Source organism: Strongylocentrotus purpuratus, unplaced genomic scaffold (assembly GCF_000002235.5).
Source record: "Strongylocentrotus purpuratus isolate Spur 01 unplaced genomic scaffold, Spur_5.0 spur5_scaffold_16, whole genome shotgun sequence".
Classification (NCBI taxonomy): domain Eukaryota; kingdom Metazoa; phylum Echinodermata; class Echinoidea; order Camarodonta; family Strongylocentrotidae; genus Strongylocentrotus; species Strongylocentrotus purpuratus.
This window is the reverse complement of record NW_022145601.1, coordinates 28,104,593-28,176,681: the sequence shown is the minus strand read 5'-3', so window position 1 is coordinate 28,176,681 and position 72,089 is coordinate 28,104,593. Positions and strand designations below refer to the sequence as shown.

General features: G+C 36.5%; 1 protein-coding gene and 1 long non-coding RNA gene across 2 annotated transcripts; both read right to left on the bottom strand.

Annotated features, from left to right (window-relative positions):
* Positions 1–44,546: 44,546 nt before the first annotated feature.
* LOC100890608 (agrin) lies at positions 44,547–70,649 on the bottom strand. Its single transcript, XM_030987221.1, has 3 exons — positions 69,852–70,649; positions 45,793–45,847; positions 44,547–44,795 (listed from the first exon to the last, which is right to left on the bottom strand). The coding sequence occupies exons 1-2, from the start codon at positions 70,312–70,314 to the stop codon at positions 45,819–45,821; spliced, it is 492 nt and encodes a 163-aa protein (XP_030843081.1). The 5' UTR covers positions 70,315–70,649; the 3' UTR covers positions 44,547–44,795; positions 45,793–45,818.
* LOC115924620 lies at positions 46,378–54,619 on the bottom strand. The gene is made up of 3 exons (XR_004064390.1): positions 53,400–54,619; positions 51,021–51,022; positions 46,378–46,390 (listed from the first exon to the last, which is right to left on the bottom strand). It is a non-coding gene; the product is annotated as an uncharacterized LOC115924620 (long non-coding RNA).
* Positions 70,650–72,089: the final 1,440 nt, after the last annotated feature.

Here is a 72,089-nt window from a genome sequence, read left to right as displayed (position 1 = left end):
TAGCTTGTGGTTGTAAACTTCAAGGTTATCTTGTAGTTGGGACCATGCAGACACTCTCAAGATTTCCTATTGGTTAGCATACCTTCACTTATTTTGGGGGGTATGTTTCCTTCAACTACTTAACAATTTCTTAACTCCCTGTCACCATGTTAAATTACATGAATAATCGATTTCAATTCAATGCATACTACCTTCATTTCATATGCTTGCTTGCCCTCAAGCCCCTTGTTTGTATTATTCTCAAACTGAAGCAAACAAGTATTCCTCATTTGTACTTAAAGATCATAGCATGAGTCATACTCTTAATCTACTACACTTACATCCTACTCAAAGAAACTCCTTTCTCATAATTATGTCTGCCTTTTTGACGACCTTAATTGTACCTATTCTTAAACACAGCATGTTCGATGAGGATTACGGAAGATCACAAACTGAAAGGTTGTCATTAAAGTCTTGTAATTCGCTCCATCCAGCGCCTAGCTTTAGTGAGGTTCCGGTGCTATCTGTTAAATTTGATTTTAGGTTGTGGTTATAAACTTTGTATTTATCTTCTAGTTAGGACGCACTCCTGGTTACGAAACTTTAAGTTTACTCAAAGTTATAAACTTATCTTAGATCTTAGTAATTTGTTTTTTACAACTTAGTGGTTTCGAAAACTTAAAGTTTAAAACTACGACGGTCACTTGTGAATATCGCTTCTGATACCTCAATGAGAACTGATTGCAAGAATGACCCAGACAGATAAGTAACAAGCATTTCTAAATCTAGGACACCAAAGGCGTATTTCTCATCGGCTTAATTAAGGCAGCTGTGACATAATACCCGTCTTTTACTCTGACTAAACATAAATCACCTTGCATTATCAGAGTCATCCCACCTCCTTTCAAACGGGATCTTCCTGACAAGCTGAACGGCTTTCTTGCGCTAATAACAGGGTAATCCTTTATCCATTTTTATTAAGGAGGGCAGAAAAGGATGTGCATGGCTGGCGGAGTCGGAAACAGACACAAAAGGTGGTTTGTTGAGGTCTGAGGTATTCATCCTACCCCCTCCTTGGGGACATCATCATCATCGTCCAGCTCAGTTAGATGGAACAGAGGGAAGGAAAAGACGGATAATCCCTGCATTGTCCATTTCAATAAACCTCAATAAAAAGCATGGGTCTTTGGAGGATTTTTCCCGTCAATGGACACAAGAACACAAGAAGCCAAGAAGCCTACTGTGTTGTGAACTATTGCTATCGAGGGGTGCCTACCTGTATTCAGCCAAATCTTTGCTCATTTTTCTGCAATCACGAAGTCAGATAATCAATATATTTCTTCTTTTAACAAATTTCATGCAGGTTTATTAGAGTAGTAATTTCTTCCATTTGCAAAAAAACACATTGTTATTACAGTCGGCTCACACTCCTTCCAATAAGCTCTTCTCAATCTTGAAAGAATTTTAAAGATTAAGCATTTTATTTGCTAATGAAGAAATCCCCTGTGGGATCAACATAATTAATTGCTCCCTTATTTCTATGGATGGAATCTCAAATAACTGCTCTCTCTCTCACTGATGTAATTCTAATGGACTCTTACAAGTCAAATACCTAGGTCTCTTTGAAAGTGTTCATGCAGTATGCACATTATCATGAGACATTTGATACCATTTTGCACTGAAAAATGGCCCTACTCTTTCTGAGAAAAAAATGTTTTTGCTCTCCAAAGTAAGTATGAATAACAATTATGAACAGTTATGAAACATGTACAATTTAATTCCAAAGCCCATACATGTTTATTCAAGAGAGAAGCTACATATTAGAACTGTGCAAGAAATCATATGAGAGCAAGAAGGGCATTGGCTCTTTGATATACAGTTAACATCTATATTATTCATACTCTTACCAAGTTTTGTCATTTTTTAAATGTGTGAAAAATTGGTTTGTCCCACTTTATTCTTCTTGAGAATGTGACATATTAAAGCTTACATCTAAAATTATTCAACCAGTTCACATTTCATTCCAGAGTTACAAAAAACACAAAACCATCAAATTTACAAGGGGTATGGATAATTTAGTTGTTACCTGTAAATTAAGGCGCCTGTGACTCATAGCTGATAAAATTCATACATTCACTTGTATGACGTTTATTTGTTCTTATTTTTTTGACTGCTTGTAAGTAAGCAACCAGGGGACCGACTGCTTTAAGTCTTCTCAGAGGGACTTGATAATGAGGATTAATGCCTTACCAAAGGGCACTAGCTCACTGACTTTGTTTTGAACCCCGAACCTCCAAGTTACGAGACCCCTGCTCTACCACTGAGACATCAAGCCTCCTAATGAAATGTGAAGCAGAAGAACTAGATCCTGAAACTCTCTTTATGATGAACTTTCATCTTGTACCAAAAGAAAATGAGATGATTAAATTTCATTTTGCAAAGACAAAATAGAAGATTCACCTCCCTCTGTTCTGAAACAAACTTTCTATTTTCTGTACTAAACTTTCTCAATCAATAAACCTTTTTGAACTACATCATTATCTCTGTTTTTCTATTACCATTTTCTATTTCTGTCGACCATTATTCCTTTTTCCCTTCCAAACTAAATTCCATCACATAGCCTATGCCACATTGTCCCAACATGGCCATATGTCTGTATGTCATCACATCTCTGGTTTCTATAGACCTCTTGTCTATCCATCTATCCATAATTCCAGGAGACGTGACTGATTTATGCACAATCTCTCCTAAAATGAAGCCTAATTTCACCAATTTTCAGCATTAAAAGGAAGGAGGGTTTGGCCTGAAACTCTGATTTCTTTAAAATAAGTTAAAGACATACCCTGGGTTTTCCTGTGTTTTACATCACAGTTCATTCACACAGCAGACTTGGTGGCATTACTTATTTGTATGTGTACAAATCCTGCATGCAGCAAAACTCATTGTACACTTCGAAATGCAGAGATTAATGTTCAGGTGAGAAATTTATGATGATGAATTTTCATTATGGGGTGGTTCTGCTGAAGTTGTAGAAGGTGTGCACATAACATAAGACTTGTCTGTGGTAAAATTCCACAATTAATACAGATAATATCTCTTATTTATGACAGAATGTTGTCTGCAGAAGAACCCATGAGTGTATGTCTTTAATATATTATTCTATAGAATGTGCACAGCATGCTTTCATATGTGTAGGATTTCTAGGTTCATTATCCTCGAGCAGTTCTGTTACTTCATAATAAGACATTGTACTTTTGAGAAACCTCAGAAATCCTCCACATGCTCATCGTGATAATGGGATTTGTGTTAAAGGATGTAACTGCATGAGCTAATCTTTTACAAATTCTGGTTTATAGAGCATGAAGATTCTGTTTCCTCATTGAACATCATTCTTTTGAGAAACCCCCAAAACGCTCCTCTTCATTTGAAGGAATATATTTACCTAAGCTATGAGCTGTAATTTATATGTAGCTAAACGGTGTGCATCATATATCATTAATGTGTCAGATATTGCAATGGCATTCATGTTCTATTTGAATTGTCTGATAAACAATTATCCAATATTTCACTTCAAGTTCAGAGCTCATGTCTGATCATATTGGCATTACTGAATATACTTTATAGTTATGGGTCTTACATCTGGGAATGTATATTTAAAAAAGATATATTATTCTTATTGTGAATAATCAGAGTACATAATACCCCCAGGAAAGGCCAATACCGTCAACAACTTTCTTGTAATTCATGCACTTCAATATTAATGTCCTGCCTACAACAACAACAACAAAGTCACAATACATGATTACACATGACTCTTTATCAATTAAGTTAATCAGCACTTGAAGTTCAAGGTAGTAAGGGAAATTAACGTTTGTTAGGAAGCAAGGTACCAAAATGTTATTTAAAAATTTCAGAAATTTTCTTGCAGGAAATCAACCTAGAAGAAATTAGGTTATATCCTGCCAATATTGTAGTTTTTCAAGTCTCAGTATCAGATAAAATGACTTCATGGATGGTGGACCAATATGAGGTGGTCCATATAAGTGTCCCTTTCTATATAATATAGTTGAATACCAAATCAATCACTCAATTTAAATGGTGGATAGGCACCTATGTAACATGATTACAATGTATAACTGTCTAGTTACCATGGATACATTAACAATATGTTTAAAACTCTAAGTTAGACTTCAAACGTAGAAAATAATTATTCAATTTTATTCAGGAAGGTCAAAAAAATGAGTCAGAAGTCAGAATTAAATCACCTTCCTATAGAGACGAGAACATTCAAACTGCTAAACAAAAATTAGACTTTTAGCAGCGCTATTCAAATTAAGATCTAAACCTTTCATACCACCTTGTGTCAATCCAGGACCCAGGGTGCTCTAAAAGGATTAATTAATTTGTATAATTGTGCTTCTAATTCTAAATGATATAGATGGAATATTCCTACACCTTTCAAACCAATTGTCATTTGTCAACATTGCATATAATTCTGTACTTGATGTTGAATGGTTGGAAATGGTACATATGTTTCACCCCATTCCGGACAGCTCTGGTTATTTTCCTTTACAAGCTCTCCTAGGTTTGACCCCGATATCCACATTCTTGTCTGCTGAGGTCCCCTACTCTTGAGGATTGGAAGAAAATCCCCTCATCCTCTCTCCCCCAAAACAGAACCATTCACATCTTCCAAGGAATCAATAAGATTCAAAGTAGACCTCTAAGTTTCCTCAAATTATCACCAACATTCAAATAAAAAAGAAGGCAGAAGAATGGAAGAAAAGAAGAGATCATACAAAATGGTAGGGTAAGGAGAAGAAGATTGGACAAAAAATATCCTCACCTCTAAATGCACATCTATGGAATATTATCATACAGAAAGGGTAGTTTCTAAAACTCTCATCTAACCAACTTAAACTTTCTTTCAGTTAAAAAAAACACATCAAACCTAACCAAAAAGGGGGTCCCATGCCAGCTGCTCAGGGGGACTACCAACTGTATCTCATCACAATCATGTTAGACTTGAGTATTGAGAGATACCAGGTCAGGGAGTGCATCACCATATCAGGAAGATGGTTGTACAACATAATCAACTAATCATGTGTGCTGTTTTTAAACACCGGCAGAAATTTCAATGATTTTTGCAGTGTAGTTAATTGCCTGCTTTCAAAACATCAGTAAATGATTCCGGGTTTTGGTCAAATGACACGTATACTCCTCGCTTCCATATGATCGCATGCAGGTCAGCTCATGATGCGCAAGTGCATTACTTCCCAAAATACAGAATAAGCAAACACCAACAGTTTCTTATGGATTTTTCAAGTAGTGTAACTGGCAGTCCCGAAAATTAATGATTTTTTGAAATAGTGTTTAGGGCTGTGAGCCTAAATGAGCCTATACTGTGTTGAAAAGTACACCACATAGAGTTGGCATTTCCAAGTAATCCTGAAACCGTATTCAGTGTCAAAACCCCAAATAGTTAAGTTTGCATGTTGAGGTATGTGGATGGCCTCTAGCTAGCAGTCATGACTTTCACCCTTAATCAAATAATTGAATTACGAGAGAAAACCAGTGAAAATCTAGACTGCTTCAGAAATGTAAAAAGTTTGGAATAGGGAACAAACAGAAGGTAGAAGTGACAGATATATTGAATGTTCTGAGCAAGAAAGGCAGTAACTCTGTGACGAAGTACATGAGTTAACACAGGGCTTCAAAACTACTTTTTACAAATGGGGTATGGATTCAAATTTGTAGGGTCTGTATGAATGATCACCTGTTTAAAATTCATATTTGACAGTTTGGATTTAAAATGTAGACCCCAAATCGGTATCAACATGTTTATAGAGCCAAATTGGTGACTATTTACTCTGTAAGAAGTAGCTGAGTTAACACTCTTCTGGCTCTCAACTAAGGTTGTAAGGTTATTACCCTAGACCTTTAGCATATAATGAATCTTTATTTCACATGAAGTTCAGATTCCAAAATTGCAATGATTATAATAAAGCAACCTGTAAAGATTACTGCAAGCACAGAATGCTTTCCTGTCATCATGACAAAGGGTCTGGAACACCAATACTGTAGACTAGGCTCGAGCACATGTACCAGTCACCTTGGATGATCTAGAGTCAAAAGAGAGTCTGCACACCCAGACTACGCATCACCTGCAAGCTGGTGAAGCTAGCTAGCTAGCTACAGACATTACACTTGCTTGTGTGTCTGGCAATCACAGAGCCAAGGGTATCAGGTAGCCTACTTAAAAGGTCATCCCAGGTCACCAAGGTCAAATGGAGGTCATGTCAGGACAAGCTCGGTCAAGGGTCAGACTAAAGTATGCAGTTATCTCTTAGGGCTGCAGGAGCTGCACAGGTATGTCACATTCCAGTATTATGAAGATAGAGAGAGGATAAGGCTTGGAAATCAATACTCTGTGACCAGGTTTTGGACAAGTCTAGGATGAAAATCAAGGATTTTGAAATTTGAAGAGAGACTGGGTGAAAAGAATGCATTTTGCTGTAATCTAGACAAAACAAGCGCTGGAGCAACCTGAGACATATCAAAGAATTATTATAGCAAAGTAGGGTCTGCATCATGTTTGTATATAAACCCAACAAAGGCTACATATCTTCATATACTAGTAGGACTATGTACATGGATGCTTGAAGATTATAGCAGGTACGAATATCTCCTAATAATTCAATAGCGAAAGACTATATGTCATAAAATAGATATTAACTTCAGCAAGGTATGATAAAGGCTTACTTTCTAGCAAGATGCCCTAATATGATTTTTAAGTGTTTAAAGCTTTCACATTTGAGAAATTAATCAAATTAATGTTTACACATACATAAATCAATATAGCAACAACCACAAAATTTAATAGAAATTTTGGTTATTGGTTATCGAAATACTGAAACTGTGTGGTATAGGTATGAAAGCTCAAGAATTTTCAAAAAAGGAGTAAAATGAGTGAAAACTGGTTCATTTGTCATTCTTATATTTGATTGATGTGCAGGAAAGTCATAAGTTCCTGCATCCAGGCACTGTGTCAAAACAGAGTACAAGCATGGTCGAATGCTGCCCTCAACCGCAACGGCTCTCTATCACACACCTGGTAGAGATTCCCACGGACCCACACAAGAGCACTAGCAGGTGGATTGAACACACCATGAAGCATATCAACCACCAAATAGTTCACATCGATGGCGACCAATGGTGTTTTATTCTCATCTAAAACAATTGCATTATAGAGTCCTAAATGTTTGATAGAAGCGATGATCCGTGGTATGTGTTTACATGCTGATGAGCATGATTTGTGGCAGGTCCCGCTCTGCGAGCAGGGTTCGTTACAAAGACCCTACTTTCTATTCCCATTATAAAATGATATATTTTGAAAACCAAAATTTCAAACTGCAAGGAGTGAGCTACAACAATTGTGAGATATGATATTACATGTATCCTCCACTGTGTAGGTCAGTCACTCACAGTCAGAGAGTACCGATGCCATCGACAAAATGCAAAAGCAGACTCCCTGAAACTGAATAGGCTGAATATAATATTATTTCCTCTCTTCTTTGCCCCTATCCAAATAAAAATATATCCATCCCCAATCATGTTTTGGCAAAAGGAGAACTATATTTGGCTCCTACTACGCTAGCTTGTTAGGTCTAATTAGGACTAATAGGCACCTGGTTACCCCAATTCTCAAGTCTAATTACAAAGAAAAGAGAACACAATTGGATTCATAAATATCATTCCTAGTCGTGTATATCACAGATATCCCAATCTATTCATAAAATCCGTGTTTAGTCTCCAGAGTACTCTGGGGAACTTCGCTCCACTGAATCCCCGATCCCTCGCTTTCTGCAACCCAATTCATCCCAGGTCGATGAGGACAAACGAAACAAACCCCTGAAGTCTCGGCCAATATCTATTCAAGCCTCCCTTGCCATTAATAGGTCTAGAATCATTCATAAAGTTTGTCCATTCATAGATTCATTCATAATAAATGCCTGGGTGTGACTGTCTGTCTGGGAGAGACCCATGTATGCCAAATATTATTCTTATCTGATGCAGGCATTGTTCGGATTGATACACAATTTCCTGTTGCTTGAATAGATACCAAATCCTTGTGGAATTTTCATCAAATAACTGCATTTCACAAGCAAACGTGGCTTCTATACAAACATCTAAACAGCAAAACACTCCAAAAATTAATATTTATTTCTAGGGAAGGATTTTTAAAAGAATAAATTCTGTCATACAAAAATATTTTACGGAAATGCACAAAGAAAAGACATCTTGGGGGTACAACGAGACTTCAAATAATCATTGGCACACATTTGTGTACTACATGAAAAATACCCTAATGATATATGTACATGTATTATTAATTGTGATCTAATAACATAATACAGAAAACAACAATATTACAACCCCCCCCCCACTTATTATTTTACCAGTCACATCTGTTTGACTGCAGTTGCTATGGAGACCATGATACAAACAAGATTGTAAGCTGAAGATGGGGGTGATCGATGTCTTTAATCATGGAAGCAAATAAATGGTCATCCATTATGTAACATGGCTTAAAATATGTCTGTCTCAATATATATTTCCATTAATTCACATCTAGAAGAAGTTCATTTAGACATTGAAGTTCCATATGTGAATCATGTGGTGAAATACATAAGATCATGCAATTTGTTAATGTTTGAATGCTTTTAGGACAAAGGAATTTTTTTTAGATTACTCTGTCTTTATAAGGAGTAGCTGTGTATTATTTGAAATGACTTAGAGTGTACAATCGATTTACCCAATACAACAAACACAAAATATCAGAAACAGAAAATACATTTCTTTATTTTCGGGAAGAATTCATGAGGAAGGCCACAATTGGTGCATGAATTTTATTTGGTGTATTAAGTGCCTTCTTATTCTTAATGCAGAGTAAGTTATATTTAGAGTTGTACCTCCATTTGACCTTCATGTGTCTTTGACCTTGACATCTGTATAATAACAAACACAATGTATACATCTATCATGGATCTATAATGTAAATATCATGACATGTTATTACAATCAGTTTAAAAGTAAATCGTATTTTACAAGACATATTGAGGCAAATACAAGAATATAAAAAATAGCCCTTGATGTAAAAACAACATAAATAACAAGCAGTTATCATTCTTTTCTGCCCATCATAATTCTCCATTTTAGCACTGCAGACATAAACCAAATTTATGCTATCCTTCAAAGGGTCTGCTAGGACTGAGGAGCCAAAAGGGCATTAACTGTAGCTCTCTCACACAGGGTTAATACCCTTATGGCTCTAAGCTGATGGTTCAGAAGATTTAGATGTCCAAGTATGTTATGATGGAGTGTGATGTGAGAAAATAAGCAAGTGATAAATCAGGTGGTGGTGGTGTTGGAACCCCCCCCCCCCCCCCTTACCGAACTCCTCACAGGTGAATATATGATGTAAACTTGGCCAGGGGCGACAGAGATGATCCTTTACTGAAATAGGTTTTGCACTTGGAAGATAAATTATAATTTCACACCCATCACCTAGATGTGAAATATCAACTCTGATAATAAAAATATTTCATTAAAGCATTGTAATTTTTTTCTATGGAAATACATGACACAACGCTGAACAGAATACTAATTTTTGAACACAGTGCATCTTTTTTTGTTTTCACTTTATCTTACTACTTTCCCTTATAATCTACCAATCTTTTCTTTAATAACTGTGATAATCTTGTCTTTGTCAATCTGTTGTTTGCTTCAAATCATCCAACGATGCTTTGTTTTCCATTCTTTGATTCTACAGGAAATATTGTATAAAAACTGTTTTCTCCCTACTAATTCGAATCAGCTTATAGTGGGTGCCATCGGGGAGGTGAGCAGACAATAGCCAAACCGATGACAGCCCCAGCAGCAGGCTTTTTAGTTTTCCCACAACTCCTTTCTATCACAACTATGGGTGCGTTTAATCGACACTTTTTCACCCTAGAATCACGGTTTCTAAAGACGTTTAGTTTAAAACGCAATGCGTTCAAGCGATTTTTTCGTCGGTCGTAAAAATAAACGTGTTTGAAAACACAAACATGAAACGCTGAAAAAGATGCGTTTTGTATCATGATTCTGCAGAATCACGGTCGCTAAAATTCGATTGAACGGACAGAGTTCTCAATCATGATTGTATGACGGGGCCTGTTCCGGTTTGGGCAAAAACCGCGCGCCTGCTTTTCATGCAATTTGCGTTTACTATACCATGCTCTTTATCGTGGCCTGTTCCGTTATATTATACCTTGTTTTCCTTCTATCTTTTTCTCTTTCTGTCTTTCCTTATGTTATTCTTTGTTTCTTCCTTCTATTCTTATGTTATTCTTTGTTTTTTCCTTCTATCACCTTTTCTTTTGTTATTCTTTATTTTTATAATTCTATCACTTTCTCTTTTGATATTCTTTGTTTCTTCCTTCTATTCTTATGTTAATCTTTGTTCTTTTCCTTCTATCAGCTTTTCTTATGTAATTCTTTGTTTTTATAATTCTATCACTTTCTCTTTTGTTATTCTTTGTTCCTTCCTTCTATCAACTTCTCTTTATGTTGTTCTTTGTTTTTATAATTCTATCACTTTCTCTTATGTTATTCTTTGTTTCAATCATTCTATCACTTTCTCTTTCTGTCTTTCCTTATGTTATTCTTTGTTTCTTCCTTGTATCACATTCTCTTTTTGTCTTTCTTTATGTTATTCTTTGTTTTTATAATTCTATCACTTTCTCTTTTGTTATTCTTTGTTTCTTCCTTCTATTCTTATGTTAATCTTTGTTTTTTTTCCTTCTATCAGCATTTTTAATGTAATTCTTTGTTTTAAGCATTCTATCACTTTCTCTTTCTGTCTTTCCTTATGTTATTCTTTGTTCCTTCCTTGTATCACATTCTCTTTTTGTCTTTCATTATGTTATTCTTTGTTTCTTCCTTTTATTCTTATGTTATTCTTTTTTTTTTCCTTCTATAACCTTCTCTTATGTTATTCTTTGTTTTTATAATTCTATCACTTTCTCTTTTGTTATTCTTTGTTTCTTCCTTCTATTCTTATGTTAATCTTTGTTTTTTTCCTTCTATCAGCATTTTTAATGTAATTCTTTGTTTTAAGCATTCTATCACTTTCTCTTTCTGTCTTTCCTTATGTTATTCTTTGTTTCTTCCTTCTATCACCTTCTCTTATGTTGTTCTTTGTTTTTATAATTCTATCACTTTCTCTTATGTTATTCTTTGTTTCAATCATTCTATTACTTTCTCTTTCTGTCTTTCCTTATGTTATTTTTTGTTTCTTCCTTCCATCACCTTCTCATTCTTTGTGTTATTATTGCGATCTACGCTCAAAACAGCAGTCGACAGTCGGCCGTAAACAATTCCAAAAAGCGCGCGCCGAAGTTGACCTTTACTTCCTGGGTCAAACTGCAAGTGTGATCCGCAGTGGCTGGGCTCGAAATGAGCTAGAATCAGCGTTGATGAAAAATCGCTTGAACGCTAACCGCAGTGACCTTGTTTTTTGTAGTGGCGTTTTGATTTGTGATTCATGTTTGTGATTCTAGCTTCGAAAATTCGATTGAACGCACCCTATGTGGACTCAACATCATCCTGCCCCTTGTCTCTTCTTCTCCTCCTCCCCTCTATCCTTAATCTCTCTCCAACATCTCTTTCTCTCTCTATCCATCTCTCTTTCTCTATCTCCTTCTCATATCTACCTATCTCCGCCACTCTCTCTTTCATCTCTCTATCTCTTTTTCTCTCGCCTTCATCTCCCTCTCTCTTCCTCATAGCTTGCTCATTCTCTCCTGCCCTGACTGCACTGATAGAGAGCATGTATCAACACTCAACTACATATTTGTCCAATACCTCCTGGCATATTTGTATACAAATGTAATCAAATGAGAAATCTGGGCTCTTTCTGCCTCAATTTATGCTATAATCCCCCCCCCCCCCCCCTCTGGTCTTTCAAGTGATTTCTTCCCCCCCCCCTGTTTTGTCTGTTATCATAAGCTCTATATCCATGCAAGAGCTTTAAAAAATTGAAAGTGAATTGTCTTGATTTGTTAATTAAAGATGCTTTACATTTTAATTGTGTCTAGGAATGTTCTAATCTTCTTGTACTAACCAGGAGCTTCCAGTTTCTTGTGAATTTTGAAATGGGCTTCATTTGATGAACTTAACATGCTTCCTAAATAAATACAATACTACAATCCTGCAATTCATAAAAGTTTCTTGCAGCAAAAAGGCCAACATTAGTAAGCCACAGAAATGGACATCTTAAAAGTTTCTGGTTCTACAGTTGAACACAAGAAAGTAAGTGCAGAGCCCTCTAGATTCTTTTCACAGCTAACATGCAGTAATCAAATGAAACTTATCCCAAAGTGCTTGTTCCCTAACAATTCATCCTGTCCCACCCTTTCTGGTAAAATCAATTACGTCAGGATACAGCAAGCCTAAAATGACAAGAACAATTGCTTCTTAAAAGCAACCTCCTTTGATCATATGGGCATACTCAATTACCAAGGGCGTCATTACCTAATTTACTCCAGGGAGTGGTAGCAATTAAAAGTAATTTGTGACACAAGAGGTGACTATAACGACACCTATTACTTTAAAAGAATATTCTATTAGTTTAGTTCACATAAGTTACATAATCATGAAGGAGAAGAGAGACAATTAAATAAAGATATTGGCGTCATCAAGATATCTATGAACAAGAAAAAGAAATGATTGTTGACCTTGTTTCCTGCTGTTCATGAAGCAAAGTGCATGGGCCTGGCAAGAGGGTGAAAATATATACAACCAAAAACCAAAAACCAAAATTAAAAAATTCTTGGGGTTGACTGCTATTCAGGCCTTTCAGTGCTTTTTCAATTGTTTATGAGAATTGCATGACTTTGGTCTATATTTCAATGCATCAATTCCTTTTTGTGGTCTCAAAATATATGATGTGCGGCAAACTATTCTATTGAAAAGTAGGCCCTAAATCTTGACCATCAGTATGGTATACCAGTAACAATGAGTGCCCTGTCTGTTTGGAAATTGGAGCCAAAAAGTACACTGTGTGTATGGGTTAATGCCCTTCTGGCACCAAAACAGATATTGACTTTAAACTTAACATGAACTTTTCCATTTTCCACCCCCCCCCCACCCCCTTTTCCCTCCTTCCTCCTCCCCTTTGAAACTAACATCATGTCCATGGGATCTTTTTTTGTATACATCACACCAAACACTGCTGGAGATAATTGGGGAGGAGACAAGCCAGCACTTTTGCAAAGAATATTGATTTTACCCCACAATTCTATACCAGAATTACCCAATAAGAGTGCTATTATATCACTTTAAAACCTGGTCTATAACATATTCAATACTCATTTAAAGATATGCAAAGTTCATTCAACTCATACCTCACTGGGGGTATCCTGTACATAATATGTCGGAGGAGATTCAGTGGTGCGTTAACACTGTTTATACCATTGGCTTGTAGCCTATTTCCTTGGTACACAAAAGCGACATTGATTTTGGCTCATGTGAATAAGGCTGATGATCCTCAAGGCCAGTCAGTCAGTCGATATGGGATGGGAAATGGAGATGTAGGACAAGTACAGCGTGTCCACACACAAAACAATTTATCCTGAAATTCTATAACGAAACGTCATATAAAGAATCATCGTATAAATTTCAGAGTGTCCACACACAAGAAACGTATAAATAATCATTATATAAATTCCAGGATGTCCACACACAGCAGAAAGTAATCCTGAAACTCTACAGCGAAATGTCGTTTAGGTGCGCAGTTTGCTACTGCGGTCATGAAATGGAAGCGGAAATGAGAGGTCTGGTCTCCTTTCGCTCGAGGTCACGTTAAGCCCCGCCCAGTTAGTTACACTAGTTACACTAGTTACGTCCACACACAACACCTTCCGTGATTAGGCGTGATTCTTTATTGAGTTTCAGTTCGAAACGATGCCCAAACCTGTGTTTCGTTAGACCAGTTTCGTTATACGACGTATAGTTAGTAAGCGTCCACACACACAATTTCATTGTATAACTATCGCGAAACAGTATAACTATCCCGAAACGGTATAACTAATCACGCCTCATCACAGAAAATGTTGTGTGTGGACCGGGGATAGTTGTATTGCTCTTTGGTTAAATTTAAGAAAAGCTTGGCTGCCATTACCATGTTAATTGTAATCATGAGTTACGGCAGTGATCAACAATCATTTATCACAGAATTTTACAAATTAGCAATAAGTGTTGTAGGCAAGAAATATATGATTGCTTTTAAAGTTCCTCTTTAAATAAAGTGTCACCGGCAGTTAGAAAGTGACAGGGGGAAAACTGCGGTTTCACCTTTGTTTACATAAGGAAAATTCAATCGGCATTTTCATCGGTGCGACTCCGATAGAAGCCAGTTAGAAAGCAGTATTAGTCATTCATGGAGTTTCTTCCTACCGGGAACCAATCTACCACACCTGGGTGGAGGGGGGCATAAACAAACTAATTACCCACCTAAGACTATGTAATTGAATAAGGTGGGTCATCATACTTATTTTCATTCACTGATAAATGTATCTTATATAATTAAAGCTATTTAAAGGGCTGATATTGACTTCTCACTTATTCTGAACTTGATATCACCTTTCCACTGCCACGTCTGTAATGTATGTCTCCATACACTAACACCTGCCGAAAGGCAGATCTATTTCATTTGTCAACTAATTACAGCACATTAAAAAATCAATCACAAGCTCAATTGGTCATGGCATTTTGGTTCAACTTCTTGCGATGTGAAGTAAACATGGTGGCTTATTATGGACCTTGCAGTTTTTATAACGAGTAGCAATGCTGTCGGGCTATTAGCTTTTGTACCAAAACCCAGTCAAGGTTAACCAAAATGAAGATATCTAAGGGTACGTTTATGCTCAACTTTTTCTGGCCAGAATGAGGCATTTGTTACGCGTTTAGTTCAAAACACGGTTGCATCCTTTCTCACTATTGTAGAATCACCGAAAAACGGCGATTGCAATCGCTGATCGTAAACTAAAAAAAAGGTGCGTTTTGGATTGGCGATTCTGGGGAAGCATAAACGCACAATCATTTGTAAATGCATTTAAATGGGGTCAACGTAGCATGCGCAGTGCAGGTTTGCGAATCCAGCTGCAGAGCCAGAATCATGCCTGGAGGAGCCAGAGTGAGCATAAACAGTACACCGTGGAACTGTGATTACGATGAGCGTTTACGACAAGCGTTTCAAATCGCTTATTCTGCCTTCAAAATTGAGCATAAACGCACTCTTGGATACACATGTTTACAGGCCTATTTAAACAGCATGAAAACCATAGTTGAGCAACAACCATTTTAGCTTGCAGTGTAAATGCAGCTATTAAAGAACATTTCATGACAGCTTTAGGAGGAATAGATTTTCATTGGCATATTTTTGGAAAAGCAGGAAATAATCGCTTTATTTTGTAGAGTATATTTGTGATGTATGGGGCAGTTTTGGTAGGAAGCGTAATCATAAATTTGCCCTCTTCCCATTGTGGAAGGCAACCCCAATCAGTTTGATATGAAAGAAATCACTCACCTGTTATTTAGTCCCACGTATAGACATTAGTGTGAACGTCAAGGTAGAGAGACCAAGCATGGAGTGCATGCAGAAAAGGGAACAAAACAAAGCAAAGACAAGTTAATCGACTGGAAATGTCTAGGGTTACTGGAAAAAAATCCCTGTTGCCTTGAAATCAAACTGTGTCAAAAAAAAAAATTTAAGGCCTAGGATTATGTTTTGAAGCACATTTTCGTGCAGAGTAGAGCGAGAGAGGAAGTAAAAAGGGATTTTATCAAATTTCATCAACAGTAAACAAAATTTTTGCTACAACTAAGATGAAATAAATTTTTCAATAATGATAATCATTATAATGTGTTCTAAAGCTGGGGGGATAATTTTAAAAAAATCAAAACTACTTTGGAATTACATCAGGGGGATGTTATAAATCATTATATGTGATATCACTTTACAAAAACAAGAGTAATTTTGACATACACTTGTAGAGAACATACATTGTATCCCTAAATACCGCTCTGTGCATTAAAAATCAATACCTCTAGAATTACATGTAGCTCCAGCAATATATAAGGCACAAAGTTCTCAAAAATGTCATAAGATACCACAGGATACCCAGAGTTGGAAGAGGCAACATCATATGAAATAACTTGTATGAAGGGCATGATTGATATATATATAACACAATAGGAGTTAAATTTCAGAGGATGAACTAGTAAAACATTAAAGTGTTCGGATTAAAGAAGAGCGATCTGGACTGGACTTAGAACCTCAAAAAGTATAATGGTCTTTCATCGGTAATGTGGGCATTGTTTCATGAGACCTTAGTCAGTACAAGTTTGCCAACATCCCATTGAAACACTTACTTTTGATGTTTGAATGGGATGTAAGGGAAGTTGAAGGTAAGATTCTTATAAGATACTGCCCGAAGAACCAAAGATCATGATTGAGATGAAAATGTATACCAAGTTCTGTGTTAAATTTATTGTTGGGGAAAAACTAGTCCAAATTCTGGTATTTCTTTCAAATTGCCGGTAGAATATCTTCGACAGTACACTTGTTCTTGACAAAAACAATAACAGATATGACAAGGCTGAACAAACAATTCCAACAACATCAATTCATTCTAAACAAAGAATACTACCTAGAAGATAAATAGAAATATGGGTTGGTGGCTACAATACAGGATGTATTACAAAGTCTCAGGAAACAATTACAGACTTATCAAAACATGCGATAACAGTTGTGCGCATCAAAACATATCCTTTCTGGTCTCTACAAGAAATGACAAATTTTTATTCTTTTCTCATCGATTGATTGTGATGAAATTCTGCAATTGTTCTTTGTCCATTCAAAGGACAATCGCATGAAAAATAGATTATCCACGAGACAGGCAGAGAATTTTGTGTGTCTGTTCTAGAAAGTGAGCCTGTCACAATTTGGTAATCCTAAAGCTCACATGATGACCGATTGGAGTAGGTACAAGGTCAACTTTCTATTTCTTTTGTTTTAATAAAGTGCAATATAAGTTTGCATTCAAAGATTACCATGAACAATTAACCATTTCATATGTTTACTCTATTTGCTAAGTATTTAGCATGGAGTAGGTCCATGATGTTAGTCTGGTTAAAAAATATTTAAAAAATATGTTCTTGATATTTCACATTTTCGATAGAAATATTTTTACACACTCATACATGGTTGATGCCCTCCATCCATCCACCCCCCCCCCCCCCCCCCATTTCCCAAAGCAAGCTCTACATGTCTGAATGAAACCAGTGTAATATTAGCTACATTCGCACTGCATCATTATAGTTTTACAATATAAGTTAGCGAAACCTTAAAGTTCTATATTTAAAAAACTACTTACCACAATGAGGGTTCACATGGAATTGGAACAATGAGTATTCAATTTGTTTAACCACCAGCCAGGCAAGCAGTCATTTTAACTACAAGCTGGCACAGCACATAACTTAAAGTTACAACACCCTGCTACTCATAGTTGTAATGTCAATGAAAAGTTCCTAACTGTAAGATAATTTTGAGATTAAAACTATGACCTAGACTTAAAGATAGACTGACGTGTGTACCAAACTATCATGAATCAGTCTTTTGAATTAATATTCTATGTAACATCATTCACATTTGAGACAGTTCAAAAGGCCTTGAAAACTCTAAATTTGGGGATGACTTCTAAAGTATAGATTGCACTTTTGAAATGTTAAGCAATCAAAAAGGAAGAGGGAGGCACATTAAGAGCTCTTTATGTGTTTGACTTTCCGTCCTGTATTGCAGAAAAAACATGAGCTTCCATGAAGTGGAAAAGTGCAAACAAGGGAAGAAAACATGTAGAGGAGGAGGACTGTGTGAACAGGGAGGGGAGCATGGAGGGGGGCAAAGAGGAGGGCAGGGAGGGGCGGAGAGGGGAGCAGGGAAGAGGGGGAGGCAGGGGAGGCATACAGGAGGGAGGGGAGAGAGAGAGGAGGAAGGTGGAAGGAAGAGGGGAGAGGGAGGAGAAAGAGGAGGAGGAAGAGGGCAGTAGGAACAGCAGGGGCAGATCGATGAGGATCGTCATGAAAAAGTAATAGTTCCCTTACAATACCAAATACTAAATCCATTGTAGCATCTACTTGGGTGGTGTGAAACCATAGAAGTGCCTCTTGTCTACGAATTATTTTGGAAAGAGAATAAAAGAACCATGGCCCAATGACTAATCATCCTCTCGACTGTATCCCAAACCTTGAGAAAACATTTATCAATAGAGAATGTACGTGAGAGAAAATACATCGTAGAGTAAAAAGGGGCATTGGACCATTGATAACACTTAAAATGTATAAAACTCTGTTGTAACAAACTTTGTTCTACACCTCCTTACTTCTTTAAATAGGATAAAAGTGCACTAACTATTGATAATCATCACCCACCCCAAGAAACAATGTGCATAAAACACATGCAGTAAAACCTACACCCTCTTGTTCAACTCCATAGAAAGACCGGGAACCCAGCTGATTTCCTTCGTCTTTACTCAAAGTTTCCCCATTCACAAAAAAGACAAAGGACCCTAGGAAAATGTCAGACCGCATCCAATCTCCAATTATCCTGTACGGTCTGTGTTATACTTGGCGTCCCTCCAAAAGGAAACTTCCCTTTTATTCCATAGCCAGACAGGCAAGTCATAATACGGAGGAATTCCCCAGCCCAGCCATAGATCCATCCGACCAACCAACCATCCGATCGATCGACATTGCCAACACCACCTAATGGACTCCCATGCTGGGTTTGCTTGCGACCAATTTGTCAAGAAAAATATAGGCACGGCTTAAGTCTATTTACAGTGACATTTTAAGTGGAGTACGCCCTGTACTTTATATTCGGTAAACGTTGTGCTGGGGACAAACTGTAAACCCACCCTATATTTCTAGTAGTAATGGGTAATCTAGATTACAGGTATACCATAACACTGTAACTTTTACAAAATCAAGTTGAATCTGAGCTTATTCATTTCAAACATGGTTACATATACAAATCTTTTAAGTTTAAAGGTAAAGACCAGTATTGGAAATGCCCAAATTTCAAAAAATGAAATGGAAGCTCTTATTACCAATCATGTGAAAAATATGTTTTGAATAATACATGATAAAAAATTTGCCGGGAAACCACCTACTAATTGATATATTTGGTAAATTAGTTTATCTATTGGCCTGTGAGAGATAAAAACGCATGTGTCGCGCACGTGTGCGTAGTCCCATGTACATCTTTCTGTGTACAGTGCTTGAAATTTTATGAAGACTGGGCCAAATTTCTTATCATTTTGATGATTACAGAACCTTGCAGTACACACCAATACTTATATGCTAGATGATCAACCTTTTCGGATCGATTTCACGACGTTTCTTTCACAATAAAATCGCATGACCATAACTGGTCTTTATCTTTAATACTTGAGAATTTCTTATACCACCTGAATCTCAGATTTTGAAAAGAGTTGCAATGCGGACGTGTACAAGAATGATCTTACCAAGATAGAAGTTGATCCTGATATTAAATTGATTTTAATAAAAGCAGAAATATGATGAGAGAAACCTATCAATGAAAGTTTGAGCAATATCCAATCCAAAATAGAATTTGTGTTTGATTGATTGATTGCATTTTCAAAATTTCATAACTTTTTAATTTTCAACTGGTTTTTGCTCAAACTTTCTTCGAAATGTTCTCTCATTTTCCTGCTTATATATTAAAATCAACTTAATATCAGGGTGGACTTCCCCCTTCAAGTACTCCAAAAAAATGCAATTTTGCAAACCAAATGGTCAATATTTAACTTGGCATGCATATAGTATATAAAATTAACAACAAGAAAGGAATGGTGTTCCCTTGATGTGAAAATGAGTACAGTATGAGGTCATTGACTTGAGGAAAACAAACAAAGATGTTTATTTTATTGAGTATTTGAGGAACCTGATGGTTATATTAAACCTTTCCTTTCTGTAAATGGTTCTAAACTCCAATCTGATGCCCTTGGGCCTATTCATAGAGGCCACACAGTAATCCACACAATCTCTGGCTAATTTCAGTCTTTGAATGTTATTGGCAATGCACATAAAACAAGTTTGAAATTAGCAGTTGAATTCAAGGGCCATAACACATCAATCATTATTGAGTTCTATGGGTTAGAATATTTTCAAGCCCTTTGTGCACTTTCTGATTTTGCTATAAAAATTTTCATTTGCAAACCAATTGACAATGAATTGATTATAATTTGTATTTAAAAAAAAGATGAGATTAGGATTTAGCATTGGTAAGAAGCTCATTCATATCCAAATCCTTTGTCAGACTAGAAACTTTCTTTCAACATGTAGGAATTGTCTGTTTGATTTGGAAATGTTTGATAGGCCTGAAATTAGACAAGTCAAAAGCCCATTCATTATCCAGACATGTGGATACCACAAAAGAGAGTCAGATTTTGATCAGAAAATCCCACAGTATCCCTCCTCATTCATTCATTGAAAATAGGGTTCATGTCATAGACATTACCTTAAATTTGCCCTCCACTGAAGGGTTAATCGGATCGATTCGGAGAGCAAGAACCCCTTCACAATCTGATTCCTATCTTCAGTAGGCTCATTATCAATCCAAACCTCAGACAGAATGAACTATCATATCAGATTAGAGAACATTCATTCACAAGCTCTGATGCTATTTATATTGTAAAAAGTGTCAAAATGCCTCAAGTTCTAGGTAAAACTAAAAGCATTAACAACAGGACAATGGCAGTTTTCTGAAGGCGTTAAGTCATATTCTTTGAGAGTCAATGCCCTTCTGGCTCCAGACAGATGATATTCTCTTTTACTGCCCCTAGATTAGACCGAATTTTCTGTCTCTTTCGTTCGTTAGCCTCTTATTGGGGTAGGGTCGGCTCTCTCTTTAGAGACGGAAGCCGTTTATACACATGTCCTTGCTAACGCCACGGCCAGTTCTGGTCGTAGCGTTTTGCCCCCAAAATCCCCCAAAATGTCATTTTACCTCGAGCATGTTATATTGTAAATTAGGCCTAGGCTATAATAAATCAGTTCCACTTACCAACTTGACTGAAATAATCAGTTTAATAGTCCCTTTTTAGGAAATTATGGGTCAAAATCGAAATCCATTTTGAAAATCTTTTTCAACATGGATTCCGATTTTGACCCATAATTTCCTAAAAAGGGACTATTAAACTGATTATTTCAGTCAAGTTGGTAAGTGGAACTGATTTATTATAGCCTAGGCCTAATTTACAATATAACATGCTCGAGGTAAAATGACATTTTGGGGGATTTTGGGGGCAAAACGCTACGACCAGAACTGGCCGTGGCGTTAGCAAGGACATGTGTATAAACGGCTTCCGTCTCTAAAGAGAGAGCCGACCCTACCCCAATAAGAGGCTAACGAACGAAAGAGACGGAAAATTCGGTCTACCCCTAGATAAGATAGAAGCCCTATTGAACTGAACTGAACATATCTGTACAGTGATTTATATATATATCTAGAGAAGTGCCAGATGGACTGGTTTACATGTGGGTAAATCTTCAATGTGAAATAAAGTACTGTAGGCTCGATACTGCCCTGCCAGCCAGCATCCAGACCCAAAATATACAAAACTGTATTGTTTATATGCATGAAGCAAGGGTTTCATGCATACAAACCAATGTCATTACAAATCCCTAATCTAATCAATCAATCAATTAACCAACAAACTCATTAAATATCTACATAGGAAATCAACTAATCAACATATTCAATTCATGAACAAATCAAGAAATCAACCAACATTGTTATCCGATAGGTCTACATATCATTACCTTCCTTCCCAATAAGTTACACCCCCCCCCTGTCCTCTTTAACCCCTCACCCCTCCCCAAATTCTTCACCCAAAGTACAGCTCAAAGTAGAACACTACTGTCAACAAGAGGTTTCAGTTTGCTTTGAGATTACCCCTCAATATGTAAAGCATTCTTCTGCCTGCCTCTACACTTATTTGTCAATTTGGAAACTGTTTAAATCTTGTGTAGGCGGGTACCTAGCTATCTCTTGTCCAAAGCCAATATTTATCTGGCGTGGGATTTTATAACCTGTTTTTCTTTCACTCTACCCCCTTTTCTCTTTCTTTTTGGAGATCTTGTAGCCTGCCTACTCGTTTCTTTGGCATGTGTAGGCAGATAGAAATATGTTATATAAACCATTTTCATGCTCTGCTGGTTGATGAAAACATTCTTTCTTTGATCTTTACAGACGGCGGTAGAGAAGAAAGACAAAATTGTAAATGAAATATTATATTTTGAACAAAGTACCTCAAATATTCATGACCCACATATGCTTAGTTATTGACTACAATACACTCCATTTGTGTAAATTGTATGACAATTAATACTACAACTACAAAAGATGTATTCTACTTCTCAAATAGTGAATTATGCTCTTTTAAGACCAATTAACGTCAATTACAGTCAGTTAGATTGATAATAATCATCACAATTCAAAAATAACAACATTGAAAATAGGAATATCTTTCTAATTGCAAATATAAAGTAAACTGAGGATAAATTTGATGATGAAGTCCACATTCTTTTCTCAGTTGATCTAGCACACTCTAACTTGGAATGTTGCAATAACCACTTAAAGATTTTTATATCATTATTATTGCTGTTTATGTTTGTAAGAACAATATAAGTGGAACACATATTAACAAAAGAACAAAATGTATGTGTTCATACCTTCATTCATTTAGATCTATTTCTATCCATATTTCTATCACTCTGTCTACTCAGCAGCAATCCATCCATCCATCAATAATATTATTAACTTCATTCATTCACCAATCCTTCAACCCATCTACCTTTCCACCAACCTACCCATTCATTAACCCATCCATTCTCAATTCCATCTTTCCTTCATTCATATCAGTCAGTCAGTCAGTTAAAGACATATCAAATTCAAATTCTCACTTCCCGTATCTTGATGCTTACCAAAGTATCTCAATTGGTAAACTAACTAAAGTTTAGCATGAAAACAAACTGTAATACATTCACATGGGAATGAGAACATGGTTACTAGGCAACCAAACTATGCATCCAAACCTCCCACTCCTCATAGTGCTAAAAGATGTGTTTGTATCTTGTCTGGAATGATGATGATGATGATCGGGCCCTAGAGACACGAGACTGTCTGTACATATATGCTGAGATAAGGGATAATCAATTGAGTTAAATGCAACCAAACTGCAAGCTTCAACAATTTTATGGCTCTTCTCTAAACATGTTTTTTCCAACCCCCCCCCCCCCCAATGCTTCAACTTCAGATCCACAAAAGGAAAATGATGCAGTTAGAAGTTTAGAGCTTAGATGGTGCTTTGTTACATCATTTTTCAGTGACATGTTACTTAACCTAAATATCTTCATTTGTATACAATCTGGCCTCTAACAAAAAATGAAACACTAACAGCTCAAAATTTTTCTAGACATTGATAAAAAGAAGTACAAGAAGCCAAATACCCACTCTTGATTCAACACTACAAGTTGACATTATTGTAGAGCGCTTAGAGACTTCTGATAAAGTAAGTGTTAGGTGCTATATAAGCAAATATAATTATTATTATTATTATAAGGAAGGTGCAGGTGTAATCACAGCACTCATTTTGAAATGTATATGATTTCATAAAATAATTCAGAGAGTCAGATGTTTTTCAACAGGCCTCTAACAAAGGGCCATGGATATGTGATGGAATTATAAATTGGAGACAATACAGGCTTTCCTGTTCGCCAATGGGCATACAGTAACTTAGCATACAAGCTTTCTTATTGTCACGGTGATGTACGAAATGATAAACAATCATTACGGTGAAATTAGAAATATTTAAAACACTATTCAAAACCCTTCATATAAAGTACATGTGTTCATATTACTACTACATTGGATTTTTACATGAGGCCATCCAAGCCATCAACCCTCTTTAATGATTCTCTAAAGAAGCCATTTTGTTCTATTTAAAGAGTAAGAAAAGCTGATAATATTGAGATAAACATTTACTGTGAGACAGTAGAATGAGTTGAAAAGAAGAAAAAAGAGGAGAAAGGGGAAAATCATTACAAGCAAGGCTATGTCCATTCGTTTAGACCTAAACCTGTACCTCAGTGTTTATAGACAAATAAACTTGTCCAATTCTTACTTCAGCGTTCCAAGGATTCATGTTTAGCATTGTGTTCACCTTATACTACCCCCTCAATCCATCTGCAATTTAACCAAAACAAGACCTGTTACCCTTCTTTCACCCCCCCCCCCCCCCCCGCCCCATTTCCACCCAAAACAAACACACTATACACAAACACCCCCTCTAAGAAAATCTTATCGTTGGTAGAAAGTCTTGTATGTGAACAATTCTTATATTAGGTCTATATAATGTTTAGGAGATGAATCACCCTGGTTCTTAATCAAAGTTTCATTTCACTATACAACATTTCATTATAAAACATACAGCTAACAACAAGAAAATCTGAACAAGGGGTTACTTAACATCACAACGTTTCAAATGAATCTCTGTTGGTTATTGTACACTTTCCTAAATCATACAAGACCCCTAATCCATTGCAGGTATTTCTTAAAAGCTATACTATGATTTCCATGTGCTCTTTACCCTTTTCTTTTCTCTGCTCTTTCATTCTCTGCCTTAATCCAATCTCATCCCACTACATTTGTATCTACTTTTTATCTGCTGAAGGCTGTGATGTGTTAATCTCTATTCAATGTGTTTCTTTACTAAAGGAAGTCTAGTGAACAGACAATCTGCTCAGTCTAAAGATTTCAAAATCCTCTTCTAAAATTAGTGGTCAGGACTAAAACAAACATCACATAATTTAATAACATGTACAAATAATGTGTAAGTAGATACTTACAGACCTAATACCTTGTAGTGTAGTACTGGTATTTTAAATTGCTTTCTTTCCATTCTTATGAATACATGTCTCCTGTATTCTCTTTGTTACATAGACCACTTTACATCAACTCTGATGGTTAATGGAACATTCATCGTTACAAGGGATGAATACAGTACTCTAATCCTAAGCATCTTATTCATATTTACAGACTACCATGATAAGCCAATTAGCACTTTGATTAAGCATGGAGCTAGAGGGTGGAGATTTAATTACAAGCGTGGTTTCTACCTTCAAAAGCAGCCATGTATGTAACTCAATAAAAACACATTATCCTGGACATAATACAGGGACCTATAACATCCCCCAAAGTCTTTAGAGGGATCTTGTTGACAAACTAAAAGCATCCTACTTATTTCCAGGCCTGAGTAATCATTGTTCTGCATTACAAAAATAGGCTTCTTTTTATGAGGTGGGGTGGTTAGGATTAAGGACTTCATGAATACCTGTATTTGTATGAATGGGACTGCAGAGGAAACAAAAGGTTGTTTTAAGCTGTTCAAATCGTAGCCTTTTCTATTCATCTTCCCCAGTCCCCTGACTCAGAGTTGTCTATTATCAGGGGGAGTGGGCCTTTGGAGAGGGGGGCTTTTTGTGAAGGGGCTTTTTGTGAAGTGGCTTTGTAAAACACACAACTTCAATCTAGAGATTTGAGTCCTGATTGGTTTGCTTTCTCAAACTCTTTACCATTGAGAGGCAGATTACATGCGGGTTATGATCTCTTGAACTAAACCAAGTCTATGTTATTTAGATTGAGCTGTTCTGAAGTACAGTGAGTAAATATTGAGACTATTTTTATGACTGAAGTGGTTGCCTTATTTATATATTTCAAGAGTGCACAACACTGTTATATTCAAATGAAATTAAAGAAGTCTGTAACTACACAGAAATATCTCCTTTCTTATTTTCTCTCTTCTTTTATGCTGCTCATTTGTTCCTTCAGCTTATCTGAAGTGCCCCATTCCATGATAAACATATCAAAGGTAGATGCTACAGGAGATAGTTAATCCTACCCCCAAAATCAAATAATTAGCTCCTCATTTAAAAAATATCTTGTTTTTCATATTCAAACAAAAAGTCTATGAAAGGACAACAAAAGATATATCTGTTACATTGGTCTCACTGCATTATGTTTTAACAGACAAGAAAAACATTACATCAGTGGCAATGTAATGTATGTGGACAATTCAGAGGCATGCGTTCTTTCTGTGTCCTATACTGATACTTAGTATCACAAAATCCTTAAACATAACAGAATTCTTAAATATCATTAACGAAAGTACTAGTACCCGGCCCCCCCACTCAGTGTTATTTAGGGTACGCATATGCTCGTTCCCTCTTTTTGAAAGCACCCCCTATCTGAGGACTGCCAACATTTCCGAACCCCCCTTTCGCGGGCTTTTCCTGCCTTGGAGACCCCCTTAAATCAGGAAAAATGCTCAATGTACCCCCCTAAATTCGGAATAATTTCTCAGGAGTCCAAAGAAATGAGAGAAAAAAGAAAAAACACCCCCTTTTTAAAGAAATCTCTGGGTGAAAAGTCGAATACACCCCTTTTTTTTCAATTCTCGGGCCGGACTTTGTCGCACGAAAAGTACCCCTTTACCGGACATTTTGGCAACACGCATGCGGTCATTTCGAAACCTGAGTGGGGGGGCCGGGTACTAGTATCACTGATTTTTCCTCTCTCCCATGCTATAGAATGGCTATCAAAGGGATATAGTTGTCAGAAAAACTAAAATATACAATGTAGTCATGGGATAAAATATCTTTGACTTGCCCATGTGCATACAATACGTATATCTTTATAAAATATACAGTAAGGTAGATAGATGAGTAATGTACTATACATATACAGGTATCAGAACATCATAGGGCCTTCACCCTTAATTGAGAGACAAAGTGAAATTTCAATATTTATCTTTGCATTCTAAAGCAGTATTATCTTTCCTTCCATCTCAATATCCAAATTGATGGTACCCATCAAGCTAAACCACTTCTGAAAATATAAATGTTGAAAAAGTCAAAATGTCAACAGAGTCCCGCGCTGAGGTCAGTGACAGATAACACAAAGCAGACACCACCATCAGCAAATTACCCAAATTCTAAGTCAACATTTCCACCGTTTTTACTTTCGCTGAACTTTCAACCCCACCCACCCCCTTCTCTTGTTCAGTGCAAAGAACTGATGCAAAGGACTGAAGGGCTATCTAGTGTCTTGAGGTCAATTTTCAGATCACAAATGATATGCCCTCAATCCAAAATACTAGTATTTGGTGACTAAACACGTTTTTTTTCTCCATTTCTACATCATTTGCCGGCCGTCCTCTGCTGAATATTTGCAAATGACAAGAGCATGTTTCGAGAAAGGCATGGGCTTTCATGTAAGTCAAGTTGAACAAGTAACTTACAGTTAACTTGGCTGATATTACAAGTAGCTGAAAGCCTGGACATATCTGACAACCTATTCAGTTGACCATGTATGCTCTCATCAATTCATCATCATAGCTAGGCAGGGAAGACCTACCAACCTACTCTCCAATATTGTTTACAAAGGGTAATAAATGCTTGCTTCTTTTTGCTAGTATTCATTTTATAAGAATAGTTTTTTTTTTCTGGTTTTATGTGGTCTGAGTGGAAGGATGTATCTTTTTTATACACAAGAATCTTCTGTAGTTTCAAAGCTAACCCCAAAGCTACTACAGAAAAAACATGCAGATCTTGCTTATTGTAATGGAATTACAAGCATTGTTTCATAAATTGGTCTTTCACTTTTTCATGTAATACAAACATTTGTACCATTAAGATTCTAGTCTGGATTGTCTTTTAAGAGGCAAAAGGGCAATAACACTTGTCTTTAACTCTCAGCACTGAATGTTCCTGTGTAATTTGATAATGATATAGGTCATAAAGTAAACCAACATATTGGCTAAATCAATGGTAAAATAATTATTCTATTCATGAACTGATTTGATGACCAATTTACTGAAATTATCATGCCCTCACCTGGGTACTCTTAAAGCGCAGTTGGTGGCCATATTACTTCAAATACAACCTTCCAAGTATTATAACTTTTCATTCCAATAGTATAACCTTGAGCGCATGGAGGACTACCATTCATATCATCCTCAATGACAATTTAATGATAACATCACAATAATTATATGTAATTGCAATAAATGGCTTCACACCAATGGCTCTTTATCTAATTACATTTTTATGACCAATTTGTAGGACAATTCTACCGAACCAGATGCGCTATAGTGGTTATAATTGTCCCAAAAAAAATTAATAGAGGAGAAAATGCTTCTGATATTAGCAGAATAGAATTGTCATTGGTGCATTAAGAGAATATGAAATCAAATGATAATTTTGAAAGCAAAACTCAATTAATTTGTAATAATGTCTTGATAAAGGTGTAGATACAGAGTCAGACCTAACTTCTTGGTCAGACATATCTTGATAGTAAAATACAATCAGCAGTTCAACCTCTTTTACGAGCAGAAATTATAGGGGATAATGGCCCTGAGAACTTGACTACTTTTTGTTGTTGTTGTTGTGGGGGGGGGGGGGGGAGGTACTGGGGAGTACTGCGGTATATTGGTGAAAGCTCTTGACTCTCATACTAGAGGTTCCGGGTTCAATCCTTGCTTGGTGCTCACTATCCCTGGGCAAGGTGTATTGCCCTACTATTACTAAAGCTCCTCTCGTCCTAGGTATAAAATGGGTACCTGGCAATGATGGGGTTATAAAACTGATGAGGCTACCCTGGGTAAATAAATCCAAAGTACTACCATCCCTAATATAATCAATTTGAAGACACTTTTGTTCTTCTCTTCTCAAGACATTTGTCCCTGTACCCCTTTCTTCAAATGCAAATCCAACCCTCCTCCACCCCTTCTCATGACATTTTCCCATCAAATAACACTCCATGCAAGCCATGACAGATTCTCCAAAGGACGGATGATTGACTTTTCACTAAAGTTGTTGAGAATTCATAGGCCTAAGTGGGCCAGGACAAAAACCAACACTCCAGAGCTTAATCCGCAAAATAACCAGAACCATTGGGGGGATTCTTGAAGAATCATTCTAGCGACCCGGTCCCAAGTCCCTTTTCAATTTGGATGATCAAATGCCCAATTTTTCAAAGGTTCCATTCCAACATATAGGACACTTTAATTTTCATATAGATCTCTGAGGACAAAGTACATGTATTTCTTGAATAATGTACTAGAATCTGATCTGCATAATTGTGATTCAGTTTCTTCTAATGGCAGTTACATGTAGGCCTACATACCAGTACTCGCCTTCATTACATCAAAAAGTTATGTTTTGTTAGAATATGACTGGAGAAAATTGTATCGTGAATTTTCACTATACAATGAGGAACCCAGTTACAATTTACAAACATCTACCAGATGATATAAGCCATGAACATATTTTTTTCCTGCAAATAATTCTGGTGTTATGAGGTCACAACTTCTCCCTCTCTCTCTCTCTCAGTGACAAATACAACAGACCCACACTCTCACAAATCCCCACAATGAGAATAGGATTGAAAGCTTGTTGAAAAAGAGGGGAAGGTCGGAGAGTTTTATAAACATTGTTTGCAGTTTAAATTTACACTGAAGGCTGCTCTAGAATTCAGAGTGGAAATAACAAAAGAAGGGAACATTGGGACAGATATATATTTGTATGTTGCCCTAACTGGAATGTTGCTCTCACGTAATCGGAAGTTGTTTCTCAAGTGGGAGAGAGCTTTAGAGACAAAGATAGAAAAGGGTGTGTGTGTGTGAGAGAGAGAGAGAGAGAGAGAGAGAGAGAGAGACGACGACGACGAGGTAGCACAAGTACTACAAAATGTATGTATGAATGTTACTTACTTTAGATATCTGACTTTATGAGTAAATTATTAATTAAATTCCAACTGACAAACTTTTAATTGAATCAAGTTAAGGAGCATGACATCAAATAATCATGTGTAAATGAGCTACTTCAGTAAGGCCCATAATAACATTTTGCACAAAATAGTATACTTGCAATGACATACCTGTAAAGTTGAATATTCCCAGAGAGTTGAGTGACGACACATAGAACAGCACATGAAAAAGGAACAGAAAAAAAATGGAAAATTAATTCAAGGGTATATAGCATTTCATAATGTAAAAGGTGCAATACAAATATCCAAGGTAGAATATCACTGTAACATATTGAGTTATCAAATTATCAACTAAGCAATGTATGGAATCCCACACACACACACACACACACACACACACACATATATCAGCTCACAAAGAAAAGAAAAAAATCTTTTAAAAAAAAATTAATCTGTTCTCTACAGATGAGATATATACATTATAAATGTTTATATATACAATGTAAGCAGGTGAGTATTAGCACTTTTAGCATGTTCTGTTGTGTGATTTTCAAACAAAAAGGGCAATGACTTCACAACAAGATGCTGTTTTTTTGAAAACAAGGGAAACGCTCTCGGCGGTCTCGCCTGCATAACGCAATTCAATATGATAAACCAGAACGTCAATGACGTAGCGCTCATCCGCATCTCACAACAACAAATATCGTAAATTTTATGTGGTACACTTTTGAACTGGTCAAAAAATAGAAATTTGATGCCCTGGAAGGGACATAATTTCATTTCATTTCATTTGCATAAAGTACCATAAATAATCAATGGAGCAAAATCTCACGATTCTGTGTAGAAGTTTATTGTTCCAAATTTAGCTCTACCAGATAAGGCAAAATCGGTCAAGAAACAAGGGAAAAGAAGCAATTTTTGTTATTTTTGGAATAAATTTGCATAAATTACCATAATTAATTAATGGAGAACTAGATGGAATTTTGACTGCGCGCAGTCGAAAATGATGCCTCCGCCATAGAGCAATTTAAATAATAGTGAGGTCTCTTGCTTTGCGCAATTTCTCAAGACGCGTGCCAAATTTCGAGGCAATCGGCCCCTCCCCCCCCCCCCCCCAGTCAGGGAGGTGCTCAAAATAGCCCAGTTAAGTACGGGTTAAGTAACGGAACATATTTCAAGTGGTTCTTGACATATCATGACAAGTCCTATACATGTAGTCTGAAATTTTCAAGTTGACCTCTATGACCTTTGACATACATGTACTCCAAAATCTAATCTGATCGTTTTCCTATGGTGATATATATACTATCCTTAAGTTTGAAGTTTAAATCTCCAGTGGTTCTTGAGATATTATGATAACAATCTCAATGTATGGAATTTCATAAGTTGACCTCTGTGACCCTTGACCTTTGACCTACGTGCTCCAAAATCTAATCAGATCGTCTTCCTATGGTGATACATACTATCCTTAAGTTTGAAGTTTAAATCTCAAATGGTTCTTGAGATATCATGATAACAATCTCAATGTATGGAATTTCATAAGTTGACCTCTGTGACCCTTGACCTTTGACCTACGTGCTCCAAAATCTAATCAGATTGTTTTCCTATAGTGATACACACTATCACTAAGTTTGAAGTTTAAATTTCCAGTGGTTCTTGAGATATCATGATAACAATCTCAATGTATGGAATTTCATAAGTTGACCTCTGTGACCCTTGACCTTTGACATACGTGCTCCAAAATCTAATCAGATTGTTTTCCTATAGTGATACACACTATCACTAAGTTTGAAGTTTAAATCTCCAGTGGTTCTTGAGATATCATGATAACAATCTCAATGTATGGAATTTCATAAGTTGACCTCTGTGACCCTTGACCTTTGACATACGTGCTCCAAAATCTAATCAGATCGTCTTCCTATGGTGATACATACTATCCTTAAGTTTGAAGTTTAAATCTCAAATGGTTCTTGAGATATCGCGCTAACAAACTCAATACAAGGAATTTCATAAGTTGACCTCTGTGACCTGTGACCTTTGACCTACGTACTCCAAAATCTAATCAGATCGTCTTCCTATGGTGATAAATACTATTCCCGAGTCTTAAGTTTAAATCTTAAATGGTTCTTGAGATATTGTGATAACGGTCAAACGGGACGGACGTACGGACGGACGGACGGACGGACGGACGGACGGACGGACGTACGGACGGACGGACGTACGGACGGACGGACGGACGTACGGACGGACAACCCGAAAACATGATGCCTCCGGCACCACCTTCGGTGGCGGAGGCATAACAATTTCAAAATTCTGTGTAGAGGTTTAGTGTACCAAAGTTAGCTCTACGATATAAAGCAAACCAAATCAAAATCGGTCGAGAAATGAAGGAGAAGAAGTCTTTTTTGTGATTTCGAATAAATTTGCATAAATTAGCATAGATAATGAATTTCGCGATTCTGTGTAGAAATTTTAAATCCCCTCCTAGCCCTATCATATGAAACAATCAGAATCAAAATCGGTTGAAAAATAATGAAGAAGAAGCATTTTGAAAATCTTAATGTTGATGCCACAACAAAGTCTAAGTTTGTTGACCTTAAATGGCCTTTGACCTTAACTTAGTGACCTGAAATTCTACTCACATGATTGGGGAGACTTGATAACCCTATAGTCCAAGTTTCATTGACTAAGAACTTATACTTTCAAAATTATATCAAAAATTCAAAAACTTAACCTTAGGTTAAGTTTTCGATGATGATGCTACAACATAGTCCAAGTCTGTTGACCTGAAATGACCTTTGACCTTGACTTTGTGATCTGAAATTATACTCAAATGATTGGGGATACTTGATTACCCTATAGTCAAAGTTTCATTGACTAAGAACTTATACTTTAAAAATTATACCAAAAATTCAAAAACTTAACCTTAGGTTAAGTTTTTGATGTTGACGCCGTCGCCGTCGCCGTCGCCGTCGCCGTCGCCGTCGCCGCCGCCGTCACCGGAAAAGCGGCGCCTATGTCTCGCTTTTTGCTACGCAGGCGAGACAAAAATGACATAAAACCCCCTCCCACCCCTTAATCCATGACATGAGAGATGGGGATTATGAGGGTGGAAGCCCCCATTCTAATCACCATTAGACACAAACAATACCCCCAAACACAGCTCCATTCACACTAACAACAATTATTGTACAAATACCAGTATTTGAAAACAGTGTAGTGTTACAACAAATAATTAATATATAAATCAATTTTCTCTATGGTCCGGAAGAATTATAACAAGTTGTCTCATAGTGAAACAGAGGTCAGAGCAATGTTGTTGAACAAAATGCTAATATAGAATCAGGGTGCAAATCTTATGGGGTGTTGCAAGAAAGTAGCAATTAATTGCAAATCCCCCACATGTTATACAACGTTCCCTTATATATTTGTATCCCGTGTATACGTCTCTTGAGTTAGTCTCTCCACTATACACTGATATTTTACATCATGTTTTCCTATCCATATTTTATAATCCATAAACATTTCTTCGGGTGTGAATGATCTGAAGCATGCTAATGTCATTTTGCGAGGAGCAACACTCATCCTATTTGGCCTCCCAGATACCTCTGATTCAGCTGGGATGAGACCTTGGTGATATGCTAAACTTCTTTGGAGAGAGTCCACGAGGGGACACTGGGTGCGTTTAATCGACACTTTTTCACCCTAGAATCACGGTTTCTAAAGACGTTTAGTTTAAAACGCAATGCGTTCAAGCGATTTTTTCGTAGGTCGTAAAAATAAACGTGTTTTAAAACACAAACATGAAACGCTGAAAAAGATGCGTTTTGTATCATGATTCTGCAGAATCACCGTCGCTAAAATTCGATTGAACGGACGGAGTTCTCAATCATGATTGTATGACGAAGCCTGTTCCGGTTTGGGAAAAACCGCGCGCCCGCTTTGCATGCAATTTGCGTTCTCTATACCATCGTGGCCTGTTCCGTTATGTTATTCCTTGTTTTCCTTCTATCATTTTCTCTTTCTGTCTTTCCTTATGTTATTCTTTGTTTCTTCCTTCTATTCTTATGTTATTCTTTGTTTTTTTCCTTCTATCACCTTTTCTTATATTATTCTTCGTTTTTATCATTCTATCAGTTGCTCTTTCTGTCTTTCCTTATGTTATTCTTTGTTTCTTCCTTCTATACTTATGTTATTCTTTGTTTTTTCCTTCTATCACCTTTTCTTATGTAATTCTTTGTTTTAAGCAATCTATCAATTTCTTTTTCTGTCTTTCCTTATGTTATTCTTTGTTTCTTCCTTCTATCATCTTCTCTTATGTTATTCTTTGTTTTTATAATTCTATCACTTTCTCTTATGTTATTCTTTGTTTTAATCATTCTGTTACTTTCTCTTTCTATCTTTCCTTATGTTATTCTTTGATTCTTCCTTCTTTCACCTTCTCTTATGTTTTTCTTTGTTTGAATCATTCTATCACTTTCTTTTTTGTCCTTCCTTTTTTCACATTCTTTTTCTGTCTTTCCTCATGTTATTCTTTGTTTCTTCCTTCTATTCTTATGTTATTCTTTGTTTTTTTCCTTCTATTACCTTCTCTTTTGTTATTCTTTGTTTCTTCCTTCTATTCTTATGTTATGCTTTGTTTTTTCCTTCTATTCTTATGTTATTCTTTGTTTTTTTCCTTCTATCACCTTTTCTTATATTATTCTTCGTTTTTATCATTCTATCATTTGCTCTTTCTGTCTTTCCTTATGTTATTCTTTGTTTCTTCCTTCTATACTTATGTTATTCTTTGTTTTTTCCTTCTATCACCTTTTCTTATGTAATTCTTTGTTTTAAGCATTCTATCAATTTCTTTTTCTGTCTTTCCTTATGTTATTCTTTGTTTCTTCCTTCTATCATCTTCTCTTATGTTATTCTTTGTTTTTATAATTCTATCACTTTCTCTTATGTTATTCTTTGTTTTAATCATTCTGTTACTTTCTCTTTCTATCTTTCCTTATGTTATTCTTTGATTCTTCCTTCTTTCACCTTCTCTTATGTTTTTCTTTGTTTGAATCATTCTATCACTTTCCTTTTTTGTCCTTCCTTTTGTTATTCTTTGTTCCTTCCTTTTTTCACATTCTTTTTCTGTCTTTCCTCATGTTATTCTTTGTTTCTTCCTTCTATTCTTATGTTATTCTTTGTTTTTTCCTTCTATTACCTTCTCTTTTGTTATTCTTTGTTTCTTCCTTCTATTCTTATGTTATGCTTTGTTTTTTCCTTCTATCACCTTTTATGTAATTCTTTGTTTTAAGCATTCTATCACTCTCTCTTTCTGTCTTTCTGTCTTTCCTTATGTTATTTTTCGATTCTTCCTTCTTTCACCTTTTCTTATGTTATTCTTTGTTTTAATCATTCTATCGACTTTATCTTTCTGTCTTTCCTTATGTCATTCTTTGTTTCTTCCTTCTATCACCTTCTCATTCTTTGTCTTATTATTGCGATCTATGCTCAAAACAGCAGTCGACAGTCGGCCGTAAACAATTCCAGAAAGCGCGCGCCGAAGTTCCTGGATCAAACTGCGCAGTGTGATGCGCAGTGGCTGGGCTCGAAATGAGCTAGAATCAGCGTTGATGAAAAATCGCTTGAACGCTAACCGCAGTGACCTTGTTTTTTGTAACGGCGTTTTGGTTTGTGATTCATGTTTGTGATTCTAGCTTCGAAAATTCGATTGAACGCACCCACTGTCCCCCAACCTCACAAATCTAGGGTAGGATAGTCCAAGATCCAGACACAAGCATTGAGATTTGAGAGTGCCTGTTTGAGGCCCCCCCCCCCCCACCCAACAACAAAATATTTTCTGTTGAGAGACAGAAAGGCATTTAAAAAAAAAAAAAGTTTAGCATCCTGCCTTTTTGAAAATAGGAAGGAGGAGGCCATTTTTTTCATTTTTTTCCCCTCAAAATGGTCTTGCTCTAATTATGAAATAATTATTGATTAGAAAAGGCAGAATATCATGGGGAGACCTTGCACTTTCCTGGTATGATCAATATTATTTGAGAGCAATATCTAGCAATTGATCTGCAAGTATATAGTTACTAGGATATATTAGAATATAAACTAATTTCTTTTCTATCACAAACCCCTCCTCTTTCTTTCATACTGCCTTTTTCTGTTGTATGGATTGCTGTTCTCTCTCTCTCTCTCTCTCTCTGTATCTCTCTGTATCTCTCTTTCTTTCTCTTTCTCTCTTTCCATCTGTTTCATTGTCCTTCTCTCTCTATCTCTCTCCCCAAATAACTCAACGTCCCCCTCAAGGAGCTTAGGGTGTACCTAGCCATTTTAAAATATGAATCCAAAGTGGCTCAACTAATTTGATTCATTAAAGAGTTATTGAGGACCAAGGTTAGCTAAAAGAGTTTGAGTGGGAGGGAGGTACATGTATGTACATGTAACACAACACAGCTTTGCTCAGGTCGGAATAAGGATGATGAAGAAATCTGTGCATTTCATTGTCAAAAGTTAGACATTGATCTAAAATTGAAAGCCATGATACATCCTCAATTGGAATAGAACTGCATTCCTGGCCATCTAAGATATTACATATCTAAAATATTAAGCCAATGATTATGCCACAGCAATAATATTTCGACAAACTTCATCTTCTAATTTGAAGAAAAGTATAGATATTCACATTTTCCAGAGCTACAAATCGAAAGATTAATGTGCCATTAAACAATCAATAACATACAGGCAAACCTGCTTTAACGATCACCTGTATAGAAAGACCACCTGTCTACAGAGACCACATTTCCTTTTTTGGTTTCGCTTGAAAATGTTTTCTCATTGAAACATGTACTGAAGGAACCTGTAAATGAAGGCCACCTGCCTATGAAGACCACTTTTCTTGTCTCCCTTGGGTGATCTTTATAGACAGGTTTCACTGTATAAGATGACATGTAATGTTTATATTACCTGCTATGACAGGCAAGCAAGTGTGTCTATAAGAGCTGACACATTTGTACATCTAGGCGAGGTACCAGGCGATAAACAAACGAATACAGGCTAATAATTTGCTTTTTATTAGGGGTTATCCAGTTCCTCTAGGCTCAACCACTGCTGTCTGCCTTTGTCACTATATTGTGACTAATTTAAAAACAGATCTTTTAGCTACCATCATGATAAAAGGGAATCCCTTTAGGGAATATCCATTGAACAAGATGAGTAATAATAGGGAAATAATACTACTATTCACCGGCATCTTAGACACAGACAAAATGAATGCTTGGTAAAAGTAAGATAGATCATAGTTCCATCCTCTCCCTGTTTGTCTCCTTTTGTTGGGGTCTGTAGGATTCATAGCAATACCTTACAGAGCCACTGTCCGCTCTCAACTTTCTTTGATTGGGTAATCGGTGGGTTAATGGAGGGGAAATAATTGGATTTTTACTTAAAGAACCAGTACTTGCTCAGAAACAGATATGGCACAGATTAAACCCAGCATGGAAGGAAACAGGTACATTCTAAGGAAATTGTCTAGTTAAATGGTCAAACTCTGGCTGACCAGTAATCAGTGGACTTTTGTCACCAAGTGTGACGCTATAAGCAGGTAATGATTTGGAAGCAATTATACTCTCTATGTAACCGCTGATGAAAAGGATATTTATAGATGAGGGTAACAAGTCGTGAACTAATAATCAGACACTGGATTATCATTTGCATCACAACAAGTGCAGTTAAATCCACAAGCAAAATGAAAGTAGAGATTACATTTACATGTTATTTACTTTTCACAATATGATAATTGCTACTTAACCTGTACCTAATTCTACTTTCCTTATGGTTTTGATACTTTTCCCACTTTTTACCTGTTTATTTTCAAGTCTCATTTGTCTCTTTTTCTTCTTCTAAAACCTCTTTTCAGGTTATTGTGTATGAACTATTTCTTCCTTCACTAATTCATTCACTACCGTCAACATCAACACCTTGTTCCCCTCCTCTGTATTCTCATCCTCCTCATTATCGTTACCCTCATCATCATCATCATCATCGTTACCCTCATCATCATCATCATCATCATCGTTACCCTCATCATCATCATCGTCATCGTTACCCTCATCATCATCATCATCATCATCGTTACCCTCATCATCATCATCGTCATCGTTACCCTCATCATCATCATCATCATCATCGTTACCCTCATCATCATCGTCATCGTTACCCTCATCATCATCATCATCGTTACCCTCATCATCATCATCCATCTTGCAATGAGCTATGGCAATTATCAATCATTGCACATAACAACAAGCTATGAAACCTTCTTTAGTCGCTACAAACGTGGGACTCGCTTCGACCACATTCCAGTCAATTAGCACATTTTCTTTTTGTCGCCCTTCCAAACTGCGTCTATTGGGGAACCAGATTTGACCTGTCAGTGCACTGTCTATCTTCAAAAGCAACATTGTGTGCCTGAAGTCACAGAGAAGATGGTCCCCAATTAAACAAGGGTGTCCTAAAAACTTCATAGAGTGTCCTCCCTTACTTCACTTTGATGTGTTTTGAAGCAACTGTAAACTGTAATTTGTTGATGTAGTACAGTACAGAATGTGTTAACAAGACAACCAAAATGATGATAGAGTGACATGGATAATTTTCTTATGCTGTAAGACAGAGTGATGATAAACAGATTTAAAAATTCAATTAGTACACGTACCTAAGATAGCATCATGGTTCAGAGGTTCACTCACATGACCCTAAATCAAAAGGTTGTGGGTTCAAATCTCTGTCTGGTATGTATGTTAGCCAAGGCACTTCATAAACAGTTGTCTCTCTTAACCAAGGCATTACATGTAAATTTGGTAAGATCTATTCATTGGAAAGCACTGAACTACATGCAGCTAAAGATAATCATTTTTTCTAATACCTTTGAAACTCCTCAGGAACTTTATATCATTACATAAAAGTCAGTATATGGCATTTGCACTATAAAATATTATTTTCACTATGTCATAACACAGTAACAAGACAAATCAGAATAATTTTTAAATATGACATGGCCAAAACAAAACCTGTCCTAAGACATCCAACAGTTGATCTTTATAAACAGGTCTCACTGCACACAGTAACTACCTTACAGTATAATGTTCAATACAGAATACACACCCTAGGACACAACATCACATAAGGACACAATTCTATCTGACACCCCGTCAAACTCAATCTCATTCTACCACTGCCTAACATGTACCTGTGGTATCAACTTGTTTTCGGTCTATGAACAAACTGTAAAACCTGTCTCACAATCTTATCAGGCGCAACTATCTCTCACCCAATAGTTACTGTACGCATACATCCTTTCAGAGCACACATATATTTTATCACATATCCCCCCGTCTATTTGGTTACTACAGACGTCAATTCCTAATCTCTAAATCCAATTGATATCCTTCTAATCTGTTTTTCTACTGGTCCGCCTCTAAATTTCCATTTCTAAACAGTTCTAGTTTTATCTTGTCACTATATCATATTGATACAGTTACAAAATTCTAAGGTTCAATTTAGGGGCTTGATGCCAAAATATCCATCCCAGTTGTTTGGGGTATAAATTAAAATGCAAAGAATTGTTAAAGAATCTCTCTAAAAATAAATGTACAAGTACTTGTATTTTTCTTCCAAAGGGACTTTAGAAAACACATTTAAAAAAGAAAGAAGTACAATTACAAAACGGACTCTGATAATAAAGACATATCATCAGTGAATACAAGATTTAACATTTCAGACAAACCAAAAACCCTTTTTCGGCATTTTGCCAATATGCCTCTCAAGCAGTTTATTATACTCATACACAATTCAGCCACTTTAAATTTCATCAGAAATATTAAAAGATATTTTCCCCCTGAATATCTAAACTACTCAATGCTTTAGTCAAATTATACCTCCCACTCACATCAAATCTTTCTCTTGTTAAGATTTTCTTTTCTATAGTAAACCTTACCAGTGACATTTTATTCTATTTTTGATGACTTAATACCATCCCTTCTTTCTATTCTTATCAAATCATCTCCAAAACTACGTTTTTCATCTCTACATTGCAATCAGATATGCCAATAAAATCACAATTCGTATCCTCGTTTCTTTTGTCCCCCTATCCTCCAATATCATCAAAATCCAATTACAATCAGCATATCTTTGTGAAATTACAGACGAGAGGTCATAACAATAAAGTAAGATATAAGAATGAAAATGATCTGTGAAGGTTCCACTTGATAGCATTTTAAATGAATATCTCAACCTCCATGGAGTCACATTCCAGGAGTCTTGTCAACTCACAGCTGTAATTGCTCCTAATTTTCATTCCTTTCTTTCTTCTCATTCAGGGAGAAAAATCAAAGTTTCACAGACAATTTAACCTTGAAGTGTTATGAAGTCCCCCGAGGTTTAAATCCCGAGGCAGTACTTTGTATCTTTGTGGAAGCAATTCAGATTATACAACAAATGTATCTCATATTTTGACGGGTGGCATTTATAGAAAATTGGGTGAACAAATGAAGTGGTATTTGATTGCAGATTGAAGGATGAGATTGAGGCAATAAAACTATGTAAATAGAGTCACTGTACTTTTATCTCCAGGTACAGTGTATCCTAATGTTGAACTGGGAATCTTATTGGAAGCAAGTTATGAATCCTGAACAAACTGTCATTCGCTTGGTGAAAGCTTCACTATATCCAGTAATACACAAGTATCTTGTAAAATTACCTTAAAGTCAAATTGAATTTTCTATTTGTTTTTCATTCTGTAAGTATAGGGAGAAGGAAACCATATCTTCTGTGTATGCATGTACAGTGTATGTCAGGAACATATCATCCGTTGAAAGCCAGAAGGGTGTGTTATTAAGTCTGTAAATTAATTTTGAATAAAAGTTAATACTCTCCTGGCTGTCAGAATATGATTTCAGGTTAATTTGTTAACAATCAACATATGAATGAATTTAATTGTAACAGTGATGAGACAGAAAAATTCCCCAAATTGGGGAAGATTGAATGGAGGTCCGGGGCCCTTTCTGCAGAAAACTTAAGAATATATTTACATAAAAGGACACGTTATCCTCGCATTTGAATTCTAAATTTGAGAAATATTGTTATCCCCTCTTGCTTAAAGGGACTCTATAACATCGATCAGATGAGAGAAATATGCTGATAAGGTTGTGAGGTCAATGTACAATTAATGATAATCTGAAAGTTTAAGTGAAAAACAGAGCATTATCAACAATAAAAATGGAGAAAACCAGATATTACAAGTGTAGATTGCCCTTTAGGTCTGTAAGTTTTACCACATATGTACCGGTATGTCATATACATGAGTAAATAATCTTCTGGCTCCAAACAGATGATACTTCTTGTTACACTTATTTAAAACAAAAAACATTGTAGTACTTTATGAAGCGAGCCCTGATGACATCACTATGCAAAATGCACTATTTGAGCGTTAGTTCTATGGAAGAGAACTGTTTGGATTCACAAGTAATGTACAGGCCACGTGGTATGTTATTCATACTGCTTTGTAACAGCTTTGGCCAACATTAGGCAAAGGGATAATCCCGGAGAGAGTTGATTCTAAAGCTCAACTTTAGACCTGGGTGAGGACCCTACGGCCTATACCAGCTACTTCGACTACTCCCTCATTTTCTTTTCTCATATTCTTTCTCCTTCTCTACCATTTTGTTCCTGTTTGCTTCACCTGCTCTATTTCATGTCTTTCATTTCTCCTGCATCTTCCCCATCTCTGTGCTTAGTCTGTTTTGATCTCCCCTTCTGCCCCATCTCTGTGCTTAGTCTGTTTTGATCTCCCCTTCTGCCCCATCTCTGTGCTTAGTCTGTTTTGATCTCCCCTTCTTTCCCTCTCTCACTTTCTCACTACCAACAAGCTCAAACCTTCTCCAAAAATGCAGCCTGATCAATGTTTTCATCTTGTGTAGAGTTGTAGACATCACATACAATTCATAGTCAACACAAAGTAAAATTTGTCAAAGAACTAGACAGATATACTCTCCCTTTTCTCTGAAGAAACTCAGTCCACAATCAATGCCCTACACCAACAGAATTCTTAACTTCAACGCTGGACCAAACACTATATACTTCCACATAACATACCCTTATCTTATCCCCTAATACCCTATTGTAATTTGAACTCTACATGTATATCTTTGATATAACAATGTTCTGAGCAATTACTGCCAGAGCATCATATTCTCTTACTTTAAACTGTACTTCTACCCTGCTCCAATTTATCTGTACACAGTATGAAATGAACCCAAATATACCCATGAATATTTACAGTCCAATGCAATACCCAATAACCACAGACCCACAAATAATTCCATCTTCCATTTTTTCATCTTGGCTTGAAATAATTTAATTATATCAGGGCTCATGTCCTGTACCGAAGAAAAAAAATGATAGAAAGCAATGGGAGCTCATTGAGAGGGAGAGAGAGGGAGGGAGAGAGAGGGAGAGGGAAAGGGAAAGGGAGAGGGAGAGGGAGAGGGAGGGAGGGAGGGAGGGAGGAAGAGAGAGAGAGAGAGAGAGAGAGAGAGAGAGAGAGAGGGAGGAAGGGAGGGAGGGAGGGAGGGAGGAATTAGGGAGGGAGGGAGGAATTAGGGAGGGAGGGAGGGAGGGAGGGAGGGAGGGAGGAAGGGATAAAGGGAGGGAGGGAGGGAGGGAAATAATTATAGTGACAGAAAAAAGTAACAAGATCACTAATTGACAAAAAATATGTTGACTCTTTTAAGATAGGGGCTATTTCATTGGGGAGGGGGCACTTTTTAACGTCATTCATAAGGGAAAGTCACAAGATGATAATTGGCAAAAAGTGATTTTTCCCGGAAATACATGTACATGTATACTTAATAGAAATGCTTTCACAAATCTTTCAAATACAGATCACAAAAAACAAAAATAAGAGACAGGACAATGATTGCATGTTGCATTCCAAACTAGCCGACATGTAACTGCAGGCGACACCAGAAAGCTTCCATTGGTCCCATCTGTTTAATCTTATGTCTTGTGAACGTAATGGATGATTTTCCCTACAGGTTAGGGAAATTCAACATATTCAAGCAACAAGAAAAAAAATCAAATTTAGTCAAGACCAAAGAAAATTGAGTAAATTGAATTAAAGGTAAAACTGTGTATTTGCCATGAACCTGCATTTCAAGAAGATACATGTACATGTACCACTAAAATGTTTTGTTTATATCCTCACCCTCAAAACTACTTATATTTTTCATCCCATATCTGTAATTACACATATATCCATCACATAATTCTATAATGTCCATAATGTCTTGGAATTATTCATGAGTATCTACTATCTATTACTAAATTCAATACATCCTAATATATTGTCTTCAATGACATAATTTTTCATAAAACTTTCATGCAGGTTTTTTTTTAATTCATTTGTCTCTCAATGACTCAACCATGCAATTTTTCACTAAACTTGACAAACAAATGAAAAATAACAGTCAATGAATACTGTATATCTATTGTTGTGGTAGGAGTTCATCTTTTCCCGCCATTTTGAGTTGTGAAAGGGTGCCATGGCATATCGGAGACACCACAGCATCCCTGCCAACCCGCTACCATTACCAACCACAGACTAAACCTTCTTTTAAAGAGAAGGTTGAGTTCTGGGTAAGGTGAACAAATAATATATTCTTTTTCATTCCCTAATTAGAAGAATATCATGGTAGTTTACGGTAGCAAATTCAGCCTTTTTTTAATGATAAGGATTGCTCTTGAAAGTTGAAATGCCCTCAAATTCCAAATATGACTAAAAATACAGAGTAGTTAACAACTTGTGACAAACTTTGGATGCCACAGGCATGTCTATGTATAGTGCTGTAAATGTGCATGAATGTACATCATTACGTTAGTCATCTTTGAGATTTTAAGCAAGATTGTGTTGACTTGATTTGTTATCATTTTGATGATTCCAAAACCTCACAAACACAAATATCTTTATAGAGACCTACTAAATAATAAACGATTCCTAATAAGATATACCAGTAGCCAGTTTCTTTCACAATGCAAATGCATTGCTAGAAGTAGAAATCAACTGTACCTTTAAAATGTAACCAAAACCACAATCAATCATGTTAAACCTCAGATGCAGCAATGTTGAACATGCTCAAATTCAGCTCACATTCTCAAATTCACCCTAATCGTGTCAAACATGGGAGTATTAGCTGAAAAGAAGTACCTCAAGAGGGATCCCTCTACCACCACTGGCGCCAGACGAGTGGGAGGGAGGGGGGTCAGAAGGGGCGCGAGACGTAGGGGGCACAAGACAACTCATAATTGAACCATTCTGTGATACATCAATGATTGATCGGGACCGTGCATGAATGTTACTCCTCAGAAGTGGCAAGATGGGGAGGAAGAGGAGTTGAGAGAGGGAGGGAGGGAGAGAGAGAGAGAGAGAGAGAGAGAGAGAGAGAGAGAGAGAGAGAGAGAGAATGAAAGAGAGAGGGGGAGGAATAGGGAGAAAGAAAGACAGACAGATAGTAAAGCAGACAAATAAAGTAAAAATAGAACAATCTGACATATACAAATATTAAACAAATTAAAAAGCATATAAATGCATACCAAGTAATAGATACACATTACATTTAAACCGTTAGCTGAGAGAGGGAACTCTAGCTTCGACCTAAAAGGCAAGTAGTACATAAGATGTCATCATATACAATGTACTAGTTCATACCTACATGTACATGTACATAGAAGACACTATACAAGAAGTGGAAAGAAGATGAGAAGAAGAGGTCTGCTGACCTTACGCTCACCTGAACTGATGAAAGTAGGAGCCTCGCTAAGGAACCTAGATTTATTGGAACAGTGGGGTAATTTAGGGGTGCTGATCCCAAGCCTGTAGGGGCAGGTATCCCATTCAAACAAATTTATGTCTTCTTTACATAAAAATGATTCCTACAATGTTTAACCAGTATCCATGAAAACATTTTGGTATAAATTCATATCTACACTTCATGATCTATCAGAATATGAAATAAAGAATGATGGTAACGGGGTAATTTGTAGAGATATCCTTGATTCAAATGGAAAATTTTTTAGACTCTTTTGTAACATCAGTTTTCAAGATTAGCTCTTCCGCACATTTTCAAGTTTGCCATGCTGGCATTGCTGGTTGGATGGTGGATATTAAAGGCTGCCCAAAGGCTGCCCAAAGCCCCCTTGTAAGGCATATATTTCAGTTATCCATTTTTTCCCTCTTTTTCCCTCTTTTGAAGGTGGTTCTTACTAATTTTGGTTAGAATCCAGCCATGGGTTTTCAAGAAGAAGAAATTACTGCCACTGAGGAACTTTAGAGGCACTGCTCCAAGGCCCCCCTTGGAGGTACATATCCCTTTTCAACAACTCCCTTGTCTAAGGATGATTCCTACTAATGTGGCCATGCGTTTTTGAGAAGAAGTTGAAAATGTAAAAAGTTTACGGACGACAGACAAAATGCGAACGCGATGGCTTACTTGAACCTTTGGCTCAGGTGAGCTAAAAAAGAGAGTAAAATAGACAGAAAAAGAGTGGGAAGAGAGAGGGATAGGAAGGGAGAAGAAAGAGAGGGGAAAATAAACAAAGAAAGAGAAACCAAAAGATAGTGAAGACAATAGACAAGAGTTTAAAAAGGGAATGGAATGAATTAAATAATAAATGAGACAGACAAGAGACAGACAAGGAATGATACCACAAATTTACCTCAACATCTAATAATACATCAATGGATAAAAACACTTTCGAAAAGCCATTCAAAAGATGATTCCCAAAATAGCCACCTCCCCAATGATGAATGTCTCATTTCTTACCAGGAAAATAATTTCCTCCACACCCCTTACCCAGCGGGATCAACTCCATCACATACTGTGACATTGAATGGAAGAGAGTTTGTAGTGATAGTAGTGTTGTTCATAACTTTATCCTAATGTGTAAGTACTGAATGATAGGAGCCCTTAGTTTTTTGACCTGAGAGATTGAACAAGTAATGATGTTGTGTTTCTGTAATCTTTACAATTACTATCATATTCTTTCTGATATTCTAAAGAATATTCTGTGTGTACCAAAAACCTCTTTAACTCCCTTTGAGCAACATCAATATCATTTTCACAACAAAAGATGGCTGTATTAATTTGATATTGAAAAAAACATATGTACCCTTTGGGCTCTACCATTTAGTGCATGATTTATCTTGAATGTGCTCACTTTTCAATTTAAAACTCACTTTCCATTAAAAAAATCACTTTGAATTATATGTATTTGAACTGTATATTATAAATCTATATTGCATTTTTACATATCAAAACCATTCATTTAACTACTGCACAGAAAATTTCATAAAAATAAAAAACCAAAGGGCAATACCAAATGTGATATTGTGATAGGTTGTAAATCAATTGTGTTTGATATCTGTAGACATCTTAGGTAAAATTGCACCTTCAATATACTTCATAACAAGTCATACCCTTGGTTCCTTGTTTCCTTAATTACAATTGTGAAGTTCTACGGGCTTCAAGACAAGACACAACAAGCCCGGCAAAACAAACAAACAATATAACGGCTATCAACTCAAGCTACATGTATCTACTCACTGGGATCATATCAACCACATCAGGTGGAGGATTTGCTCAAGAGTTTAGCTAGGGTTGGGGGTAGAAGAAAAGGAAGAACACCTTTGTCAAAATCAGAAGGTCAAAAGTCAGCTGACACTGATATCTTGTTTATCCTGATAACCTTCATCTTGGGTTTTACCTGTTGGTCTTTTAACACATCTACTGCCAGAGAGGGGGACTATGCATACAAGATGTATGGGAAGATGTATGGGGAGAAGGATGGAAAGAGTTAATAGAAGTATAAAGCTTGTTTTGAGTTGAGTGTTCTCTGCATGGATTCAGTAGCATTCTCATGTTCCTTCAATCCAATATTTAGCCTATATTCTTGAAAATTATACGGAATTGACATATGACCTTTCAGTATACAACAGTGAAGCAATACTCAGTATAATCAAGGAGTTACAAGGTGATGCATCTCCTTGGTATGATTTCATCTAACTTTGCATAACTTCTTGCATAGAAAAGGACATGCCTAATCAACATAATGTCTGTTTATAGTCAAAAGTGTGTCACATAGTATTGGTCTAAGGATATGAAATGGCTTAGCATCCTTCTTACTCTTAGCAGATGTTATGGTGAAGGTGTTATGGTATATATATACATTGTAGGCTAGAGCTTGCATGCATAAATGATCCATAAAATAATGTAAGGTTTGAACTATCTTCATTGTAGACTAAACTCATAAAGTCTCAATACTGTAACTGTTTGACATCATACATATAAATATTCAACTGAATTCATTATGAACTGGTGTCAAATAGAAAACATGCACACAAGTGAGATTACTACAGTGTAATATTATACATTCATCACAGCATTTAAATTTACAAGAGGGTCTGAAGACAAAGACTATCATCTTCATAATAGAGTGGGACTAGATTTGAATAATTTATGAGTACTAGTGTAACTACTGTATATTCTTTCACCATTTCCACAGTCAAAACTAGCTAGTTCTGCTCCAGAGAATATTGTCAAAAAAAGCTTCCAAAATCTATTCTCTCTCCAGAGAATTTGCACAAAGGATGTGGATTTTCCACTTGTTTCCATTGCACCATTTATTGTTCTGTTTTATTCAAATGAATTCTAAATACCCGGTATACTGAAAGGGTACTTACAACTTGTATAGACATGCCTGCTAGAATTAGAGAGGGTGGATTTATTTGAAGTGTCTATTGTAGATAATGGTATGGACAGCTAAGTTTGGACATCAAAATAATAGAATTGAAAGAGACACTTGGATCCAAAGATAGGAAAACAAGAGGATGCCTTTTTCGGGGGAGGGGGAGAGGGGGGGGTAGAATTTGGTTTATTGTAAACTTTCATCAATAAACAATGAGCAATATTTTAAAAAAATCATCAGCAACTGAAAACACTTACATTTCATGCAAATGACATTCTGTATCATGCAACTGAACAAGCGTTAACAATGTGAATATAGTCAGTTTTTAATGTACTTTTATATTAGAATACTAAACGTACATGTAGAGGTATATGCACAATGATGCAAGAGGACCAGAAGATGCAGTCTGTCTGAACATATTTCCAAGAGGAAAATATACCACTGTTGGTAGTCAATATATACAAGGGTAAAGTAGGCATGAAGTCTATGTAAATTCAAACAGAGAGACAGAAAGTTAGATTGCAAGAGCATTTTCAGAGAGAGGGGGAGAAGAGGGGGAGAAGAGAAAGAGAGAGAGACAGAGAGACAGAGAGAGAGAGAGAGAGAACATGGGTTAACATTTTAGCAAATTACATTCTCTCATATTTATATTGACTGCCGTGCTGTCTCAATACTCCCTCGCTTGTTTGCCTTGCGATATTGGGTAATCATCAGGGTCTCGCTACACCTTCGGCCGGGCGGAATTTATTGATCTCTTTTGGGGGTTAACCAGTGAGCGAGCGGAGTAGAGAGCCGGTCTGTGCTCATTAGTGCACGCCTGTTCTGGTATGCATAACGTTGAGAGTCAGTCTGCATGGATCGTCTGTGTTTGCTTTGAGCTGGTGGGGGAAGAGGATTTCAATTCTCTCAAGTCGTATTAGATCATGCATGTCTGAGGTTCATCTCCTAATAAAAAGACATATCACTTATACAAATTTCAATAATTTCAATAATTAATTAATTCAATTTTTTTAATTTGAAGCTACTGCAAACGATACACAATTTTGAAAATGTTTTCAAATTTACATACGTTTACCTCCTGTAGCAAACAGCAAAATAGTCAGAATGCAAATAGTTGTTGCTAGGTTGGACAAATATTATGGCTTGCTCTACCTAACAACAGATATTGTATGCTCATGAATCCTAGGTCGTGGGTGCCTGTACTAGCATCAAGCCCTGCCCATATCTAATTCAATTATTGTTGTAGTTTGGAGAAGAAAATGCTTAAAACTTAAGTAAAGTAATTGAGAGTATCTAACCAAAAAAAGTAATAAACTGGGGTGTGTTTCAAGCAATTGAGTACAGATGATGGTTCCAGCTAGATCCTTTTTAAATATGAACCTTTGACATGGACAAAGGACTTACAGGAAAACTGAAACTACAGTATTCTGAGTAAAATTGTTCAATCATCATCAACTGAAATGGATGCATACTGAATGAGCTTGTAAAATAAGTATCAATAAATCTTTCTCATCAAACAAAAGTAAATAAGATATGATCATTACCATTGTGAAGTCTGATTGACTGCACTGCACAGTACATGAGCATGAAATGACATACTGCAGAAAAATGTATACCTTTACGACATGCAAATTTGAATGCAATGATCAATGATGCTGAACGTGGAGCTATTATTTTACTTTATTTATTTTGTACACCATTACATGTATGTACATGTACACACTCTTACCCCAGTGCATACAAGGTCTTAACAAAGACTCACAAGAAGTTTGGAGGTACAGGTGTAATTGAGAAAATACCCCACAAATTAGCAATACATATACCGTAGTGCAAATTTTATACAGTATATACATGGAACCTACATGTATGGTAGGTATATGGCCATTTGCTTTCCATAACCTTCTCTCTGCACTTATAGCAGAGTACCAACCTGCAAGCAAACTTTTCTCCTCGTCCAAAGACCAAAGTCTATTCTACTCAGAATAACAGTTCAGGCAGTTTAGTCCCGCCCCTGCCCCCCCCCCCCCCACTATTTATTCCTCTTTCACAACTCTGCTTTGATTAGAGAAACGACATACTGATTGAACCTTAGTGAATTGGACTCCTCAACGATTCCTGATCTATAAAAACCCTTCAGAGTCAATGGACCAGCAAACCATCATTTCTTTCCAATCATCCACCAAAATATGGCAAAATATTTCCTATAGAAATGATGACAATAAGATCGCCAGCCTCTCTTCATAATCTCCTTTCATCTCAATGTCAATATTGGGAAATACAGGATTTTCTTTTTTTAAATAGGGTTCTTTCAGCAGAGACCATTGTTAGACGAGATGTTTCTTTTGAAGGTGTTTTTTATGTAAGCCCATGTCTGTCGGAGATGGGCTTAGCACCATTTGTCAAATTGAGACTTCCAATTCTGTGCCGCCACCATGCCTTTCATATCAACATGCGTCGTCATAAATCACGCCTCTGCAATTACACAAAACATCAAAGGAGCTCAATGTAGCCTCCAGACAGAGGTGTAAAGGAGGTATTTCGAAAGGGGACAAATTTACATCGCAACAATGGCAGCAAAAAAGATACTTGAAGTTGGCTAGATCTCTATTCAGATCTCATTACAAAATAATGATATTGAGAGACTGGAATTTGAGTTGACAGGCCACACTAAGGAATGGATAACTTGTTTGTGAACTTGCAAACCTGTACAAGGTAACTCCGTACCATTTCAGATCAATATGACAAACTAATCAATTTGTCTATTGAGAGCCAGAAGGTCATTAGCTCCTATACTTAACATGTATGTACATATACTTAATGCCCTTATGGGTCTAGGCAGATGAATTATTGAATACCAGAGTGAGAAGCAGGAGAAACAACCTTGCATAGAAGATCAGAGGCCTCTTTTGGGTCTTATCACCTTATGCCTTTGCTTATTATGTTTCTTCATTAATTGGAGGAAGATGCTTGGGAAAATATCAATGCTGTCCTTGATTGGTGAGAAATAAAGCACATGTCTCTGAGCCTGGATTGCGATAGAGGCAAGTCATCGTAAACAAAAATGGATAAACAAGGAGTAAGAAACACAGGGCCCCAGTGAACAGAGACTCTAGAAATATCAATGTGGACCCATCCCCCATAAATAAGGTGGTGTTTGCTAGTTTGCAGCCCTTGATAAAATTTGAGAAGTTTTTATCAAGGTCCTGAAAGAACATTACAATTTAATCATGAAAAAATAACATTCCTGAAAAGGTCACCAAACAGCAGTTAAAATAGACTAGTATTGCCAATAGAAATCAACACTGACTTCTCAAAGCTACAATGAATGAGCTTCTAAATTTGCCCAGGATTGAACAATGGAAGGATTATCCATATTCACCACACAATTGAGTTACAAGAGTTGTCATTGAAAATACAAACAAAACTCACTGTCAAAACTGAAGATGTAAATACCAAGTAAATCTAAGCACATTTAAAAATATGTATAGATATATATCTTGCTATGGTAACAAGCAAATATTTTCTTCACCATCATATCAGTTGAGTGCCTAGCCTGAACTATTATTACAACTGTCATAAATAGTTCCCTGGGAAAACACCCACTTTTTCTTTGTTGACAATCAACAAAGAATATTTTCATTCTAAATAGTTCAGCCATGTCCCTGACATACACTGAACATGTGTAATTTTCTTACTCTTTTTGTTTTAACAGAAGTGTTTAGACAGACAAATACAAGTGCAGTGTACTGGTATATTGAATTATGAAATACTTTCTTTTGTCACTGGAAAACTTGTGAAATGGGTAGGGCGGTAGGCAAACAAGTAAGTTACTCCTGAAAATGTTATCATCATAACAACTTCATTTCCTCACTGATATCCAGGAGCAATAACATTTCACTAGAGCAAAATAGCTTTTTACAGTAAAGATTGATAAAACATGAAGAATATGAAGTAAGAGGTTAGAAATGAATCAAAATTCAATGTCAAACAGGCAATTATAAAGAAGGGACAGGAGATACAGAAGGAAGAAAAGAAATAGGTTTTACTGATCCAACTGACAAGACTAGAATGAATATGAAATGTGCAAAAGGGAGAAGATGGCAAAACCATTTAATGTATTTTAAAACCTATTTGGGGTAGGACAGCTTTGGCGAATAACTTGTCAATCGGCAGACTGCACTTTGTGCTTAAATGCAAATATGTGCTTTCAGGAAATTGAAGTATGATTGATGGAATATGCTATTTCACCAGGTTTGCTGCTTCAACTTTGACATTAAGATTTTAAGTTTCTAAATGAATGGTAAGTTGTAATATTATTGGGACTTCATGTTTACAAAGATGGTCTGAACATAAGAAAATCTAATTGAAAATTAGTACTGATCCTTTGGGGATTTCCTACGAGTCTGAAGCCAAGTAAAAGATATGCAATTTTACTCATTTGTTGGTAGAGAGTGGGATTGGGAGGGTGAGGAAAGAGAGGGGTATATCATAGATATGAAAGAGAGAGAATTCAAAGAATGGATGAGAGAAGTGAGAATGGATGAGAGAAGTGAGAATATATGAGAGAGAGAGAGAGAGAGAGAGAGAGAGAGAGAGATAGAGAGAGGGAGAGGGAGGGAGAGAGAGAGATTGATTATAAGAGAAGGAGCAGAAGGAGATGAGGTGGGGTGGGGGAGAAGAGACATGAAATTATTAAAAGAGATTACAATTGTTAGAGGTGAAAGAAGAAAAACAGAGATATTCATATATATATATATATATATATATATATATATATATATATATATATATATATATATATATATATATACATACATGTAGAGAGACACAACATATCATACAGACAGTCAGACAGGCAGCCAAGATATTTACAACAATGTCAACTATTTTGGAATGCACAAAAATAAATATTTGCATAATCTAGGTCAAGCATATCAAACATATCCCCAGAAGAATATCAACATACAATGTGCAAGTATGCCAATGGTTTACCAACTCTTGACAGCACAAATTGGTTACAAAATTGCTAACTGTATTTGGACAATGTTTGTTTCAATAAATAAAAGTTACATTTTCACACATTATAAAACAGATAAACTCTCTCAATCTCAAGGTGATATTCTGTGTAAAAGTCATTTGTTTCATGCCTCAAAGATACATGTATGTTTCAATTACTTTTTGGGGTACATTGTAAAGTAGGCCTACATGTATTGTATCTCAAAAATATTTTGGACCTGCTCAGCCCCTAAATGATAAATCCATAGCAAACAAATCAAATTGAATCATTCTTTTGTAAGTGAGTTTGGGTATCTCGTTTGATGGATGATATAGGAAGCATTCAAATATGACAAGTTGGGGGAAACAATTTTCATTTAAATTCATTTTATCCTAGTTTGCAGAGTGAATGCAGTAGACCACAAAATGAAAAATTATGATTGATATCATTCTTTCATTCTTCTTCAATCTCTCATTCTTTCTCTTATTCTGTCAGTATCCTTTTTCTTTTCTCCTCCCCTTCTCTCTCTATCTCTCTCCACCCCTCTCTATATTATTACATACTCAATCATCTATTTGAAGTTGAACATTCTCTACACTAGTCTCTCCCTCCATCATCTTTGAGATAAATCATATTCATAATAAGATTTGTTAGGTGTTGATACATCCATGCATCTATCGGTATGTATACTTTTGTGTTTCCCTTCCAATTACCACCCTCTTCAAAGCTTTCTCCTTTGCAAGCTCCTTCTAGTATTTATTCATTGCCATATATTAAAAGCCAGAAGGGCACTAATGTACCTCTATGTAACATGATATGGGCTAATGCCCTTCTGGCACTCAGCAGACCATGGTCATCTTTTCAGTCCACATTCGTCCAGTTCACTATGATATTGATTAGTAAAATACCATCGTAAATGACCCGTTAATTTCTGTATGTTACGATTCCATGCTATGCACACACACACACACACACACACACACAACATACAGTACACAGGGGACCAGTTTGATAATTAGCTGGGTATTGTAAGACCTCAAATACGTATCGAGCAGACCAACATAGCCACAAAAGGCAAACTAATTTTTCTGCTCCTATTGGTCTGAAAAGGCCGCAGAAAACGTCCCTAGAGGCAAGGAGTTGAGGATATTAATTTCTCTTTTGTTGGCCTAAGTTCATTCTCCTTCCCTCTTTAAACTAATTTTTGATGAATATACTTAATGGGGCACATGGAAAAAATAATTGAAGGTTAAAGGGAAATCCAACCTAAAATTAATAGTGAACTTTTCTTAAAGAGAGCAGACAAATCAGAAAAGCAGACTGGTGAAAGTTTGAATGAAATTGGGCAAACAAATATGAAAGTTATGATTTTTTTAAAAGTTGTAATCACTATACGTATGGCACTTCAAATTTGCTATATCTGTAGTGTCACTTTGATGAAGTGCCAGACAACTTTCCCATTTGTTCCAATACACAAAATGACTACAATGTTATTTCATCCTCTCATGGAGTAGCTGATTTCCATAATTTCCATCATAATAGTATGTCAGTCCAAGTCTGCATACTGATGGTTTGCCCATGGTACATCATCTGTGTTTGTGATACTCTAACTCATCTGTATATGGTGAGAGCCAAGGAGGGTATTAATATGTGTTAGAGCTAATGCCCTTCTGGCTCTTAGTGAATGGTAGCATCAAGATGTTATAAGAAAGAAGGGCCCACATGTATCTATATGTATGCAAGGGCCTACTTGTAGTCTAAGTTCCGCGAAAATTGATTTTAATATCTGTGTCAGCTTCACGACTGTCAGAGAGAATCTGACGCTCTTGGCTGACTTTCATTCACACGAAAGCAAAGCAGACAGGCAGACAGAGAGGGAAGAATGGGGTCTTCTCACAGCTTGCTATCAGCTACCAGCTACCACTGCTGGGATGCCCAGCCCAGACATATACCCCCTTCACACCAGAAATGTAAAACTCGTTTCCTAACAACAGTCTTATGTAATGTGTTATCTAAACAATCGGCTACATGTACATGATGTCATAGACAAATGTTCCTTAACACAAGAATATAAACTCTTTCCCCCTGCACAATCTACACATAATCTTAACTACATGTACAGCAAAATGTCCAAGCTATTTCCCATTCACATGAGACTATAAATTCTTCCATGATGTCATGTCCTAGCTCTGCTACAGCTGTGGTACCTAAACATGTACCCTTTCACACCACAATATAAACCTCTTCTCCCTCAACAAGAGTTCGTCTTCAGTTCCTCACATGTGGATGAGCTAGCAAAAATATGGTGCTGTTGTTATTTTGTTCATATGAAGCTCTTTTATGCATAGTATTTCGGTAATAAAATGAGAACTTTTATCAGAAGGAGGAATGTGTGAACAGTGTGATAATCGGTAACATTGTTCTGATTGTTGTGAGAATTGTTTTCATGAAATTATGTTAAAAGGGAATATGATGTATGGACTGTGCTCTGCTTGTCATTCTCCAGAATGGTGTAGTCTTTTCTGTCACATCCTGTTGGAAACAACACTGTAGCCTTCCTGCCACTACCTCCTAAGATGTGTAATGTCACCAGTCTGAGATGAAGACGGTGTGGGTGAAGGTGTGACAGAGGAATAAATGAGGTAGACTAAATAGACAAAATGGAATGAAAAGATGGATGGAGTGGCTGGAGAGGGTGCACAAGAATAATGCTTGAAAGGAATGAATGAATGGGCAAGTATTGAGTGGGTAGTAGGAATGATACAAAGATAGACAATCAGATGGAATGAAAGATTGATTGACAGAAGGATGGATTAAGAGGTGGTGGGAGATATATGAAGGAAGGGACTTGAGAATGAATGGATGTGAGGAAGATGGAAACACCTGTACATTAACATACTTGTAGTATAAATTATACAGAGAATTTTCAAATGTCAGCTTTATCGTATGTGTAGCTTGCTCCGAAAACATACATGTAAAGTCCTGGTTATCTCCTTGGCTGGAGGGAACAAATCCAAATCTTCTCCACTTTTGAAAATCCTTCCTCTTTATGCGCTATCAGTCCTATCCATTCATAACTTGTATTAGAGAACAACCATAATCCCTACTACAAGTCAAGCCAACATCTTTATTCATCAGCTTACAATCTATTTCTTTCTCTTCTGCATGAGGATATCGGCTTTCTAAGTTTTCAAACTCTCACCAAAGACAAAATGCACAATTGACCACAAATCTTCCTTCTCTTGGGACTTGTTCATCTCTCTTTGTTTCCTTGATCGCCATTATCCATCTCCCTCTATACATATACTGTAGGTCCATTTACACTGAGGTCCAAACTTAACAATAAAAGAATTTTCTACATATATTGTGTGTAGTTCTGTAGCAGATTTACAATAAAAAACAAATGTTCATGTTTAAACTAACTTCATATACGGGTGGACTTCCCCTTAAAGGTATTACAAAGTTTTGGTAAATTTTGAAATTTGGCTGGATAGTGATTCTTAACAATTTTGATATTTTTCGATGCCCCTATGGATGTATTATAAGCACTAAAAAATTTAGCCCCTAAAACTCTTCTGCTTTCGAGAAAAATTAAATATAAATATTTACCGGTGCTCCCGGTAAATTTTGATAAATTTGAAATAGCGCCTTCGGCCGTACAATGGTAGCTGCGACCATGACAATCTCAGAATATGCACATCTGATATATATATTCCAAACGGTAATAGCAAATCGGTCGATTTTAGTCAAATAACATTGTTTTATAGCTAAATTAATATCTTGACCTTGAGAGGGCGCTATACAACATAAAGAGTTTATTATTTACAATTTCATCACTTTAGACTCGATTTTAACCGCGACAACGATCACTGAATATTGTAAGATTGCATATGCTTATATTATGTTCATTTGAACCAAATTCATTACCCAATACCAAAACTTTGTATTACCTTTAAAGTTATAACAGGGAAATTTGCCTCTGCTCTATCCTGTGTAATATTTTGGCATTTTGTGCACCCCCCCCCCCCCACTAATTTTTCAAAATCCTTGATTTACCCATTCAGCAACAAAAAGGGTAAGGTTTGAACCTCTGTGTAAATGGGCTGATCTTACTTACATCATGCTAAGAGCCTACATGTACTGTACAATTGTAAGACTATGCTAAGACCCTTACAATGGTCAATGATTATGCATCTTGATATAGAGTCATGGGGGGGGGGCTCTGCATTCATGAGGTATGAGTCAGGTGGTCAGTCCTAATAAAGAAACAATACAGTCTAGCCTCAAGGCTGGACTAGACTAAACAAAGATCAGGATTTAGTTAACAGGAACATGTATCAGAAATGGTTTTAACAAAATCTTGAATGGCAGCAGTATAACTATGAAGAAAAAAAATGAATGGGGGAGGGCATCAGGGCAATGTGCCCTTTGCCCCTAAACTCATTAAAAAGTCACTGCAAAAGAAAAAGAGCTCACTATTGAAAACAATTCCTGGTGATAAATGTTAGAAAAAGTGATAAAAATTGTTACAGTGCCCCAAAAATATTGTGGGAGAACTTGGTTTGATGAAGAAATAAAACAGCCAAAGTATTTTCATGAATATACACATGTATGTACAGTACTATATCCATGGTACATATTTCAATTGAGACAAATCTGCCATTTATGTTACATGAATAGAAAGGGCTGATTGATTTGAACTTTGACCTGAATATAACAACAGTTGTTAAATTTTTAAAATGTTGGCTATACATGTACATGTAAACTTATATTTTGAGCTAACTATAAAAACTATTTAAAAACACTATTTTTTCAAGATGTTTAGACTGAGAAAATAAAAAATATAAAGGGCTGAATATAATAAACTAGGTTCCCAAGAGGGCATACAAATGAATGTTGGTCAATGGTGCTAGTCAAACAGAGAAACACACAATACATGTGTGGACAATATGTGGGCTAAATAATTAGCTCCATAATCAGGGGGTATAGTGGGCCTAATTTATAATCATGTTGTTAATAGCATGCATATAAGATTGTACTCTACATACAGTCCAATATAGTTTTATAAGCATACACAGGCCTTATTTGTTGTTTACAACTAAATGTCTACAACTAAATGTATTCAAGAAACACTGTAGTCTAAGGTGTAAGTGTTCTCCACACAGGGTTGGGCGGTAAATACCGGCGGTAAATTCCGGTAAATACCGTCCGGTAAATATGTAAAAAACGGGAAATATGATTTTAATTCTCTATTTATTAATAATTTTACTTGTTTTTAGCCTCATAACTGAAAATATTGTTCTGAAATAATTAGCAGCACAATACTCATAGTAGGAAACACAAACACAAACAGATTTATAAAATCCTCACTGCATACAAAATTGTACACACCCAAACAAATGGCATTTTGTGCATATGCTAATTAATAGGTATTCATGAATATGGTAATTAGCAACTGGGAACCAAAACCTTCATACAAGTTACTTTTATTGTAAAGTTTAAGATATTTGAATAAAATCAGTGAAAATTTGAACAAAATCAGGCAAGGAATAAGGAAGTTAAAGCTTTTTAAAATGACTAGTCACTAGAGGGCGATATTCAATTTGATGACATCATTTGTGGACAACTCTCCATGCCTTTTGTAAATTTCATGTTTTTCCTTCTTTCTTGTGATTGAGATAATAGAATGCAAAATGATATTCTACTTCACATGTTATAAAATCCAATCAAGAACACAAATAAATAGGAAAAAAACGAAAGAATTATGCAATTTGATGTACAAAAGGCATGGAGAGTTGTCCACAAATGATGTCATCAAATTGAATAACACCCTCTAGTGACTAGTCATTTTAAAAAGCTTTAACTTCCTTATTCCTTGCCTGATTTTGTTCAATTTTTCACTGATTTTATTCAAATATCTTAAACTTTACAATAAAGGTAACTTAGTACGAAGGGTTTGGTTCCCTTTAATGAAGAACACCATATATTTTAAAAGATTAAAAAAAAAAGAACACCATATCTAGATTAGGTGTATATTTGTTATCTTTTTCCTGTATTTTTTTCCAGCATTACATAATTACAGACAAAGACAAACACACGAACAAACACACACACACAAATAGTACACACAAGAGCAACCATACTCACCACCGTTGTTATTATGTTAAAAATTGGACAATCCCTATGAACAAGTGAGTGGAAAAATATTTTTACCGGTATTTCCCGGTAAAAAGTGGTAAATACCGGTAAAAAGCGGTAAATACCAGTAAATACCGCTTATTTCCTGGCGTCCGGGAAATAAGCCTCCGAAGTGGGAAATATGCCAACCCTGTCTCCACAACCTCAGTTTTTTTTCTCCATCTCATGCATTCTTCTTCTTCTTCTTCCTCTTCTTGTATTAATACTAAGTAATAGACTAAATGAATTACTTGTTCTCAAAGGGCCCTCCATGTTCTTAGCCATGCAACATTTCCTTTTTCCTCTCACATTTCTTTCTAACTTCCTTTTCTTTCATAGTATTCTTGTGTATTCACTCTTTTCTAAATCTTAATCTAGTCAATATAAATAAATTCAGTATGTGCCAATTATTATAATTCAGTAAGCTCAATTTGTTTGCAACACATTGCTTATCAGTTCTATTCCAATGATTGAAAAAGAGAAGAAAAAAAAAACGGAAACAGCGCACACAAGAGGACTTTGAAGGCGCACACAATGTATGCATTGCAGAATATGTGGCCCCCTGTGGGCATAGGAAGTTTTGATTGTTATTAGATCTTATAAAAACCAGGTGATTGTTGGACTGATTAAAATACGACCTGAGTTCAAGTCAGGGGTAACACATGAACCCTGTTCCATCTCCAAAAAGTTCACCTCTCGGAGAGCGACATGTGTTGGTGTACACCACATGTTCTCCTAGCAGGAATGGTATTACATTAACAAACGGGGTAATTTGGTTTAAGCAGAGATTGCATTGAATAGAAACTTTCATCTGTTTTTCTGTTAGTTAGTGTATCAGTCATATTATCAAGGTAATTCCCACTAGTTATTTTTTATTTTGTAATTTATCATATCATACATTGTATGTTTAGAGTTACAACAGCATGAATTCTTTGTGAAAGTATAAATGAGCTAACACCCTGCTGACTGTATAATTGAATTGTAAGGAAGCTACACTAATCATCCCTGATAACAGTACTGCCATATTCCAGAGCTTTACACAAACAGGTACATGTACCCATGACACTTGAGCACCTACAATCTATTCAATTTAAATGTAGCCTACATGTTAATCCTGCATGACCCTCAAAATCTCATATTTATGAACAGTTCAGTCTGGATCCCCTCCCAAGGTGTAGCTCTGCATAATTCTCCTCCACCTCTGTCTTTAAAAATAACCAAATTGTACATGTACATCATGTTTATATTTATTTTGCATATTGCATAAATAAACATAATGAATACTTACTTGTACATGTAAGCTGCCCCCACAGGCCCCACCCCAACAAAAAAGGTATATTGAAAATGTGTATTGTAGCAAGGTTAGTTTATATCCAATGCGTTAAAATCATACATCTGAAAAGGTCACCATGTCACACCAATACTTAGTTATCTGAAGATAAAACAACTGTGCAATGAACCAAAGATAAGAGGTGTCAGCAACTAAAACAATTTCCTCATTGAGCCCAAATTGCTCTCCCAGCAAAATTAAGGAGTAATTACAAGTACAACACACTTGGCATATGACTCATTTACTTACAGTACATTGTTGCATTATGTAATCAATGATAAATAGACAAACAAATAAGGTACATGTAAGTGTTTTATTTGAGGATTGTAAATGAATTAAGATTAGCTCAATTACCTGCAATCCTCTAAAATGGTCATTTGATTACCTATCCTCCAGCTTTTAGGCTTTAAAGGGATTGAAAGTAGATATTAATAGGGTACATGCCTTATCATTATAGCGCTTAGAGACTTAGGTGGTAAGCGCTTTATAAGTAACGTTCTTCTTATTATTATTATAGTCATGACACCATTGTTTAAAAGCTTTCTGCTTAATATTTTAAGGAAGAACAGTTCCTAATTACCTTATCCGAATCTGAGGGTTTTTTTCTAAGCTGATCTCAGATTGAGTGAGGGTACATATTTTATTAAGTACTCACTGAGATATACTATTAAAAAAAACACCAAACAAACAAACAAGGAAGGTAACCTTTCCTTCTTGGTCAACAAATTACAAAGTGAAAAGAGAAAATGATAGCTTCTTGCTCTTCCAAACTTTACCTGTTAGAAATACTACCTGAAGTACTGTATGTTGGATATTTCAAAGTGATTTGGGCTCCCCAGAGACACTTTGCAAAAGATGGATCAATCTATCAAAATCATGTCACACAAAGCATGCAATATCTGCTCCAGGAAGAACATAACCTCTTTCAAAGTATGCAAACTATGTGACATTCAACTGATCTATACAAAATAAACAACTTTGGTCTTTAAATTAAAAAAAAACTTCTTATTGGCATAATAAACCCTGAGCTACCTATCAGATTTGTCATTAATAACAAGAAATCATTGACGATGGAGGGTTAGAGGTAATTACTCTAGGATGGCCGCCAAAAGGGGCACAAGAATGCCCCTCTTTGTACCTGAAGTATAGAGGCTGAAAATGAGTTTCTACATGCAGGTTGGATAGGTTGTTAGGCTCTCTGCAAGTGCCGTACTTGGGGGAAAATTATTGAACAATCATTTCAAGGTATTCAAAGCCATAGAGTTCTTCTGCTTCACTAAAAATGACTCTTTTTATCATGCCTTTTTTGAAAAGGTAATCTGTCTATTGATTGTAGAGATCCCCTTCTTTGCAATCCCGAAAATATTGCAAAGCTTAAGGAAGCCCTAATTGCAACTGACTGGAGTGATGTTTTACTTGATCAAAATGTTGATAGCTCTTTTGAAAACTTCTTTCGAAAATTTATATTGCTGTATGATGAGAATATACCTATATGTAAAAGAGATAGTGGAAATCACAGGAAGATCCCCCGAATGCCATGGATTACAAGATCGCTATTGAAATCGATCAATAAGAAAAATAAGCTATATTATAAATACAAGACAACTAAATCAGAACAGTCACGCTTGAATTACACCAGATATCGGAACACCTTAACTACAACATTACGTGTTTCAAAGAAAAATTACTATTCCACTCAGTTTCAGGCAACCTTGAATGATATAAAAGGAACATGGAAGGTAATCAAAAATATTTTTAAAAGCAACAGTAAAACATCCAGCATAAGATCTCTGCAAATTGATGGAGAATTAGTAGATGATACAAAATCTATTGTTGAAAAGTTCAATAATTATTTTTGTAGTATCGGTCCGAATTTGTCGGAGGGTATTCCAAATTGTGATAAATCATTCCATGACTTCTTAAAAGAACCTAACCAGCAAAGTTTGTTTTTAATGCCAACAAATGAAGTAGAAGTACTCAGTATAATACATTTTTTGAAGATTGGAAAAAGCCCAGGCTGTGATACTATCTCCAACAGTCTAGTTAAAAACTTAGCAGTAGAAATCGTACAGCCATTAGTGCATATATTTAATTTGTCACTGACAAATGGCATTGTACCCAGGGAGATGAAAGTGGCAAAGGTTGTCCCAATTTTTAAGAAGGGTGACCCAAAACTATTGACGAACTACCGACCCATTTCCCTATTAACATCTTTCTCTAAAATTCTTGAAAAACTTATCTATGTGAGAACTGTAAAGTTTCTCAATTCAAGTAAAATGTTTTCCAACTTTCAATTTGGCTTCCGTGAGAAACATACTACCACCCATGCTATACTGCACTTTATCAATAAAGTTTCTTATGCTATGGACAACCACATGCACACACTTGGAATATTCTTGGATTACTCTAAGGCATTTGATACAGTAGATCACAAAATATTGTTATGTAAATTATCCCATTACGGGGTCAGGGGTGCTGCCCTGGATTGGTTCAGGAGCTATTTAGCTGACAGACAGCAATTCGTATCCATAAATGGTTTTGATTCAGAGTTACAAAATGTCAGCTGTGGAGTCCCACAGGGATCACTTCTTGGTCCTCTTTTATTTATTCTTTATATAAATGATTTTCAATATTCTTCTGATGTATTATCCTTTATTTTGTTTGCAGATGATTCAAGCATATTTTTTTCACACAAAGATGCACAAGTTCTTGTGCAAACAGTTAACTCAGAGTTGCGCAATATTACCTCATGGATTCATGCTAATAAACTGTCTCTTAATCTTACAAAAACCAATTATATGATATATAGCAATTCGCTCAAGATGTTGCCCGGCGACATTATGTTCAACGGTGTTCTGATAGACAGGGTAACATCAACTAAATTTTTAGGTCTTTATATCGACGAACAATTGAAGTGGAAAACTCATGTAAATAATCTATGCAAAATATTATCAAGGAATACTGGTGTAATTCGTAGGTTGAAGTCTACTCTTCCTAAAAGCATATTACTTATCTTGTATTCAACTTTAATTCTACCTTATATTAATTATGGTGTGCTTGCTTGGGGCAAATCTCTAATAACACAATTAGATAAAATATTCTTGGCTCAAAAGAGGGTAATAAGAACAATCTGTAATGCTGACTTTCGTGCTCATACAAATCCTCTTTTTTATCATCATAGGATTTTAAAGGTAGAAGATATTTATTATATGCAATTGGGTTCCTTAATGTATGATCTCAACTCAGGTGTACTGCCACTGGCATTAGCCAAGATTTTCAAGAGAAACAATCAAATTCACAATTATGCCACAAGAGGTGCTTCTGCATTCCACTTACCCCATGCAAGGACAAAGTTTACTCTCAACACTTTAGTTTGCACTGGACCAAGGTTTTGGAACGCTCTTGACTCAAGCATTAGCCATTCTGTCAGTATATCTGTCTTCAAACGTAAACTGAAATTGTACTTATTGAATAATTACTTAGTTGTTTCTTAATCTGTAGTGTCGTGATTTATATTTGAACTTAATCCATTCCCCAATTTACTACTGTATAGCAACTGCCGACTTACCTTTTCCTTTTTCTTTCCTTTCTCGCCTGTAGCTAGCTTTCAGTTTACAGTGAAAGTATTTTTTTTTTCTTTCTCCCCCCCACTCGAGCTCTCCCTCTCTTTCCCACTCCCGCCCCTCTCTTCATTTCTATATCCCACATCATTATCACTCTTATCTCCCCCTTTTGTACATAGTCTCTTCTCCCCACCCTTTTTTATTACTCAGTTAAACCATGTGTATAATCATATGGTTATTGTTTATAGTTATTTGTTTTAGTACTTTAGCGCCTTTGACGAACATTTCTTTTATTAATCTATTATATAACCAGGCTGTTCTTGTTGTTTATGTTATTGTTTTTGAGGGACCTGACCTCTACAAGCTAAGCTTTAATTAGGTCTCCTCGTCTTTTCTTCTTTTGTTTTCTCATGTAAATGCATTGTGTGAACTTTATTCTTATAAGTGTTTCCTCTTATATACTTTGCATGTTATACATTTGTTAAATTGTACTACATTTATGTTGGAAGAAAGACAAATAAACTTGAACTTGAACTTGAACTATATATTATAAGGACACAAATAGAATGGCAGATAATGACATTTCACAGGAGAACAAAAAATGAACAGTGATTCTATTTTAGGACAAGCTTGCTGCTTGGTTACAGAGGTACGTTGCAATATTCTTCTGTCCCTGCCATAATGGTGCGTGTGAATGTGTGTTTGGGGGTGGGGGGGTGGGTGTTAGCCTTGGTTTTCAACATCAAACAGGTTTGCAAAAGTATATCGTAGCCCCAATGCCCCTTACGCCCAGTTGTCAATTAATGATGTGACCCTTTTTTCTCTTGATTTCCTTGTAAACTGTGTTCTGACCAACATAGTAAAAGATTTATTGATCATGAAATTGTTCCAGTTCACAAGTAGTAGATGATATACTTGAGAGTTGACAGATAAAGGACAGACAAGAGCAATACTCTATCATTTCTAACATTTTTCCTGCTCCTGAAGAAAAAATTGTTTGCTGGCAGTTTTGCAGCTGTTTCTGAGGTCGAAATAAAAGTGCATCTTTAAAGTTTACTGATTTATAGCAACCAAACAGCTGAGAAAAAAAAAGTTAAAAATTGATATTAAATAGAAGTGGGGTTCAACAAATTACAAATGTGTCTATGTGTAATTTCTTTGAAAGGGCACTGCAAGATACAGATGCAAAGAAACAAATATACATGTATATATAGAAGAGCTGGGGTTTACTTTAGAGCAAACATACATCAGCATAGTGATAGTCATGTAGAGGTACTGTGCTTCATATTCGCTCATTAATATATAATTGCCTGAATGACACAGAGATTAGGTGTTAAAGAGAGGAACTCGGATTACAAACAGCAATTAACTTTGACATGAGAGATTTGGTGATTCATTTAACTGTAATCCTTCTTTGATAGTTTATAGTGATGCGTACCAACACTTGACAGAGAAGAACATACAGCCTTTGTGCTTGTCTTTCATTCAGAGGGAATGAGGGCACACATGTACCCTAATTATAGAATTGAAAACTTGTAATAGCTATGTTCACACAGATCCATCATCGTTTTAAACCTGTGAAACCTGGAAGTTATGATTCATTGACAAGGGTTCACACACGACTTTAAACATTGAGTATTCAGATTTAACAACAAACCAAGGAAAGTTTTGTAACCACAAAGGCATCTGCAAGGTCCTTACATGTAACTACAAGATAACTTCGAAGTTTAAAACCATAAACTATTCTTAAAGTTGACAGACTACTGTGGATGAAACAACTGTGGGTTGGAAGGAAATTCATATTCCCCATTAAAGATAGGCTGATGGTTTAAAACTTTAAACTTACCGGTATCAACAGAATCTCTAAAATAGAAGTGATCAATCCCTTGAATATTAGATTCTGTAACTGTAACATGTACATTGTAGATGTACTATCATGTACAGTGAAACCACATTCGCAACAGAAAGAGGTATCTACCGATATCTAAAATGTTGTTCAAAACCTTGTGGGGGGGGGGGGACAAAGTTCTCATTGCCATTTCCTTTCATGAGTTACAGCTTGCAATAATAAAATAGGAAGTTTATCATTTCTTAATGTACTCATGTTTTGGCACTTGCCTATTTTCTTCCATAGAATAAACAAGACATACTTTCATGCATAACCTATTGTAAACAATGGGAAACTTTCATTAGAATTGGACCTACAACATGGCACAGCAAGAAAGAGAAGGGAGAGAGCGGGCAAGAGAGGAAAAAAGGGACAAAATGGAGAGATAGAGAGAGAGAGAAAGATAGAGAGAGAAAGATGGAGGGATAAAGATAGAGAGAGAGAGATTGGACAGAGAGAAAGAGAGAGAAAGAGAGAGAGGGAGGAAAAGAGAGGGAGAGAGAGAGGGAGGAAAAGAGAGGGAGAGAGAGAGAGAGAGAATGTGAAAACATGACAATACCTCAATAACCTTCATAGTCTGTGTCTGGTATAAGATGACATAAATCTACCAAACATTAATGGTTGTGATGACTTCCGGCATCCTCCTCCCACCTTATGGTGCACACATGTTCACCAAAATCCACCTCTTTCATCCCTCAGAGATTTACTTATTTTCCCACAGGTAGCATCAAATGTAGACAGGTACAGATGAGCGTTTAAAGGTTAGTTTTAAAACGATGCTTCAGATTCTTCAAAAACAAAATCTCATATGCCCTAAATGACTGAAATTATTGTGCACCATCATGTACATGTAGGACAAATATATGGGATAAAAAGAAACAAACCCCTAATATTTTTTAACTTAATTTAGTTAACATATTTTTCAAGTATTAAAATAAAGTGTATTTCATCAATTGTTCATCTTCAAAATAAACCAGTTTGGGCGCTACACTTCCCATTCTAGTAAGCTCATTAAACAAATTGTTGTATGTTGAGAGTCACAATGGTGTTAATACAGGGCCCAAATATTAATGTCCATCTGGCTCTCAGCCGATGATATTTTTTCTATCTATTAGGTTTTAACTTGCCACATTCAATTGATTATACAACCACTTATTTTAAACTTTGAAAACAAAGTTCATTCACTGGCTGAAATGTAAAATACAGACAGGAAACTGCACTGGCTAGATAATGGTGGAATGGTTTTTTAAAAAAGATAACAAACATGCTCATCGGTACTGTCATACTGTACATACGTGTACATGTAGCTAAAACAAAAGAAAGTGTATGACCATCCTATTCTATGTATCGAGGGAAGAGGATATTATGTAACAGCTGAATAAATAAGATGCACCAATATTTTTATCTTATCTATCACAACTTCTCATGGGAAATCTCAAATGCAGGTTGAGCAGCCCATCATGTCCTTTATATACCGGTATATAACTGGTCAGCTTTTTAATCATATTTATTTTTAGCAACCTAAACAAACTTTCAGATGCAAAATTGCGAACCCACTTTAGATCTCAATTCCCCATCTCTTCACACACACTTTCTATTTCAATACAATGCGTAATAAAAAAAAATAGATACAGAGAGAAAGAGAAGAGTTGGAAAGAAAGAGGGATTCAGAAGGAAAGATAAGAGAGAGAGAGATTGATGAAGAGGGTGATAATAAGCCTAATTCCTGACATAATGTACAACCAGTCTGCAACCCATTTCAAAGCCAGACTATGAAAGTAAAAGGAGGGAGAGAGCAGGAGGGAGAAAGAATGGAGAGAGAGAGAGAGAGAGAGAGAGAGAGAGAGAGAGAGAGAGAGAGATGGAGGGAAGAGGAAGAAGGAGGGAGAGAGAGAGAGAGTGATGGAGGGAAGAGGAAGAAGGAAGGAGGGAGGGAGGGAGGGAGAGAGAGAGAGAGAGAGAGAGAGAGAGAGAGAGAGAGAGAGAACAAAGGGAAAAGGGATGTTAAATGAGTGATAATAAGCCTAATTCCTGACATAATGTACAACCAGTCGCAACCTCTTTCAAAGCCGGGCTATGAAAGCCCCCATCATGAGGAATTTTACAGTGTACTGACAATAGGAAAATAGTAGAAAGAGCGCAAATAGTAATGTCTGCCCCAGACAAGGGAACTCAGTTTAATTCTCTTTAGGACCAACTCTCCAGACAGGCATCAATGAAAAGGATAAGGTGAGGTAGTGGCAGATCAATGAGCTTTCTACAATCCAGAGAAGTACATGTATGTCAAACTTGTCTATAAACATATATGTATAGGCTATAGAATAGAGTAGAACTTAAAAGTACATGTACATGGAGGTGGTGTTTCTAGACAGGTTCTACAACAGTTCTTTCTAGAGGGAGATACCATTGTCGGTTCAGAGCCAGAAGGGTATTAACTTTGTGTCAAAGTATTTGTGTTAATGCCATTCTGGCTCCAAACAGACAATAAAGGTGACCTGCAGTGACCACTTTCAACAGTTGCCCTTTATAGGGTGGTGGCCCCAAAGAACCATTGGACTGTATTCACTGCAAACACTTTCAATACAATGTTTCTTGAGACTGTCTTCTACTTTTTGTTCACCTCCCGAAATCCTGAAGAATCTAGCAGGAGTAGCAGGTTATTCAATGCATGTTCCATGTGCAACAGGATGCAGGGCTTAAAACTATTTACAAAGTACTCTTTGTGCGAGCAAAAAAAGGGTTTTCTCACTTCTAGCCTGTTGTTTGGTCTAGGTTTCCATACAGAGAGAGAGAGAGAGAGAGAGAGAGAGAGAGACAGAGAGACAGAGAGGGTGCACAGAGCCAAAATCAGTTGAGATAAATTATTCCTGTAACATTTACCGAGTTCATGCAGGGCATATGAGTGGGTGGATTTGAGGAAAAAGAAGAGGTGCGATGAAGAAATTTTGAGCTCTGGAATGCCACAGTTGGGCAGAAATAAATCTCACAAGTCTACAAACTGGGATCATGTTCATGATACATGACCTACATGTACTAACATGTACGGGTGAGGGGGTAGGGTGTGGATTGGGAAGGAGAAGAGGGGCAAGTGGAAGAGTAGGGGCCTTGGTATAAACATACCAGCAAAGTATCAAACAATCTTTACAACTTTTTATCACACTGTGCACCCTAATTTTGAGAATTTTTTAGAATGAATGCACTGCCTGATCTCAATATAATTTCAAAGGGTGTAAAAATAGAACCATTTTTGTATGATCTCCTCAGTCAGATATTTGACAATGCGATGGTATCGTACAGAGTTGTGATCAACAGAGTTCTATTGAACAGGGTCAAAGTAGGGACAGCAAATGACATTGAGATTCCTTTATTCTTCAACTGTGAGCTACATGTAGTATGTAGGCTATTTGGTGCAGGTTTGAGAAAAAGAAGTCTGCTTTTACAAACTGTAGGGGTGCATTTCAAATTGTTGTCACTGCTTTGTATGGAGAAATGTGTATGGGTCTTATTTGTTGATCTATCAATCATGCACATATACATGTAGATGTTATTTAGTGGATGATTTTGAAATGAAACTTTAGTGGCCATCTAGCTCAGTTAACCTTTCAATATTGGACAGGTAATTATAAAGCTAATTTAGGTCAAACATATCGTTACAAGTGCTTTACAAAATTGGAGTGCTGTGTAAGAATTGTGAACTATCATTAATAGGCCTAATTTTCTCCATGCATCACTGCACTTTTCATGTTTTGAGAGTTATATTTGCAAGTACTTCCTTATGTATGGAGTTCACAAGTTTAATTACAAGGCCAGCATTATTCATGTGTTACATTAAATCATGTGCACAGTCAATAAGAGTACAAAATACACTGTATGTGAAAAGCCATATTAAAGTTTCTTGATACTTATGTATGTTCCAAAACAAGTGATACAAAATAACGAGCTACAGAAATTGTTAAGAATACAGTAGCTAATAATAGTTTATAGAATAGAGCAGACCAATTAAACATTCACCACAAGTTGAATAATCTATAATTAATAAATTTCTACTCCTTATCAATCATCATCATGCACGGCCACCAATCATAAATACCATTACTTACTTCCATCACCACTATCACCTCCATGCTTCAAAACAATCAGTACCACAATGATCACAATTATAATTTTGCAGCTTTGATACGTACCAAATACTGCAGCCTCAGCCTGGACCAAGTTATTGAGGGTGATTCTGATGACGCTAGAGTTCAGCATCAGGTGTCCATTTCCATTTTTATTCATCATGAAGATTCTGGTTTCGCCTGGGGTAACGGCATTGTCACAGATCGCCGGGTCGCCAAAGCCGCCGATCTGAATCGTATTGCCGTCCATAGGCGGAACAACATTAGAGTACAAAGCTTCGGACCCTTTGAACACGCGAACGACTTCGATGTCGCAATCGTACATGATAGTCCTAGGCTTCCTCATGATACGGTGAATGTAACCCGAGATGACCACATTAGCGATTTCTTCGCGTTTTTCCACGGGATATTCCTGACAGGTTTTACCGTTTCGCCGGATTTGCACTCCGGTGACGCCCGGGAGCTGCTCCATCGCTAGGAGACAGGCGACCGCCACCAGCACAGAGGTGAAAAACGCCAAAAGCTGCATGGTAGCAATCGAGTTTTAATCACTTTCAAATTGGAAAAGAGGGATGAAACTATCTCAGAAGTGAGATGATTTTATCCTGGGTATGTATATTCCACACGATTCTCAATTCCTAAGTGAGTCGGCGAGCAAAAGACGAAAAATACCAAGCTTTATTCTCCAAACTGGAAAGCGAAACTTCCAGCGGTGTTCACCGGCAACCAACTCTACGCCAATTCTGCGCCCTCTCAATGTACACAAAGTCTAATCTATCCGCATCGAACAATACAAAACTTCCGATATATACATCCGCAGGTACCAGTACAGTATGCGTGCGTACGTTCGTTCGGGCCCCGAAGTTTTGCGAAGAGAGTTCCAAAGTGCAAATGAACAAAGGTCTCTCTCGCAAGTCGCAAAGTACATGCTGGTATTTGTGGCCGAATCTTTTGGGATTTCAGTAATAGAATTGCCACCGTCGTTATCTTTTTCTTCATTTAGATGGATGAATTTTTATTGGATCATTAGAATATATATATATATATATATATATGTATATATATTAATAATCAGTTTGTGATATGATTATGTAGACAAAATGATGGAAGTGAACTGAAACAACAAATGTACACCTTCAGTGGCGGATCCAGGGCGGGGGGGGGGGGGCGAAACAGCCCCCCCCCCTATTGGCGGCGCAAAAAAAAGGGGGGAAAAGAGGAAGCCGAAAAGAAGATAAAAAAAGAAAGGAGAAGAGAAGAAAAAAAGGAGAAGAGAAAAGAAAAGAGAAGAGAGAGATAGAAAACGAGAAAAGAAAACGAAGAAAGCCCTCCCCCCCCCCCGAAATTTGTGTTCCCAAAATCTCTGAAAAGGGTTACTTTTCACGCAACAAAGTCCGGCCCGTACTGACTTTAAACAGCGGAGATAGAGGGGTGCTTTCAAAGGGAACATAAATGCGCGTATCATAGATTACACTGAGTGGGTGGGGGGAGGGGGGGGGGGGTGAGGAGACAAAAGTCGGGTGAGAAAGGGGGAAAGACAAGGAAATAGCGCTAAGTGACAGTAACGAAGAATAAGGGAAAAACTGTAATCGGGAGATTTGGGGTCATTCCAGTAGGCTTGGCAAACGTATAGAGAGGGCCGGGCCGTCCGCATAAAATCTCGAGCCGCGGATTCAAAGTTAAACGTTAAAAACAGCCCCTGCGCTACAAAGGTCACCACTTTTTAGTGAGAAATTTGAAAAGGGCACAATATTTTGGATGTCTTTGAAATAGAAGCTATTTGGATTCAGCTCATACCAACTCGCTTGGGCTTGTATTTGAACTCATGTTGGTAAAACCATGGATTTAGCCATGGTTGGTGTAATAGATCTTTCATTTCTCCTAACCTACTTGTGTGCTATCACAATCATGATTGTTTCATTTTCCTTTTAAAGCAGGCGCGTAGCCAGGGGCGGTAGGGGCAGTAAGAGGACTTAGGACGAAAAAGGAGCAGACAAGGAAATATTTTTGAAATTCTGACAAGTCGAGAACGGTACAACGAATCGTCTTCTTTCTCTAATAATCTAATGAAATGTCAAAGCTTCCGCGCTTCGCAAGGGAGGGCCGGAACTGAATTCACACAAGGATTGAGAGTCGCGAATGGTACAACAAATTATCTTCTTCCTCTAATAATGTAATGAAACGTCAAAGCTTCGGCGCTTCGCGCGGGAGGGATAAAACTGAATTCAAACAAGGATTTAGAGCCTAGAATGGTACAACAAATCGTCTTCTTTCTCTAATAATTTAATGAAGGGTCAAAGCTTA

Excerpts from the sequence above, each read along its gene's own strand:
- LOC100890608 (XM_030987221.1), bottom strand. The coding sequence starts at position 70,314 with ATGCAGCTTTTGGCGTTTTTCACCTCTGTGCTGGTGGCGGTCGCCTGT. Across the intron at positions 45,848-69,851 it reads GGCTGAGGCTGCAGTATTTG|TATGTGATGGAGTTGATCCC; the intron begins GTACGTATCAAA and ends TCAATGTCACAG.